The sequence below is a fragment of the Haliotis rufescens genome, unplaced genomic scaffold (genome assembly GCF_023055435.1).
Source record: "Haliotis rufescens isolate VD_foot unplaced genomic scaffold, xgHalRufe1.0.p SCAF_7, whole genome shotgun sequence".
Taxonomy (NCBI): Eukaryota; Metazoa; Mollusca; class Gastropoda; order Lepetellida; family Haliotidae; genus Haliotis; species Haliotis rufescens.
Window position 1 is genome coordinate 11,738,097 of NW_025964361.1, and position 72,089 is coordinate 11,810,185.

The 72,089-nt window shown below is 41.9% G+C and overlaps 2 protein-coding genes across 3 annotated transcripts; both read right to left on the reverse strand.

Moving 5' to 3' along the window:
• Window positions 1-10,884: 10,884 nt before the first annotated feature.
• On the reverse strand, window positions 10,885-22,481 carry LOC124114851 (NEDD4-binding protein 2-like). 2 transcript variants are annotated; one of them, XM_048387915.1, is made up of 5 exons: window positions 22,109-22,481; window positions 18,441-18,487; window positions 18,014-18,092; window positions 12,989-13,112; window positions 10,885-11,162 (listed from the first exon to the last, which is right to left on the reverse strand). In XM_048387915.1, the coding sequence occupies exons 2-5, from the start codon at window positions 18,453-18,455 to the stop codon at window positions 11,111-11,113; spliced, it is 270 nt and encodes an 89-aa protein (XP_048243872.1). In that variant the 5' UTR covers window positions 18,456-18,487; window positions 22,109-22,481; the 3' UTR covers window positions 10,885-11,110. The 2 variants fall into 2 exon arrangements, with proteins under 2 accessions (XP_048243872.1, XP_048243871.1); XM_048387914.1 differs by lacking the exon at window positions 18,014-18,092.
• Window positions 22,482-25,867: 3,386 nt separating this feature from the next.
• On the reverse strand, window positions 25,868-31,108 carry LOC124114844 (smr domain-containing protein YPL199C-like). The gene is made up of 7 exons (XM_046475633.1): window positions 30,902-31,108; window positions 30,418-30,445; window positions 30,194-30,316; window positions 29,160-29,227; window positions 28,515-28,597; window positions 27,747-27,864; window positions 25,868-27,369 (listed from the first exon to the last, which is right to left on the reverse strand). The coding sequence occupies exons 1-7, from the start codon at window positions 31,000-31,002 to the stop codon at window positions 27,273-27,275; spliced, it is 618 nt and encodes a 205-aa protein (XP_046331589.1). The 5' UTR covers window positions 31,003-31,108; the 3' UTR covers window positions 25,868-27,272.
• Window positions 31,109-72,089: the final 40,981 nt, after the last annotated feature.

Genomic DNA, 72,089 nt, shown 5'->3' on the forward strand with positions numbered 1-72,089 from the left:
GATATCACACATGGCACCAGTAAAGGAGTCCAATCGCTGTGGGTGTGAGGTCTTGCTGATATGGAGACGAGTACACGTGTACACGTGACTTACGATAGTGTCTGGAAATGATTTAAAACAAGTAAATACATGCTGATGTTTGGTGATGTTCGCACGAAGGACATATTATCTTCCAAAGGAAACTGGTTTAATTCAATGGAAACAACCGATCGTAGTCGGTGCCACCAAAGAATAAGGATCTCTGAGACAAATCGTATGCCAAAATGTATAACTCAGTCAATATATATAACGGAATAGAGCCACGTCAATTAGGTCTTCCCAAAATGGAGATTCGATGGAGCATTTTGTCAAATTTGTCCGTTTCCCGCCGCAGTAAGGGATCAGTCATTAGTCATGGGGAGGGGTCAAATATGACAATCTCAAAGGAGGGTCATAAAAAATAATACACATACTTGGGGAGGGCCATGAGTGTTGGATGGTTAAGGGGTGAGGTCGGCAAGTGTCTGGCAGAATCTTAAGAGATGATGCAGCACTCCTCCTCGTTCCCCCGCGGTTTTCGAGGGGCATCTGTCTGGATGCCGACTTCAATCACACCTGGACACAGTGTGTACCTGTGAAAATATGGAATTAATGTCACTGAAAATATGATTTCATAATCACTTCTCATGAAACATTTACGAAGTACAAGTTCAACCACATTTTTACACACATCTCATAGACGGATCAGGCCAGCTTCTAAACGTAAAACGTACACAACTCCTTAAAAGAACGTATATATATTTACTCCTCAAAAGAAGTTAAAGAATCCAGATGTTTTCATATGACAATAGGTAATCTCTCACACTCGATTTTTTCATATGACTACAGTAAATCCTTCATTCCAAGAAAGATTAACTGTAGTTATATGAAAAATCTGGAGTTCATTGAGTTGTATATATCTAAACAACAAAAACATGGGGCACACGCAAGGAATATATTTAGAGCGAACCTGTAGTTATGCTTCCCGAGGTAGCTGATGACGGCTGGGCGTATCTTAGCAATGCCACCCGTGCTGTGTAGGCCCTTCCCCGTGATGACCGTCAGTTGCATTGGTATGTGTCTGACTGGTCGGCTGAAGTGCAGAGCAAGTGCCATCAGTAGTCTCAACAGAGTTGTGTCCCTTCTATGTTTGAATTTCCAAAGTAACTCATTTCATAACTTCGTTCGACATATCGTGGCAAGGAGCTTGTCATAACAAACATGTTTCGCATAACTATCACCTACAGATCCATGACAGAAATATTGATATCTCACATTTTTAAAACATATGATATAAATGTCTTATGTTTTTGATTGAAATATTGTTGCCTACTGTTCAGCGGTATACACTACACTGCTTCTTGCAGAGTTCTATTATAGGAATACAATATATAACGGTAGTCAGTAAGATATGGTAATAAGATATTTTAATAGCGCTTTATTGTTTCTTCTCATTAGTGGTGAGTATGTTTTTTAGCTCCCTTGGGGTATGGAGCGAGTACCATGGGAAAGGCCTTTGTTTATCCGCATTCTATATTACAAATTCTATAAAAAAAACATCATGAATACTCAGTTTCTCCGTTCAGAGTTTTCGAAAACACTATAGTAAAACATCGATTGAGTGGAAAGAACGTTTACCGGGAGTAAGTTGAATTTCAATAGTGTCAGCGTGGATTTGAATATTGACAATATGAACAATTGTGATGATGATTTAAGTAGCCGTGCAGCTAAACCTACACAAGAATACACTGATTATACGATTGAACTATGTATGAAACGTTTCAAATCTACACGGCGTCGACAGGCGAGTAGTGTCATGAAGTTAGTATCTGACAGTGTGGACATATCTGAACTGCGTTCAATTCGTGATTGTTTAGGAGACCGTATGGCAATTGTGTGTAGTGAACATGGGAAACTAACTGAATTCAATTATTCTGATGAACATTTGCTTGAAAAATTTGACGAGATTGAATCAAAACATTTTGATTTAATTAAATCCGTGAGTGATAAACGGTGTGAACTTGAATTTGGTTTGAGTGAACGGAAATTCGCTGACAGCAAATAATGTAAATCTGTAAAGACTAAGTCATCAAAATTGTCGAATGTGTCAAAACTGTACGAGACCAAAATTGCTGCTACAGCCGAAGCTGCAGCATTAAAGACTAAATTGAAATTTCTTGAAGTTGAAAATCAAAAGAGAGCTGAGCTTGAAAGGTGTCAAACTGAAATGAAATTATCTATGGCTATGGCACAATTAGAAGCTGTAGAGAAATAGAAAGTGAAGTGAATGAGGATCTGTTCATTCTCCTGCTTTATACCCGGATGGAAAAAACATGTTTGTACCAGATTATATTGACTCAGTTCAGGTTGAGAATCTTACACAAAGTGAAATTAAAGCTCCACATGAGTCATGTGTCAAAGGTGACATTGTGAATGTAGACATAGAATCTGTTCCGATTGAAAAGTTCAAGACTCGCAAAATGTTCCGTTCAGTCAAAACGTTCCGCTCAGAGAATGTCAGAATGGAGATTTAATCAAGGCCTTAGCAAATCAGATACACATAGGGCGTTTACCTCCACCAGAGCCAGGAATTATCTCTGGGGACCCTCTAATGTACCCAAAATGGAAAAGTGCATTCAATGTCCTCACAGGGAGGCGTGGTATTCCTCAAGGTGAAAAATTATTTGCAACGCTATCTTGACGGACAAGCCAAAGAGGCTGTCGAGGGATTTTTTTCTTTTATCGTCAGAGAATGCATTCAGTGAGGCGATCAAATTGCTTGATGAACGTTTTGGAAACCATTTCATTATTGGAGGTGCGTTTCGTGACCGTCTAGATTCATGGCCGAAACTACCAGCAAGGGATGGTAATGCATTACGTAAGTTTGCAGACTTTCTCAGACAGTGTGAAACAGCAATGTCAAGCGTCAGATCACTAAACATCCTAAATGATGAACGTGATGATGGCTCATCAATTGTTTGAGACGCAAAGTCGCCGAATATAGGGAACAGAAATCTGAGTTTCCTAAATTCTCAAGATTTGTGACTTTCATTGCTTAGGAAGCAGAAATGATGTGTGATCCTGTCACTTCTTTTCCCGTGGAATTGAAACATGAGAACAATCCCCAGAACACTCTTGCATCGTCACAGCATCAGACAGCTAAACGACCACATGGTACAGTGTTCGACATAAATCTGAAAGATTCATCTCTAAGCACTGTCACAGGTAAACTAGACAAGAAATCAAATGTGAAATTTGAAACTTGCCTTTTCTGTAAAGGTAAACACAAGCTTGATGATTGTGAGACATTGTTGTCTTAACCCTTGATTGAAAGAAAACAGTTCCTCATAGACAGTCAGTGTGCTTTGGATGTCTCAAGCAAGGACAACTTTCAAAGTTTTGACAGAACAGGCTAACATGTAAGACATGCTCACGTCTTCATGCTGCTATGTTACATGGTGATCTCCCTAAACCTTCTGAGGAGACAAAGCTGAAAGGTATATGGAAGCAATTCTGTGGATAAGTGCTCCATGATTTTACCCGTGTGGGTATCTCATTCCGATAATCCGTCAAATGAACTGTTGACATATGCATTGCTGGATTCACAATCCGATGCGACTTTTTTGTTAAAAGACTTGTGGAACAAACTCTGTGTCACAGGTACACCAGTTAATCTGTTGCTCTCTACAATGACTTCAGCAAACACACATGTCAGAAGCGAGAAGGTCAGAGGTCTTCAAGTTCCAGGAATGGACGTGTTCAGGATTGCTCTCCCTGGAACATATGGGATGTGATACCAGCCAATAAGGACCATATTCCGACCCCCGGCAAAGTGCAAGCATGGTCACACTTACGACAACTGTGTGATGTATTGAGGCCAACATACGATGTTCACATCGGTCTATTGATAGGCTATAATTGCCCACAAGCACTCATACCTCGGGAGGTTATCGCACCAGTTCAGGAAGGTAAACCATATGGACAACGTACCGACCTGGGATGGGGTGTTGTCGGTATCATTGATCAAACACAAATTGAGAACTCTGATTCAATTGGCATCAGTCACAGAGTGATGTCATGTGAAATTCATCTATCTCACAGAACATCTGTGAAGAGCAGTTTGTTCCAAATGATGTGATCTGCATGTTCTCTGTAGACCTCAATGAGAATGACTACAATGCTTCCAACATTTCTCATGATGATAGGATATTCATGAAACAGATGGAAGAAGGCCTTCATGTAGCAGAAGGACATTATAAAATGCCGCTTCCGTTCAAGGCTGGAACTCCAGAGCTTCCATATAACAAGAGGATGGCATTTCAAAGACTTGATGGACTAAAATCACGTTTCCGTTGAAATCCAAAGTTCCAAAATGACTACTCCGCCTTCATAAATGCCATGATTAAAGGTGGACATGCAGAGGAAGTTCCTGTAGGTGAACTACATGCATGTAACAGATGGTATATTCCGCACCATGGGGTATATCACCCTAAGAAGCCAAATAAAATCAGAGTCGTTTTCGATTGTAGTGCCAGATATAATTGCAAGTGCTTAAATGACTGTCTCCTGAAAGGACCCGACTTAACAAATAATCTGTTAGGCATGCTCTGCAGATTTAGGCTTGAATATGTTGCGTTGATGTGTGATGTGAAACAAATGTTTCACCAGTTCTTTGTCAACAAGGAACACAGGGACTATCTAAGGTTCCTTTGGTGGAGAAATGGGAACGTTGAGGATCAAGTTGTCGAATTCCGAATGAAAGTGCATCTTTTCGGCGATGTGTCAAGCCCAGGCTGTGCCAACTTTGCACTAAAGCAAACAGTGACAGACCATGTGACAGACATAAGTTCAGCCAAAGCACAGTTCATCAAGAACGACTTCTATGTCGACGACGGATTGTGTTCTGTTCCTACACCCTGTGATGCAGTGACACTCATTAATGAAAGCAGGAGTGTATGTGCAATGAAAGGCCTTCATTTGCATAAGTTCATCTCCAACTCTAAGGAGGTCATGTCAGCTATACCGCCTGAGGATCATGTAAGTGGTGTTCAGGACATTGAGATTGATTGTGACGCCTTGCCAACAGAAACAGCTTTAGGCGTACAGTGGTGTGCAGAATCGGACTGCTTTCATGTTTCAGATACAACTTGACATTCACAAGGACAAAGTTGTCACAAGACACACAATATTGTCAATGGTTAGTTCCATCTTTGATCCAGTTGGACTACTAGCCCCAGGTAATTTCCGATGTAAAGCCATTCTTCAGGAGTTCTGTAAGGATCAGTATGATTGGGACACACGGGTATCTGATGGTATCCTCAAGGCATGGAATGCATGGAAAACTGACTTGAAATCACTTCATGATTTGAGAATTCCAAGATCTGTGAAACCACATGACTTTGGGAATGTTGTTGCAACAGAATTGCATCACTTCTCTGACGCAAGTATGACCGGTTATGGACAGTGCTCCTACTTCCGATTAATGAATGAACATGAACAGGTACATTGTTCTCTGATAACGGGTAAGGCACGGGCTGCGTCAATCAAATCCGTCACCATTCCGAGATTTGAACTAACTGCTGCACTTACATCAGTCAAAGTTGGACAATTCCTCACTCATGAATTAGATCTCGGTGAAGTGCAAAACTTCTACTGGACTTACATCTCAAATGACTCTCACAGATTTCATGTCTACGTAGCCAACCGTATCCAACAGATCAGAGACAAAACGTCACCTGAACAGTGGCATCATGTAAGTTCATCTGACAACCCTGCTGATTTCTGAAATCAGTCAGTGCCTGGTATCGTCTGGATCCATTCCTGGACAGCAAAGGGATCTTACGTGCTGGAGGACGGTTAAAACATGCTCAGATTAGTGAAAACCTTAAGCACCCTGTTATCTTGCCAAATAAGCACCACATAACAACACTTGTTATCCGCCATTGCCATGAACAAGTTCATCATCAGGGAAAAGGTCCAACACTCAATCAGATCAGATCAAGTGGATACTGGATCAAAGGCTGTAGCTCAGGTGTGTCCTACTACATTTTGACATGTGTTTCGTGTAGGAATGTCAGGAGCAAGGCTCAAGTCCAGAAGATGTCAAATCTTCCCATTGATAGGACAGAAGCAGCTCCTCCATTTTCATTCTGTGCAGTTGACTGTTTCGGACCCTTTTATATAAAGGAAGGGAGAAAGGAGTTAAAGCGATTCGGCGGTCTGTTCACATGCCTGTGTTGCCGAGCAATACACATAGAGACTGTTGTGTCAATGAGTACAGACTCATTTATGAACGCCCTAAGACGCTTTATGTCAGTGCGTGGTCCGATCCGTCAACTACGATGCGATCAAGATACTAACTTTGTAGGGGCAATGAACGAACTGTATGGTTTTCTAACAAATCTTGATCAAAGAAAATTGAGACAATTCCTATTGCAGAGAGACTGTGATTTCTTTGAGTTCAAGTTTAACCCACCATGTGCAAGCCATATGGGTGGTGTCTGGGAGAGGCAGATTAGAACTACAAGAAACGTGATATCTGCTTTACTTCATGACTTAGGATCAAAGTTGGATGATGAATCCCTCCGTACTGTGATGTGTGAAACTGCTGCCATTGTAAACAGCAGACTCTTAACTGTTGACACTCCAGAACCTCTGACACCAAATAACCTTCTTACCATGAAGTCTAAGGTAATCCTTCAGCCACCTGGAACATTCATTAAGGAGGACATGTATTCCAGGAAGCGATGGCGCAGAGTTCATAGTATCTGCAAAGTCTTGAGTTGCGGCAGAAGTGGACTGCCCCAGGTAGAAATCTTTCTGCAAACGACATCGTGATAATCAAGGACGACAATATTCCAAGGAATCATTGGAAGCTTGGACGCATCTCAGAAGTGTGCCTTAGTGAAAATGGTCTAGTCAGAACTGTGAAAGTAGACTGTGGTGAATCAAACTTTGTGAGACCAGTTCACAAACTTGTGCTTCTCTTAGAAAAAGAGAACTAACTGTGTTCTAATGTGTGTAAATTCATTTGCAGTATGGTGTGCCGAACTGTGTTAATTCATTTTCGGGTTCATTGAACTTTGTGAGTGATGATTCCGAATCCGATCCGAACTATAAACTTTGTCACAATGATGTTTATTTTCATGTTTATTATTTTGTATGATTATGTGTTTTGCCAAAAAGCATAAACCTTTGTTCATTGTCAGGGTATGACACTTGCCTATCTGCACTTGCAATACTGTATTGTTAGCCAAACCATTGTGTTTATATTTATACCACATCAGCATTTCTCATTGTTTAATGTAAATAAGGTTAATAGTAATTTGGGGGAAATGTAACGCTGGTCAGTCAGAAATGGTAATAAGATATTTTAACGGCGCTTTATTGTTTCTTCTCATTAGTGGTGAGTATTTTTAGCTCCCTTGGGGCGTGGAGTGAGTACCATGCTTTCCGATGGGAAAGGCTTTTGTTTATCCGCATTCCGTCAAGATGTTTTACGGATTTCAGGGAATTGAACAACTGTGAGTTTCTCTATATTAGAAATTCTGTAAAATAAACATCATGAATACTTAGTTTCTCCGTTGCGAGTTTTTGAAAACATTATACAATACACGAAGCGGGAATCATCGGGCCGATGTGTCCGAATAAAACACACTACGTCTGTGGCGGAAGCAACGAAATGGACAAGGTAGTTTGCCTCGGGGACTTGGCTCATGGGGCCATCGTCCCGGACGGCGTGATCGTTGCTCATAATATCAATCACTACATTGTTTGGTCCAGGCTCGATTATTTACAGGCTGCCGTCATATTGCTATGTTGGGCGTTAATTAAATAATAACATATAATGTGATACCTTCACACGCACGCAGGCACGCAGGCACGCACGCACGCACGCACGCACACACGCGTGGTTATATAAACTCAGTTACCTTGGACGCACGACCTTTGAGGTACAATCGAACATGTCCTTTCTACCATGTCATCAATATATACATTCCACAACCCTTGGAGTACAATCGAACATGTTCTTTGTACCATGACATCAATATATACATTTCACAACCCTTGAGGTACAATCGAACATGTTCTTTCCACCAAGACATCAATATATACATTACACAACCCTCGAGGTTCAATCGAACATTTTCTTTCTTCCAAGACATCAATATATACATTCCACAACACTTGGAGTACAATCGAATATGTTCTTTCTACCATGACATCAATATATACATTCCACAACCTTTGAGGTACAATCGAACATGTCCTTTCTACCATGACATCAATATATACATTCCACAACACTTGGAGTACAATCGAACATGTTCTTTCCACCAAGACATCAATATATACATTACACAACCCTCGAGGTACAATCGAACATGTTCTTACCACCAAGACATCAATATATACATTCCACAACCTTTGAGGTACAATCGAACATGTCCTTTCTACCATGACATCAATATATACATTCCACAACACTTGGAGTACAATCGAATATGTTCTTTCCACCAAGACATCAATATATTTATTATATACAGTGAAGATATTGATATTTCACTGCCGTGAACATAACACATAACAGATTTCACTGCTGCGAAAATAACACTTTGACGGAAGAATTGTCATACAAGAGTGACCTCCCCATTTCTATAATATGTCTACAAGACATTCATATTTCTAAAGAAGACGAACATTTATTAGAAATCAATGGGGACTTCAAAGTATAATACCGCCTTACAAGTCAAATGCAAGAGGAGTTGCGATTTTGTTTTGTAATACTTTAGAAATAAAACTCCATGGATTTAAACAAGATATTAATGGAAACTATATAATAGCAGATATTACAATAAAGGGCATAATGTTAACTCTGACTAATATTTATGGGCCAAACCAAGAGGAACCTGCTTTTTACAATACTTTGTTCAATAATATTGACGAATTTGAAAACGAATCAAATGTCGATTTTGAAAATTATAAGCATATCAACAATCCCAAAGCAAGGACGTTAGTACTTGAAAAAACCCCAGAAATCTTGGATCTAATTGATATTTAGTGAAGTGGAGTAAGATATTGAACACAGTTTTTATAGGCTAGCGCGTTCAACTCGTACCACGTATGAGTCTCATCAGGCCATAACTGAATAACGGACATGTTAACTTGTACAGTATATCCTGATGGTTATAGTTCAATCTCTTCGTCATGAGTCGCACAAATGTTACGCGAATAATTAAAGAAGTGGAGTAAGAATGAACTCAGTTTTTATTGGCTAGAGCGTTCAACTCGTACCACGTATGAGTCTCATCAGGCCATAACTGAATAACGGACATGAAGTTATAACATATAGTTACTTGACGTCATAACATTTAGGAGAACTATGACGTCACAATACCAAGGTATACATTTAACTTAGACGCGTATTTATGAATGCAAGGTTGCTCTTTTTGATATAATGTAGGTTCATGATCAATCTTACTCCATTTATTTAATTATTGCTATACGTGGTACGAGTTGAAATGAAATTGAATCACATCTCTGCAGACCTTTGCGACGTCATAGGTTACCATGTCGTCACAATCAAATGACATCACTAATGCCTCTGCTACTGAAGCTGTTATAGATATAGATATATAGATATATACCCAGCTAACACAAACATTTTCAAAACATTTTCAAAAGGTTTCATTGTAGTTTTTCAAAAACATTTTCATCAAAACATTTCATTAACGTTTTACAACTATTCAAAATGTTATTGAAATGTTTTCAAAATGTTATTCAGAGTGAGTGAGTGAGTGAGTGAGGGAGTATGGTTTTACGCCGCTTTTAGCAATATTCCAGCAATATCACGGCTATTCAGAAACATCATGCTATAACATGAAACTATTTCATAACATGTTATTACAATGTTTTAACACGTTGCAGAAATGTTATGCCAGGAGCTATTTCTTGAAATGTTATTGAAATGTTTTTATAGTGTTATTCAAGAACATCATACTATAGCATAGGCGATACTGTTTCATAACATGTTATTGCAATGTTTTCACCACGTTGCAGAAATGTTTTGCCAGAACATATTTAATGAAATGTTATTATCATGTTTTCAATACATTGTGTATTCATATGTAAAATCATCCGAATAAGGTGTAAATGTTTAATTATTATTCAAAATGTTATTGAAATGTTTTAAAATGTTTTTCAAGAACATCATGCTATAACATAGGCGAAACTCTTTCATAACATGTTCTTACAACGTTTTCAACATGTTGCAGAAATGTTATGCCAGAAACGATTTCATGAAATGTTATTGAAATGTTATTGAAATGTTATTGAGAACATCATGCTGTAACATAGGCGATACTGTTTCATAACATGTTATTGCAATGTTTTCAACACATTGTTCATGATATCAATCACTGGATTGTCTGGTTCAGACTCGATTATTTACAGACCGCCGTCATATAGCTGGAATGTTGCTGAGAGCGCATTAAACAACAAACAAACAAACAAACACATTGCAGAAATGTTATGCTAGAAGATATTTTCATGAAATTTTATCGCCATGTATTAAAGTGAGTACCGATTACGACCCCAACAGCCTATAGTTAAACACAAGTCCACCTGCTAGCACATTCCGTTTTCATAATGCTGTGGATTGGTAATGCAGCAATATAACATGTTCACAACAGCTACAGTTAACATGTAGCATAATGTCAATAACAAAATATAGCAGATACTAGTTAGACAAAACTTCACATGATTTATTTGTTGCTGATTACAAATAGTGTCAAAGGCAATTACGTTGACAGGAAAGGTGGTTCCTTGAACACAATAAAAACAAATGAAAACAAAAAAGGATGACTGTGACGAAATGTTTTATTTATTATTTATACTATTATATCAATACTATCATCAGAAAATGTCTCCAGTCGTAATATGAGGATTGGCACACATAATTTCATTAGATGCCGAGCGCAAGACAGGGTAATAACAAGTACCATCTTTTAACGTCTTTTGGTAACCTGGACCTTCCCCTCCCGGGGCGGACGCTCTACCACGGAGGAGGCGAAAAATCCTTCCTTAAACTACATCATGGTAGCTGAACAAAGAGACGACCCGTATTTTGGGGATCTACATTATGTCTGAAATATAAAAAGAACACAATGAGCACACCAAATAAAACAATTACTAGTTAACTGTCTTGTTAATCTAGGGGCCTAGGACACCTAGTAGATCAAGCGTTCGCTCCTCACAACGAAGGCCCTGGTTCGATTCCCTAGATGGATACAATGCGTGACGACTATTTCTAGCTCACTCCGACGTGATATATTGGTTATTAGAGTAAAGAGGAAAGTTAAACCTCAAATGTTCTTTCTCTTTTATATATAGTAAACTACGGTTATAACGAACTCAAAGGGGCAACCTATTTTAATTCGTTATAACCGTAGTTCGTTAAAGCATATATACAGCATGTATACAGCAAATGGCCGCGACGAAAAAATTATTATATCCGTCAGTTCGTTATAAGCGTGTTCGTTATGAACGTATTTTACTGTACACAGTTTGACACAGTTGCATATTTCATTCAATCTCATTAAAATCTGATCTAAGTTCTCGCTACCGCTAAACAAAGATCTGAGGACATCCCATTAGGGGTCAAGTCAGACCGACCTTTCATCCGACCAATCTGAGCGTCGCTTACCAGATCATGAAAGTGACAGTCGGAATGTGATTTCTAATCATGCAACCAAGAAAACTTTATACACGGGGTATCCCGAACGATGGTTACGGGTTAAACGACTGAATCCATACAATCTAGACCATCTATTAGCCATTCCAGAATGTCCTTTTGTTCAGGTTTCCAATTTGTAACCGATAATTTGTCAAAATATGTTTCGAAGCGTAGTCGCCAATTTGAAATTAGTGCCGTAAAGCACGAGAAAGCACCCTTCTGATGGTCAGTCCATTGGTCGGTCAAAGTTCGCGCAAGATCGGTCTGACGTGACCCATAATGGGATGTCTTCAGATCTTTGTTTAGCGATAGCGAGAACTTAGATCTGATTTTAATGAGATTGATATTTCATTAGGAAATGAAACTAAGCAGAAATGTCACCAGTTCATGTGATATAGGGTAGCCTTGTGAGCATCGTCATGCCCAAGACCCGGGTTTGATTCCCAACATAGGAACAATGTGATAAGCCCATTTCTGCTGTTCTCCCGTCGTCATATTGCTGGAATATTGCTGAAAGCGGGGTGAAATCAAACTCACTAACTCATCATCAGAGTAAGTGCCATACATCTAATTTAAAGCGAACGCTTTAACCTGTATCCTATCCCACCGCCACGGGTATGGTGCTGACGGACCAAGGGTCATAGTCGGATTGAATCTGAGAATGAGCCCACGATCATCCGGTCAACGACAAGGTGAGGTAAGGTGACATGGGGTTTAACGTCGCGTCCAAGATTATTGCACTTATATAGCGACGTGCATGCACGTGTGTGTGTTTTTTGTGTGTGTGTCTGTGCGTGTGTGTGTGTTTGTCTGTGTGTGCGTGCGTGCGTGTGTGTGTGTGTGTGTGTGTGTTTGTCTGGGTGCGTGCGTGCGTGCGGCTGCTTGTACTAGTCCGGACTGATGCCGATTTATAGTGCTAGCACACTGAGATACCATGCCGCAGTTTAACATAAATACCCCACTCAGACACAGTATACTGACTCCGAGCCGACCAGTCCTTGTTTAAGCCCCTTAATGCCAAGCCAGACAGGGTAAGAACAAGTACAATCTTTGACGTCTTTTGGTATGACGCGGCTGGGGATCGAACACCGGACCTCCCGCTCTCCGGGCGGACGCTCTACCACTAGACCACGGCGGCGGTCCATCAATGACAAGGGATGAGCTATTTATAGCAAATACAGTATATTAGATCCTGTTAGATTAAGGAACTTGTGTAAAAGGTACATGATTACTCACGTGTAGCCGTTGTTTTCCAGGTATTTCTTGACTACCGGCTTCAGAACGGGGTGTCCATGAGGGCTGTGGTTACCTTTCCCTGTTATGATTGTCAGTGTCATGCTGCCATTACACCTCTTTCGTTCTGAAAGAAAAACGTCGAGGGATAATGATATTCGTGCCTTAGAGTTATGGAAATATATGAAATATTGTAGGAAATGTTCAAACATATTTATGAATGAAAACCTTTCTTTTCTTATTCTGATTTTGGTCAAAAGTGTCACTTACATCAATAGATTACATCTTCAAAAGATCTGCGAGAAAGTGCGAAGAAATCTGTGACTTAAGGGGGCGGCGGCGTAGCCAAGTGGTTAAGGCGTTCGCTCGTCACGCCAAAGACCGGGTTCGATTCCCCACATGGGTACAGTGTGTGAAGCCCATGAAGCCGTGATATTACTGGAATATTGCTAAAAGCGGCGTAAAACCATACTCACTCACTCAGTCCCTTACTGTGACCAAAGACAGTGTTTTACTATACGTGTGTGCTTTCCCCCAAGGAATTGCTCATGTTAAAAGCAGCTGAACAAAAACCCATTTTGAATCTAGCCTTTCCTCTACATTCATTGTTGTAACCCAAAACTTCAAAATATATGTCCAAAGAACAAAGTTTCCTTTTCAAGTGAAAAGGTTCATAATAATTTCTAACAATTTTGCTTTTTTCTAAAGGCATGCAGATCCCGTTGAACAAAGAGGACCTTAGAAAGACGTGTATTTTAATTGATTTTATAATGACAATTAATAATCGTTACATTATTGATCGCCAGTAATTCATTAAATTCAAAATTTGCGATCGAGCCGCCTCTCATGGTTATATTGCATATTGAATTTACAATACAGTTGTACATCGGTCTGTGGTTTAGCGTTAGGCCCTGAGAGCGGAAGGTGCGATCTCCTGGCCGCGTTATACCAAACGACGTTAAAGGGTGGCGCTCTGCATTAAGGGGATAAAATAAGACTGGACGGGTCGGAGTCAGTACACAGCGTTATCCTGAGTGAGGTATCCATGTTAAATGGAACATAGACACACACAGACATCAATCAAAATCACAAACACTCAGACACACACACTCACGCACATACCCACAGACACACACACTCACTGAGACACACACAGAGACACACAGACTCACGCACAAACACACAGACACTGACAGACACACACACGTACACACAGACACTCATACACACACACACACTCACAAACACACAGACACACAAACACACACACACACACACACACACACACACACAAACACAAACACACACAAACACACACACACACATACCCACAGGGGTAAAATAAAGACTGGTCGGAGTCAGTACACCGCGTTATCCTGAGTGAGGTATCAATGTTAAATTGCACATAGACACACACACAGACAGCCATCAAAGACACACACATACTCACTCAGACACAATCACACACACACTCACACATACAGACACACACACACACTCATAAACCCACACACACACACACACACACACACTCACGCACATACCCGCAGACACACACAAACTCTCACAAACACACAAACACTCAAACACACTCACAAACACACACACACACACACACTCACAAACACACATACACACACACACACACTCACAAACACAGACACTCACACACACAGAGACACACATACACACTCACAAACACACTCACACACACACACTCACAAACACACACACACACACATACCCACAGGGGGAAAATAAAGACACACACACACACACACTCATAAACCCACAGACACACACACTCACGCACATACCCGCAGACACACACAAACTCTCACAAACACACAAACACTCAAACACACTCACAAACACACACACACACACTCACAAACACACATACACACACACACACTCACAAACACACAGACACTCACACACACAGAGACACACATACACACTCACAAACACACTCACACAGACACACACGCACTTACACACATTCACACACATACATTAAGACACACATACACACACACACGCTCATACACACACACACGCTCACACACACACACACACACTCAACCACTCATACACACTCACACCCTACACACACTCACAAACACACACACAAACACACACACACACACACACACACACACACACACACACACATACCCACAGGGATATAATACAGACTGGTCGGAGTCAGTACACTGCGTTATCCTGAGTGAGGTATCAATGTTAAATTGCATCATTGTATCACATGCACACAGACACACTCACTCACACACACTCACTCACTCACACACAGACACTCACACAGGCACACCACTCACGCACACACACAGGGACAGACATACACATACACTCGCACACACACAAACACATACACACATACACACACTCGCACACACAGACACTCACACAGACACACACAATCATTCACACACAGAGACACTCACACAGGCACACTACTCATGCACACACACACTCGCACACACACACATACAGACACACACTGACATAGAGACACATACTCAGACACACTCATTCACACACAGATACATTCACACACAAACTCACACACACAGACACTCACACACACATAAACTCACAGACTCACGGACACACATAATACTCACATACACAACCACACTCGCTCACTCAAACACACACGGCCGAATAAACCCATACAGAGACACACACTCACACTACACACAGACACACACACACACACACTCTCTCTCTCTCTCTCTCTCTCACACACAAACACACACACTAACACACACACGCACACACACACACTCTCTCACACACAAACTAACACACACTCATAAATACACAAACACATACACATACACAAACACACACTCACACACATACCAACAGACACACATACAAACACACTCACGAACACACAGAGACTCACACACACACACTCACACACAGATAAACACATACACTCACTAACACTCACACTCTCACACACATACCCCCCACACACTCACGAATACACACACATACTCACACCCACACTCACAAACCCACACCCACATTTACACACTCACAAACACACACACACACACACACACACACACACACACACACACACACACACACACACACACACACACACACACACACACACACACACACACACACATACCAACAGGGATATAATACAGACTGGTCGGAGTCAGTACACTGCATTATCCTGAGTGAGGTATCAATGTTAAATTGCATCATTGTATCAAATGCACACAGACACATACACACGAACGCACACACGCACGCACACACACACACACACACACACACACGCACGCACACACACACACACACACACACTCACTCACTCACTCACTCACTCACACACTCACTCACACACTCACTCACTCACACACTCACTCACACTCACTCACATGACTCACTCACACACACACAATCATTCACACACAGACACACACACACACACACACAGACACTCACACAGGCACACCACTCACGCACACACACAGAGAGACAGACACACACATGCACTCGCACACACACATACACTCGCACACACACATGCACATACACACATACACACACTCGCACACACAGACACTCACACAGACACACACAATCATTCACACACAGAGACACTCACACAGGCACACTACTCACGCACACACACATTCGCACACACACACAGACAGACACACACTCACATAGAGACACATACTCAGACACACTCATTCACACACAGATACATTCACACACAAACTCACACACACAGACACTCACACACACATAAACTCACAGACGCACGGACACACATAATACTCACATACACAACCACACTCGCTCACTCAAACACACACGGCCGAATAAACCCATACAGAGACACACACTCACACTACACACAGACACACACACACTCTCTCTCTCTCTCTCACACACACACAAACACACACACACACACTCACAAATACAAACACACACTCATACACATACCAACAGACACACATACAAACATACTCACGAACACACAGAGACTCACTCACACACACACACACACACTCACACACAGATAAACACATACACTCACTAACACTCACACTCTCACACACATACCCACACACACTCACGAATATACACACATACTCACACACACACACACACACACACAGAAACCTACACACTCACAAACACACAATCACAGTTACACACTCACAAACCCACACACACTCACATACTTACAGGGGTAAAATTAAGACTGGTCGGAGTCAGTACACCGCATTATCCTGAGTGAGGTATCCATGTTAAATTGCATCATTGTATCACTCGAACACAGACACATACACTCACAGATACACATGCACTCGCACACACAACCAAACACTCACACAGACCCACACTCACATACACACAGACACACTCAATCATTCACACACAGACACTCACACAGGCACACACTCTCACGCACACACACACTCGCACACACAGAGAGACAGACACACTCACACACACTCATTCACACAGATACATTCACACACAAACTCACACTCACAAATCAGACACTCACACTGACACGCATACCAACCACACACTCTCACAAACACACACATTAACACTAACACACACACTCACAAACACATTCACACACAAACTCACACTCACACACACACACATATTCACACACACACTCACACTTGCTCACTGAAACACACACGGCCACATAAACTCACACTACACACAGACACACTCTCACACACACACTCACACATAAACAAACACTCACACACTCTCTCTCTCATACGCACGCACACATACATTCACACGCACACTCACACTCATACGCACACACATGCTAACGCATACACAATCACACACACACGCACACACACACACACACACACACACACACACACACAGCTGGTCATATCGAGATGTCACCATGATGTATACTTGAGTTTGAAAGTAGCCCATTTGTCCTTGCATGTTCTTTGTCACGTGATCACCGAATGCAGCGTCATGTACCTTGTTCCTTTTGTTCCAGAAAACATTCCAGTTTAGACTTCGCATCCTTGGCATTTACCCCATGTTTGAAGTCTGAATCCTAACAGGATATAATATAAAAAAATAAAAAAATGAATGAATAATAATAATGATAAGTGAGTGAGTATGGTTTTACGCCGCTTTTAGCAGTATTCCAGCAATATCACGGCGTGGGACACCGGAAAATGGGCTTCACACATTGTACCCATGTCGGGAATCGAACCCGGGTCTTCGGCGTGACGAGCCAACGCTTTAACCACTAGGCTACCCCACCGCCCCCAATAATAATAAGAAGAAGAACAGGAAGAAGAACAAGAAGAATAGAACAAAGATATCACTTTTCAAACATACCATCTGGGTGTTAGATTTATAAATCCCACATGAACAAACAGTGTAATTAATTCATTACCTTCAGGAATATCATTGTCGTATTCGCCTGTGTTGGTGTTCAGTTTCCTGTCGGAGAGGAATGCAATCATAGTGAAAATTCGGAAATAGATTTAATTTAAAATAACTGCCATTCTTGTCAAGGATACCCTCAACACAGCAATACCATATATAGTGTATTGTATCAAGTCAATCATTTATAGCATAACAACTGGGGATGACATAGAAATAGAAAACATCAAACATGGAAGGAACTTAAATTATTTGAGCGTTATCTCCCTTAGGCTGGTGAGTGAGTGAGTGAGTGAGTGAGTGAGTGAGTGAGTGAGTGAGTGAGTGAGTGAGTGAGTGAGTGAGTGAGTGAGTGAGTGAGTGAGTGAGTGAATGTCGCATCGGCATTATTTCAGCCATATAGCGACGACACATTCGAAAAGATTCAGTTGTCTGACAAGTACCTTCATTATCGCATTGCACAATAGAGCGGCAGGAACTATCCTGATATAAATCTACCCGTGGCTACTGTATCCCTTCAGTTTCGATTGGATATAAATCATGAAATATCTTGAAACATATGTACCAATCTCTTTTTAAACAGTTACCTCCAAATACTTGTGTTTATTTTATCAAAAGTGAACCGTTGAATAAGGATTCCAGATCGGAAACAAAAGCCGGTACGGGTTTTGAAAAATAAGAAGGCACCCCGCTCGAAATAACCTCGGGTTTTCTTTTCGATCTGGAATCCCTAATAGTATTCAAATCCTACATGTACTGCGCAAATCCGCCAACTGGACGATGTGTAGCCGCCAGTAGTGACACGCGGACAAACGGATATTGAACGAGGAACAGATGAGGGGATGCAATACCCGGCATCTGGATCCAGATATAAATGTCTCACTATTTGCAATCTCTAGGTGTTTAGTAACCGTGAAGAAACACGCTCACCAGGTACACCCAAATTCCATATGTTGTAAATACTTACCCATCACATAGGATATAAGGTGAAATGGGGTTTAACGTCACGTACAAGATTATTGCACTTATATAGCGACGTGCATGCACGTGTATGTGTGTGTGTGTGGCTGCTTGTACTGATGCCGATTCATAGTGCTAGCTCACTGAGATACCATGCCGCAGTTTAACATGAATACCCCACTCAGACACAGTATACTGACTCTGAGCCGAACAGTCCTTGTTTTGGACCCTTAATGCCGAGCGCCAGACAGGGTAACAACAAGTACCATCTTTTAACGATTTTTGGTACGCGGCCGGGGATCGAACCCCGGACCATCCGCTCTCCGGAGGCGGTAAATTTGTTGTGTAATGCGCTCTGTTTGATGTGAGAGGGCAATTATGACCTCAATGTAAAATACTTTTAATAATGGACAATATCACTACATTTGACAAAGCATTTTCTGTAATATACACTGTAACCTTGATGTATTGTCAACGTTGAGTGAAATGTTAAACTTTTCAAGTCTATGGTGTGAACATTCATAAGTCACGTTATCGGTGTGAGTCAGTGCATGTGATTTTATGCCGCGTGTAGCAATATTCCAGCAATATCACGGTTCTACACATCTTCATGGACATTCAGATTTCTGGAACTTGTGGTTTCTGCGAATATTCTTGCAGATTTCTCGTCTGAATACTTATCGTGATTTTCCTACTAAACCGACTATTATTCTGCATTTATTTTATTTTACCGGCATGACGAATTCTTAATTTCACCATGTTGCTGCTACACATCAAATCAATGATTCAGTTTTTAACACTTTGCGGTTTCTGTGAAAGAAACCTGTTCACTTTTATTTTACAAAATTAAGATAACTCTTAAATAACGCTTTTCGCCCAATTGATTGTCAAATTTGAAAGTAAGTATAACTTATAATTGCAATGAAATATATTAGACATTTTCAAATATCTGACAACTAGCCATATTTCTTTCTTACACTTGTAAGTGTGGGACTTCTGAAATGAGTAGATATATAAGATTGGCTGAAATGCTTGAAAAACGCTGGTTTCACGAAATTGAGGAGTCTGGTATTTGTTTGTTTCAGGATTTACTTCCTAATATCAAACGGTAGGTCCCGAACCAATATAGTAAAGGTCGTGATAGCTCATGCTGCAATGGCAATGTTGAAAAATAAATTGTCAGATGGCACCAATATCGATTGCGCCATATACATGTATCAGCTAAGATTCAGAAACCGAACGAAACGAACAAATTACAATGTAGTATTTGAACTTTTACTCATAGTAACACCACAATTTATATTTAAAAAATATGTCGCCAATAAGGCAGGCAAATCGACGGTATGGGACCATTTTAGTTTTATCAACAGGCAAAACGAGACAGACAAGCAATCTGTCGGATAATTCTAAAGTATTCAGGAAATACTACTAATCTGACCGACCACTTGACAAGGCGGCACCCAGATATTCGTCCACGTGAAAAAGGGGGATCCCGGTCTTCAGTCTCCCGGTCAATAATGTTTTTTTCAAGCACACTATTGCTGTTAGGAGTCAGAAGCCAGATGAGTCTGTCTACTTTTATGCAATTTTTGTCAACTTTGTTTCCTAATTGATATGTTGAATGAACTTGAATCGTATTTAGTCATTCAGTGAATGCAAATGTGACAATTAAGAATTTGACAGTTTGTATAGTCAAATACTAGTCATTCGAACACATTCATTCACATTGGTGCTAAAGCGCTGCAGTAACCTAAGACTTTACCAGTTACATGAAGTGAAATTTTGTATTAAAATGTTTTTGTGAGGTCAATTTGAACTTGTTTTCTTTCCATTTCTTGTTTTCTTTACAAATAGTATCAGAAAGTTATAATTATTTTGATGGTGTCAGTCAAAATTTGGGGGTTGGGGCATTTCATGATCAGGAAGTCAATCTTGTGAAAGAGAATATTCGTTTGATCTCACCCCACCCCCCACCCTCCATGATATGTTTGTTTCTACTTTTTAAATGAAATAAAAAATTCACTCATGTCTGTGATGTTTTTAATTCCTGATTCTGAAGTACCACGTATAAGTCACAATTTGTTTCACCTTAATGGGTTACATATTGCGAATTATCACAGTAAATCTGCTTGCATCAATAGCTGATATGCGACAAACTTCCGTGATGTTGTGTTGATCCACACAATCTCATTAAAATCAGATCTTAGTTCTCGCGACCGCTAAACAAAGATCTGAGGACATCCCATTACGGGTCACGTCAAAACGACCGGTTCGAAACTTATTTTGACGTATTCTCGATTTTATTTTTTTTAAACTGATAAAAAGAACATTCTGGAATGGCTTATAGGTACCCTAGATTGTATGGATATAATAAAAAAACGGAACTTCCGTTCGGAATACCCCGTGTTAAATATTTCGAGGTTGCTTGATTCCGAGGTACACATTCCGACTGTCACTTTCATGATCTGGTAAGAGACGCTCTGATTGGTTGGATGAAAGATCGTTTAGACGTGACCCGTAATGGGATGTCCTCAGATCTTTGTTCAGCGATAGCGAAACCTAAGATATGATTTTGAGATTGGTTGATCCACAAGACTTTTTAGCTAAATGCAGGCATACTCATGGACCAAACAACCTATCGAAGGGGGGTTTGTCCCATGAATATGCACGAATTCCATATGTAGGCGTTCCTTAGCATCAAAGTTGTCTTGTACTTACCTGTACTTGTGGTCATCCCTACAACACCGATAGTGGATGATGCATCCGTCAATAGTAATTACAATAATTACTAGCACGATAATGAACAAAAGAACTCCAAATAGGATGTTGTCCATCGCGAGAATGTAGCTGTGTTTTCTGTTTTACAAGTCTTGAATCAAACACGTCAGCTCGACTACGAGAAGGGGTCCTGTATATTATACATGAAGCCGAGAAAGAAAGTCTGGGGAATTCCATGATATAATTAGAAATACAGCTGATGCAAGCTCGCAATTAGAACCAATCAAAAGACGACAAGTCGATAATCCTGACCAATCGTCACCACTAGCATCATTCTGTCACCATTGAACCAGAACATTCCCGTGTTGTGAACCCCGGCGTGACGTATTTGTAGGGTGCAGGCTAAAACGGCACCCCAGCAAAACGTCACCGATTTCTCTGGCGAAAACGGCACCGCATTTGGCGAAAACGGCTACTATGTGTCGGGCGAAAACGGCACCTCTATTTTTAATAAGGATAAGAACGATTTTTGTAGTAATATATATTGTTTATTTACATGGTCACAGTTATCACAGCATGTTGTTGTTTTCTGACATTCTTCTCTCATGCAACACATCGAAAGGCCATTGTGAATAATTGTGATCTGACAGCACCATGTTAGGCCTCTTAAATACAGTTTCAGTTTAAATTGAGTAAAGGTACTTAAAACTTCAAAGCTTATAGTGTTTTCACATTAAGTTAACTGCGCCTCCCAATCAGTCGGCGAGTAAATTGGATTAGGGGTTTAATTTCTTACTTGTTTTATTTCACAATTTCACAATTATTTGTGTTTGTAAGAGACGACTTGAGTTTAATTTCTATTATTTTTCTTCAAAGCATGTCATGTTTTCACAATAAGTTGTGTTGCGTATACGCTAAGTTGGATTATAGTTGGAGTAGAGGCTAATTTCTAATGTACACTTGTTTTAGCATCTCACAATTATTGGTGTTTGCAAGTTACCATATAAGTTTAATAGCACTTATTTGACCAAGGTAAAAGAAAAAATAAGGTGCCGTTTTCGCCAGGCCACAGTAGCCGTTTTCGCTCGAGTCGAGGTGCCGTTTTCGCCAATCGGTGCCGTTTTCGCCCGGTGACGTTTTGCCGAAGTGCCGTTTTCGCTATAACCCGTATTTGTAAACCCAAATACCTAAAATGAGTCCGAAGCTTTGTGGCAACAACTCGTACAGTGCAGTTGCAGTGAGCATTGAAATATGCTGTGCTATAGGCGATAGTTTGTCTTACTATCGATAGTTTCGATAGTTAATTCTTTTGGTACATTTACTTTCTTAAAAAACATAAAAACAACTCCTATGATCATCTAACCTCTGTCGTGCTTTCGTTTGGATTGCACTACTTTGTCTGCTTGATTTAGAGTTACGTCCCTTAGCTACTCGTCGCTGGTCAAGATTGACAAGATCCCCATTTGTCATGTGAGTAACAGAGCTTCGTGTATGGTTACAGTGTGTGTGTGGGTCCCCGATAGCGCACTCCAGTGAATAAATATAACGTTACAGCTGGTAGTCCAAAGTTATTTGCAACAACAGCTACATGCGACACATCAATTGGTGGCGTCAAGCGTCACAGCGGCAGATCTGAGTCATAATTTCTTGTTTTGCTGGTTATGTTTTTTCCACAGTGGTTGAAGTAAAAAGAACATGTAAGAATTTAAGAAAAAGCCGTATGTGATTTTTTTAATGCTGGTCGAGGTGAAAGGTGAAATTATAGTTATATACTCTTTAAAAAGGGGGATGCACCAAGTATTGGAACAAATAAGTGTTGACGACAAACACGTTGCAAATACGTTAATGTCCGTTAAACATAACACCAAAACACATCCGAGAGTTTGCGCGCGACGCACGCACATGTTGATCAGCTCCTCAACAGAGGATTTCACGTCGTCTGCCTCCTCCTTTAGTGGCCGGTGCTAAAGGGCTTCACGCCATTGCTTTCCCTGGAGTAGAGTTTAGTAGTGCTCAACTACTCTCCGTCACTGATCGTTTGCCTGTTGCAGACTTCAGGGGCACCATCTTTGAGTTGGACTGATGCCTCTCCTGATGCTGGTGTACACACCTTGGATCATCCCATCACCAGTTGATCACTGGATGCCCATGCAGGTGTGCAGAAAGTAGTTGTTCGTGCATATTGTTGTTGTTTATTTGTAATTTGCTTCCATCTGTTCCGAGAGTTTGCAGGATCTTCTGGTTGGGGAAGCGTTGGAATTTTATTAGTGCTGTGCACCTTTCCCTAGTGAGAGGGATGAGCATGCAGGAGTGGAATTCAGCCAATCATGTGGTTTCTAGTGCCCAAAGGCTGAGAGTGTAGTGGCGTGGAGAGTGTCTCTCGCGTGGCCCCATCTTTGCTTGGCATCTCCCAGTGGAGGTTCTGTAACCGGATATCATACATGGCACCAGTAAAGGAGTCCAATCGCTGTGGGTGCGAGGTCTTGCTGATATCGAGACGAGTCTGTCCCTCTCGTTTGGCTGGAATCTGATCATGCAGCAGACCACGACATGGTCTGTGAGGCAGTCGATGTTATAAGCACATGACTGAGGTGGCACCACCTTGTCGTGATCAGGTTCATTTGATGTCACTGCCTCCAGTCCATCTTCATTTATTTTGCCAATTCCGTATTGCGCTGACAGCAGGGTCGTAATTCTAGATCAGTACCCACTCTTTCATTGAAGTCATTGTTGCAGGTTATCTTCACTGGATATGGTGATCCCCTTGAGAACATACCAGCATCCCAACCATCTTCTTTTTTGTTGCCTTTTCTGGTGCAATGTTTACAGTCTGTCGGTCATGCTTTTCAGAGCACAATTATTTGATCCACCCTACCATAGGAAGCATCCCCGGTGCTATATTCTACACTGATCAATCTGGGCTTATCACTGGAAGATTCCTGCTTACTGGGTTGTGCCGTCACCGTGAGGCAATGCTGGAGTTCACTCTCTAGGTGCAGGCCTGGGCAGTTCATGTGGAGGGCCAGGGTGGTCCATGCAACAGGTTCCCTCCTATTCTTGGCTTGTTGACACATACAAGGGGAGGGGAAAATTCAATACTGCTTGGTATCAGAGGCGTCTCAAGAGAGTTTTCCATCTTCTGGAAGAGCAACCATCCAAGGCTGACGAGACCCCATATCCGAAGTATCTGGTGTTAAGATGCCAGATAGAAGGATTAACCGAATAATGGAATGTTTTGTCTTCGTAAGGTGCTAATTAAAACAATCTTTCAATGCTATTGTTTCATAATGCATCTACACGTAATAATTATGGCATGATACCTTCTTTGATTAAATATTATTAAAGTTGACAAATACTGAACCATATTGTCTCAGAGTTATTGTATAAAAATACTTCTCGGGTTCAAGCTTTTATGAATATTGTAAATCGAGAACTATTTTCTGACAGCGAACTACAATTGTGGTAAAAAATTGTTAACCAACATATTTTTGAATACTTTTAGAAACGCAGAGCTGTATCCCCAACTGTTTGGGATAACCCTACAAAACCAAAACCAAATAAGAAAAATGTTCGAACATTTGTGAACCATGTATTATTTCCGGCATTGTCAAGCTACAAGAGCAATGTGTACGATATATTTGGTATTCGCACTTTATGAATTATGGCGTCTCAGACTAGTGGCCTACCGTGCGCTGTCACGTGATGAGAAACACGATGTCAGAAAACACAACACGGAACTCTTCTATAATAAGAGTTTTTATTGCAACATGTGAAAATAGCTCCAAAAATGGAGGGGGGAAATATATAGGTAATGCCCTGGCAAGTGCTCAACAGTGATGAGGCAGAACAGCAGAAAAAAAGACATCATATCACGGTTTGGTCAATAATAGCATCAGTTCAAGCAGTTGAAAATAAACATAAAAGTCATGGTCATCGGGGAGAATACATAAAGACAAAGCACTGAAAGACCCAAAGCGGCAATACTGTATTTATATGTGCATAAAACAACCGACACGTGACTTACGATAGTGTCTGGAAATGATTTAAAACCAGAAAAATGACGTTTGGGGATGTTCGCACGAAGGACATATTATCTGTTAAAGCAATATTTCTTTTGGAAACTGGTTTCATTCAGTGGAAACAACCGATCGTAGTCGGTGCCACCAAAGAATAAGGATCTCTGAGACACATCGTATGCCAACATGTACAACTCAGCCAAAATATAATGGAATAGGGCCACGTCAAATGCTAGTAGGTCTTCCCAAAATGGGGAATCCATTGAGTATTTTGTCAGATTTGTCCGTTTCCCGTCGCAGTAAGGGATCAGTCACGAGTCATGGGGGTGGGGTCAAGGGGCACTAAAAAATATGACAATCTCTTAAGGAGAGTCATAAAAAATAATACACATACTTTGGAGGGCCATGAGTACATTCACATTTTTTGATAAAAAATAAAGTTCTTTTGAATTCGATCTTTTCGGACAGGGTCATGAAAAAATGTACAAGGACATGGGGAGGGTCATCCCAAAATATGACAAGTATTAAGGGAGGGTAATTTTTTTCATGAAAAACCTCTGACATCTGCATGAAGTCTTCGTGCTACGTATGCGTATCTACCTGTAAACGGCAATTAACCTGGCAAACACGTAATGAGGACACCATACATACACACGACGAGCATCTAGGAGCACCGCACATAAACACGGATTGACGAGTGTGATTGTATCAGGTAATATATTTAAAGTGAGTAAGTGAGGTGGGTTTAGCGCCGCTTTTAACATGATTCCAGTTATATCGCGGCGTGTTGGCGCGTTGGCGCGTTGGCGCGTTGATAAAAGTGGCAAAAATCCTCGGCAAGCCTCGGAATTTTTTCAGTTTTATCAACTCGTGTTGATATATTTGATATCAAAAGACTATCGGGTGAGATTCTCTATTTAACGCCGCAGTCAGCAATATTAAAGCTATATCCCGGGACCTATGGCGCGCATTTCGAGGTCGGTAAGTGTTGGTTGCGGAGGGAGTGAGGGGGGTTGAGGTCGGCAAGTGTTGGGTGGGGAGAGGAGAGGGGGAGGTCGGCAAATGCTGGGTGGGGAGGGAGTGAGGAGGGGTGAGGTCGGTAAGTGTTGGATGGTTAGGGGTGAGGTCGGCAAGTGTTTGGCAGAATCTTAACAGATGACGCAGCACTCATCCTCGTCCCCCCGTGGTTTTCGAGGGGCAACTGTCTGGATGCCGACTTCAATCACACCTGGACACAGTGTGTACCTGTAAAAATATGTAATTCATGTCACTGAAAATATGATTTCATAATAATTCTCATGAAACATTTATGAAGTACAAGTTTAACCACATTTAATTACACACATCTCATAGACGGATCAGGCCGGCTTCTAAACGTAAAACGTACACAACTCCTTAAAACAACGTATATATATTTACTACTCAAAAGAAGTAAGAATTCAGATGTTTTCATATGACAATAGGTAATCTCTCACACCCGAATTTTTCATATGACTACAGTAAATCCTTCATGCCCCCAAAAAATCAAATGTAGTTATATGAAAAATCTGGAGTTCATGGAGTTGTATATATCTAAACGACAAAAAAATGGGGCACACGCAAGGAATATATTTAGAGCGAACCTGTAGTTATGCTTCTCCAGATAGCTGATGACAGCTGGGCGTATCTTAGCAACGCCACCCGTGCTGTGTAGGCCCTTCCCAGTGATGACCGTCAGTTGATATGTTTCTGACTGGTCGGCTGAAGTGCAGAGCAAGTGTCATCAGTAGTCTCACCAGAGTTGTCTCCCTTCTATGTTTAAATTTTCAAACTCCATTCACAACTTCCTTCGAGATATCGCTGTGAGGAACTTGTCACAACAAACATGATTCGCATAACTATTACCTACAGATCCATGAAAGACATATTGATATATCACATATGATGAAAATGTATTATGTTTTTGATTGAAATATTGTTACCTACTGTTCTGCGGTATACACTACACTGCTTTCTACAGGGATATATTATGGGAATACAATACATGAGTCGGGAATCGCATCGGGCGATGGGACCAAATAAAACACATGACGCATGTGGCGGAAGCAACGAAATGGACAAGGTAGTTTGCCTCGGGGACTTGGCTCATGGGGGTCATCGTACCGGACGGCGTGATCGTTGCTCATAATATCAATCACTACATTGTTTGGTCCAGGCTCGATTATTTACAGGCTGTCGTAATATTGCTGAAATATTGCTGATAGGGACGTTAACAAAACATTGTTAACAATAACATATAATGTTCATCCACACACACACACACACACACACACACACACACACACGTGCATACGCGTGGTTATATAAGCGCAGTAATCTTGAACGCGACGTTAAACCCCCTTTCACCTCACCTAGTACATCTCGCACACAATCAATGGCTTCGTTCACATAGAATCCGTGAAGATCGAGCTCTCCCTGGTTGATCGACGCTTGCCTAAAACAAAAATCATTTTCTGTGAGCAAAAAACAATTCCCTGAACGTCTTTGGCACAAACACAACAGGCACTGTATCGGAATAAATGAACGCTGGTCTTCCGTCTTTTAATTAAACAATGATGTCACTGTGGATGTCACCAACCTGATAATGAACCACCTTCACAATAGTAACAATCATCATCATAACATCAACATCTTCATCATCATCATCATCATCATATCATCATCATTATTGTGTACCCGTGAAGATCCGCGTTACAGTTGGTCTTCAGAAACCCATGCTTGCCTTAAAAGGCGACTATACTCGTGGTAAGAGGCAACTAAGGTTATCGGGTGGTCAGGCTAGCTAACTTGGTTGATGCACGTCATCGTATCCCAATTGCGTGGATCGATGCTCATGATGTCAATCACTGGATCGTTTGGTCCAAACTCGATTATTGACAGACCGCCGTCACATAGGGGGAATATTGCTGATTGCGGCGTTTAACAACAAACAAAACAACCAAACAAGCATCGTCATTACGTTATTGTCTTATCATATGATAATAATGAATATTAACTGTTGTCGGATCAGAAGGTCCACGGCTTTTCTGTCGGCGTCCTCCATTTCCTCCTTGTTATCGTGAGCCTAAAAGGAGAAAGCAGTGAGTGAGTAGACCGCCTCCGTGGTCTAGAGGTAGAGCGTCCGCCTAGAGAGCAGAAGGTCCGGGGTCCCATCACACCAAAAGACGTTAAAAAATGGTACCCTGTAAAATTACCCTTGGCGCTCGGCCCTAAGTGGCTGAAACAAGGACTGGTCGGCTCAGAGTCAGTACACTGTGTCTGAGTGGGGTATTCGTGTTAAACTGCGGCATGGTATTTCAGTGGGCTAGCACTATAAATCGTGAAGGATAAAGCAGGACCCCGAGGTTGTGGTCTTGGAAGTAAGACCTCCGCAATCGGGTATCGGTTATGTTAGACCGAAGAGTGAAGCAATTACATTGCGGAGATCTTACTTCCTAATAAATGAGTGACTATGGTTTTACGCCGCTTTTAGCAATATTCCAGCAATATCAAACCGGGGGAAGCCGCAAATGGGCTTCACACATTGTACCCATGTCGGGAATCGAACCCGGGTCTTCGGTGTGACAAGCGAACGCTTTAACCACTAGACTACCCGACCGCCCCTCGGGTGAGCGAGAGTGAGTTGGGTTTAACGCCGCTTTTAAAAGTATTCCACGGCAGTTATATCGCGGCGTATCAGCTTAATGTCGGAGGAAAGCCCGAAGTGATGCAGGTCTTAGACGTTTACACTTCGTCGAAACCCACGAGCACGGGTATGGTGCTGACAAACCTAGAAACATAATCGGGACGAACCGGGATTCAAATCATCAAGAACTTATTACGAGGTAGAAAGATACAATACAACAGGCGGAAGGTTTATAATATGCCTGAACATGTTTATCGCTTTATCGAATAACGATAGGTCACGTTTATCTTACACAAGGATGAGTAAAACATATGTTGGTGTATGTAACGAGCAAGTGAAGGTGATGGGTTTTTTCTTTTCTAATTAAATTTGTTAATAACGTCAGGAAATAACGTCATGTATGACCTGCTGTGAGAATGTGTGAGCGTCTGCTTTGTGTCCGCTGTTGTAGGCTTGTTTAGCACGCCTCGACAAGTCATGGTATCTCTGGCGGTAGTCGTTGGCCTTCGCCCGTAGCCCTTCAATCTGCTGTAAGGTAGATATATTATATACAGTATCAAATTTACAGGTTTGAAATGGAAAATTATTTAGAGAATAATTAGTAAATTAAATACTGTTTATATACCTACCTCTTTTGTGGAAGGACTTGCATCTGGACTACAACAAAGAGAGAAATATTCGTTACAAGGGTGTTGAGGACGTTTGAGGTCAGTTTTTATGAACACGACGTACTACCGTTAAACATTCCTTAACACGTTTTTAATTAGATTTTTAAATGAAACAGTGAATATTAAAAATGTGTTTACACATGAAATCAGAGTGGTTCTAAAATTAAGGTTTTAACAGTAACTCAACACAAGCTATTAGTTGAGGTAAATCACCCGTCATTTGTTCACGATATTCTTGAAACAATTCACAGAAATGATGGGTTCATCGTCATATGCTGAAACTGGCAAGACAACAAACTCATCACCCATGACAAGTGAAAATACCATGTGACGGCGAGGGTTGTATGGACTTGCACTGAGGCGCTGAGGCCAGAGTTCAGTCAATGTGTCTGCGAAAAAATACATCAACATTCACACGAGATATACGACAATATGTTTGACCTACATTTGATACTGGGGATATTTGCTGCCCGTTAGCCCTTGAGTTTCATTGCTGGTGTCATCACCCAATGGATCCCTCTGAAATAAAGATTTAACTATCCCCATGGCCTTTTAAATGTGGCCGGCCGTCTTCTCAGAGCACTTGGGACATCGACAGTGTAATCGGACCTCACCTGTAGTCTGAACAGGCAAAAACAACACGTGTCGTTAGAGTTACCTCCCTTTGACCATGTCAGTTAATCAATTCTTTTGTTCTGTGGCGGTCAACCTTGAACACTGTTTATCTCCGACATCAAATAACAACAGCTGACATGTTACTACTTATTGACTCGTTTATCAAGTGGCGAGCGTGGTATCGATAAATGTACATCAATGTTGGAATCGTTTATGTTGATCAGAACAAGGATATTTTATGAAACTTAATAGAAAAAAATATTATGTTTTTTTGTGTTAATATATTATGGGGACGCAGGCCCGATTCCCAAATGGATTCAATGTGTGAAGCCTATCTCTTGTGTTCCCTGCAGTGAAATTGCCAGATTATTACGTAAAGCGCCGTAAAATTCTACTTATTCACACACTCATTTTTCTCTTAATGCAAACAAATGACATATCAGCGTAGCCAGTGTTATCATATAGTACGTCACCCGATTGCACCTACAAAGTTCATAAACATTATTTTTCTTTGAAACATGACATCTGAGCGATTCAAACACTTCGCTGAAACTGGACACCTAATTTGAATTTGCGGAAAACATCTATCCACTTCCATATCGATCGATGTTATTTGCACTCCTCCCATTGTCCCTCATTTCTCCTCCAACACAGCGTGTACAGTAGTTTCAGAGTACGTTTACCGTTACGTGTAGTGAGTGAGTATGGTTTTACGCCGCTTTTAGCAATATTCCGGCAATATCACGGCGGGGGACACCAGAAATGGGCGACACACATAGTACCCATGTCGGGAATCGAACCCGGGTCTTCGGCGTGACGAGCGAACGCTTTAACCACTAGGCTACCCGGCCGCCCACTGTAACGTGTACATTGGCAACTCCACAGAGACGACGTAACTGCAGGTAAACTTGCCTTCACGCAATTGTTCTTCCTCATCGTACAACATGTAGGGGCACGGGTGGCCCAGTCGTCTAAGGTGTCGCGATTCGCTGTGCAGAGTTACGTCCCTTGGGCACGCCAGAAACCTATGATTGTGGGTTCGAATCCCGGTTCGCCCCGATTATGTTTCTAGGTTTGTCAGCACCATACCCGTGTTCGTGGGTTTCACCGAAGTGGTAAACGTCATCGTTCAAGGGAAAAGCTTTTTTTACTTTGAAAGGGCGAGTGAATGAGTGTGTGAGTGGGCGAGTGATTGGATGGGATGGGTGACTTTATCGCCGCTTTTAGCAATATTCAAGCAATATCACGGCGGGGGACACCAAAAATGACCTTCACAATTTGTACCCATTTGGGGATTCGAACCCGGGTCTTTGGCGTGACGAGGGAACACTTTTACCGCTAAGCTACCCCACTGCCCCTTTCTTTAAAACATAATCCCTCAGCAAAATTTCCTATTTCCATTTTTATTTGTTACAACTGAAGTGCGAAGAAAAGATTCGTGATTTGTGCAAAATGAAAATGTTTTTAAATAAATACATTTCTCCAAAAATAATCTTGGAGGCACGGGTGACCCAGTCGTCTAAAGGCGACGCGATTCGCTGTGCAGAGTTGTGTCCCTTGGGCACGCCAGAAAACTATCGTTGTGGGTTCGAATCCCGGTTCGCCCCGGTTATGTTTCTAGGTTTGTCATGATCAGCACCATACCCGTGCTCGTGGGTTTCACCGAAGTGGTTAACGTCTGAGACCTGCATCACTTGGGGCTTTCCTCCCACACGATACTGTTAAAATCGGCGTTAAACCCGATTCACTCACTCACTCAAATTTGACTCCACTTTGACCACTATTCCAGTTATATCACGGCGTGTCAGCTTGATGTTGGCATAAAGCCTGAAGGGATGCACGGGTGTGGTGCTGACAAACCTGAAAACATAATCGCAGCGAAATGGAATTCGAACCTATGATCATAGATTTCTGGCGTGCCCAAGGGACGCAACTCTGGAAGTACATTACGGCGCCCTAGACGACTGGGCCACCCTGTTGATGGAATGTTCTAAGTAACATCTGCTATCTTAGCGCAGCACCTTGTAATAAATTACATATTCTGATACTTGTTTATATTGTGTCATTAAAGAACTCGGGTAAACTTGATGTTACACCTTTAAAATCCAACCGCTCTGTGTGGAAAAAACAACTTCGCTGCCTATCAATAATAACCTGATAGTAACGTATAATCACGGCGCTTCTACCATAAGAGTCTGACTTTGAAAGGTTAAAGGCATCAATCGATCCATCCTTCCCGACACACCGGCAGGATAAGTTGATAATGCGTTGCTAAATTATATATTCCTCGCAATAATATGATCCATGCTTGCTACAATATTGACTTAATCCACGGCCTTGTCAATAAAGCAGTGAAATTATCATTTATCATAGAAGCGTTCCGTGACAACTTTGACGTCTTTTGAAAAATGAAAATATCATGTGTGAGCAATTATCTTCAATATCGGTGTTCAGTTTATTCTGCAAAACACCATAATGCCAAGTTGAACAACGTCATGCGCGCAATAGTAGTTCCGTAAACGTATTTCACGGTGCGTAAAAAGAATACTTTCGTTTTATTTTTTACTAATGTAAAACTAATAGGGAATGCGAATTCGATTCCGATGTGATTGCCTTCTTGTTTATCAAAAGGGAAAAGATTGTCACAAACCTATTAAGAATTTGCAAGAGACATTAGTCCTGCTGCTCTCATAAATTCGTCTTTTGTAAGGAAAGGAGTGTTAAAATCGTATAATTGTTAAAACGTTACAGGTCTCGTCAACACCGTCAAGTAGTACAGTTTGTGTTTAGGATCTAAGCACATAGGTGTGTCCATGGTCGTCACAGAAGTGTTTCCGTCGTCGTCATTCAGCACTGTCCATAGGTGCCATATAACTGTGTCCAAAGCCGCCGTCTTACAGCTGTGTCCGTCGTCCTCACTTCCTCCCTTGTCTAATCGGTCCATCGCCATCGTACAGCTGTGTCCATCGTCGTCACTTCCTCCCTTGCCTAATCGGTCCATCGCCATCGTACACCTGTGTCCGTCGTCGTCACTTCCTCCCTTGTCTAATCTGTCCATCGCCATCGTACAGCTGTGTCCATCGTCGTCACTTCCTCCCTTGTCTAATCTGTCCATCGCCATCGTACAGCTATGTCCGTCGTCGTAACTTCCTCCCTTGTCTAATCGGTCCATCGGTATCGTACAGCTGTGTCCATCGTCGTCACTTCCTCCCTTGTCTAATCTGTCCATCGCCATCGTACAGCTGTGTCCATCGTCGTCACTTCCTCCCTTGTCTAATCTGTCCATCGCCATCGTACAGCTGTGTCCATCGTCGTCACTTCCTCCCTTGTCTAATCTGTCCATCGCCATCGTACAGCTATGTCCGTCGTCGTCACTTCCTCCCTTGTCTAATCGGTCCATCGCCATCGTTCAGCTGTGTCCATCGTCGTCACTTCTTCCTTGTCTAATCGGTCCATCGCCATCGTACAGCTGTGTCCATCGTCGTCACTTCTTCCTTTGTCTAATCTGTCCATCGCCATCGTACAGCTGTGTCCATCGTCGTCACTTCCTCCCTTGTCTAATCTGTCAATCGCAATCCAACAGCGGTGTCCATCGTCGTCACTTTCTTCTTTGTCTAATCTGTCCATCGCCATCGTACAGCTGTGTCAATCGTCGTCACTTCCTCCCTTGTCTAATCTGTCCATCGCCATCGTACTGCTGTGTCCATCGTCGTCACTTTCTTCTTTGTCTAATCTGTCCATCGCCATCGTTCAGCTGTGTCAATCGTCGTCACTTCCTCCCTTGTCTAATCTGTCCATCGCCATCGTACTGCTGTGTCCATCGTCGTCACTTCCTTCTTTGTCTAATCTGTCCATCGCCATAGTACAGCTGTGTCCATCGTCGTCACTTCCTCCCTTGTCTAATCTGTCCATCGCCCTCGTTCAGCTGTGTCCATCGTCGTCCCTTCCTTCTTTGTCTAATCTGTCCATCGCCATCGTTCAGCTGTGTCCATCGTCGTCCCTTCCTTCTTTGTCTAATCTGTCCATCGCCATCGCACAGCTATGTCCGTCGTCGTCACTTCCTCCCTTGTCTAATCTGTCCATCGCCATCGTTCAGCTGTGTCCATCGTCGTCACTTCCTTCTTTGTCTAATCGGTCCATCGCCATCGTTCAGCTGTGTCCATCGTCGTCACTTCCTTCTTTGTCTAATCTGTCCATCGCCATCGTACAGCTATGTCCGTCGTCGTCACTTCCTCCCTTGTCTAATCTGTCCATCGCCATCGTACAGCTGTGTCCATCGTCGTCACTTCCTCCCTTGTCTAATCTGTCCATCGCCATCGTACAGCTGTGTCCATCGCCGTCACTTCCTCCCTTGTCTAATCTGTCCATCGCCATCGTACAGCTGTGTCCATTGTCGTCACTTCTTCCTTTGTCTAATCTGTCCATCGCCATCGTACAGCTGTGTCCATCGTCGTCACTTCCTTCTTTGTCTAATCGGTCCATCGCCATCGTTCAGCTGTGTCCATCGTCGTCACTTCTTCCTTAGTCTAATCTGTCCATCGCCATCGTTCAGCTGTGTCCATCGTCGTCACTTCCTTCTTTGTCTAATCGGTCCATCGCCATCGTTCAGCTGTGTCCGTCGTCGTCACTTCTTCCTTAGTCTAATCTGTCCATCGCCATCGTACAGCTGTGTCCGTCGTCGTCACTTCTTCCTTTGTCTAATCTGTCCATCGCCATCGTACAGCTGTGTCCGTTGTCGTCACTTCTTCCTTTGTCTAATCTGTCCATCGCCATCGTTCAGCTGTGTCCGTCGTCGTCACTTCTTCCTTTGTTTAATCTGTCCATCGCCATCGTACAGCTGTGTCCATCGTCGTCACTTCCTTCTTTGTCTAATCTGTCCATCGCCATCGTTCAGCTGTGTCCGTTGTCGTCACTTCTTCCTTTGTTTAATCGGTCCATCGCCATCGTTCAGCTGTGTCCATCGTCGTCACTTCTTCCTTTGTCTAATCTGTCCATCGCCATCGTTCAGCTGTGTCCATCGTCGTCACTTTCTTCTTTGTCTAATCGGTCCATCGCCATCGTTCAGCTGTGTCCATCGTCGTCACTTCTTCCTTAGTCTAATCTGTCCATCGCCATCGTACAGCTGTGTCCATCGTCGTCACTTCCTTCTTTGTCTAATCTGTCCATCGCCATCGTTCAGCTGTGTCCGTCGTCGTCACTTCCTTCTTTGTCTAATCTGTCCATCGCCATCGTTCAGCTGTGTCCGTCGTCGTCACTTCCTTCTTTGTCTAATCTGTCCATCGCCATCGTACAGCTGTGTCCGTCGTCGTCACTTCCTTCTTTGTCTAATCTGTCCATCGCCATCCTCAGCTGTGTCCGTCGTCGTCACTTCCTCCCTTGTCTAATCTGTCCATCGCCATCGTACAGCTGTGTCCATCGTCGTCACTTCCTTCTTTGTCTAATTCGTCCATCGCCATCGTTCAGCTGTGTCCGTCGTCGTCACTTCCTTCTTTGTCTAATCTGTCCATCGCCATCGTACAGCTGTGTCCGTCGTCGTCACTTCCTTCTTTGTCTAATCTGTCCATCGCCATCCAACAGCGGTGTCCATCGTCGTCACTTCCTTCCTTGTCTGAACAGTCCATCGCCGCCCGAATTGCACATTTAATTCCAATATATATTATACATCTCATCCATATGTGTCTTAATGCCCAATGATATGTACTTTATTTCGACACGTTTGAAAACTAAGCATGTTTAGATTATGAGGATGTTGTGTTTAGGTGGGTGTGTAGGCTGTGAGACGATATATTCCGTTTAGGATTTAAACACATTCCTAATCATGTTTAGGTCTAAACGTGTCTTCATATGTTAACATTCTAAGCACATTTGTTACAGTTTCCTGTCATGTTCACACACAGAATAGGAGGGATATTTTATTAATGCGTATGCACAGAAACGTAGACAATGCTTTATACGTTTAGGCATATGTAAATATTAACTATTCATTAGTTTGCAATAGGCTTCGGTTTGGTCTGTAATACGAACGAAAATAATATACATTTTAACGCGGGTAGTAACTACAACACCATTTTTACGAAACCCGTGATATTTGTCTGGTATGTAACTTTCTCTTTACAGTACTCATAGTATTTTCTTCTAAGAAAACGTAGACAAATGTCATTCTGTGGTTGTCATGTCACGTCAGTTTGTGATGTCAGGAACACTGGATGACGTCATCTTCAGTTATTTGCGTTCAAATAATGTAAGTTTGCTCTGTGTCTCTTTACAGACAATGAAAACAATGACACAATAGAAACGAACTAGAATTTCCGTAAATTAATAGTTTAACCTAAAATCGTTCTCATGTTAGTTGACCGCGTCTGTGGTTAAGTGGTAGAGCGTCAACCCAGAGAGCAGAAGGTCCGGGGTTCGATCCCCGGCCGCGTCATACCAAAAGACGTTACAATATGGTACTTGTTGTCACCGGGCATTAATGGGCTGAAACAAGGACTGGTCGGCCCGGAGTCAGCACACACACGCGCGCGCACACACACACACACACACCACGTGGCGAAATAAGGGCAATAATCTTGAACGCGACATTAAACCCTACTTCACCTCAACTCCCACATGTATATGGTATTATGATATTGATGCTGCTATCAATAACCGTTGAAGGCGGTTTTTGAATTAAGAATAATATAGACTCTCTGATTGATTCACATAAACGTCGGCAAAGGAAAGTATGCACCCATGTTTGATGGTGGCTAAAGATGAATCAAACAAAAAATGGTTATTCGATGGTGATGTATATGATACGGGCCGGTTCCATAGTTGTGTTTTGAAGTGTTTCGGCGACTGTTTGCTGAGTAACGTTTTAATAAAGTTTATATTTTTTGGTTAAATTGAATTTTCAAGTGTATACTTTTTTACCCTACAGCGTTTTGCTGAAATGTAGTACAACTAAAAAATCTACATTGAAATGTGACAAGCGTGCAACACTCTGCCGAGGATTAAGTGTTCCGCGAAAAAACAATTTTCTAAATTGACACTCAAATCTAATACATATTTCACTGAACCAAGTAAGGAGCAAAGACTGAGAATGTGTGACGTGAAGATTCATTAAACGAACCCATGCCTATCTCAGCGGTCGCCAGATTTTAAAGTGATTGGCACAATAGCCTTTTCGCACCATGCCAGAGTTTTGACATTTGATAAAGGTGACAAGCAAAATGGAAGTTAATGAACGCAGGGCTTCCACGAGATTTGTGCCTCTGACAGTACCATTACGCAAAGACACACGTCGAATGCCACCTTTCACCATAATCAGGACCGGTTCTCTCCCAGTTCCATCTGCCCATTAATTCCTCCTTGGTTCAAGCTATAATGAACAGAAATGTGCCGGTGAAATCGCGATAATTGAAACTGGGATTCACACTCCTTGAAAGAAGCACGGCGCCCGAGATATCTTCAGGGCTTCTTTTAATACATCATCCGATTTTTTTGATTTTTTAACGTTAGGTTTTATTTATGAGTCGTAATTTGTAAACCTTAATTGTATGTCTTTACTTCCGGAAATCTATTGGAAAGGTAAAGTTGACGTACGTTCTTGGTACCAGAGCTCGAGATATGGTGCGTAATTGCCTAAAATACGCATTAAATCAACTGAAATACGCAGACTTATCAAATCCTAGCGTATCAAATACGCAATGTACACTATCAATATGCTGTTGAAATCAAATCAATGCGTATATTATAACTATTAGATAAAACGATTGCGTTTATTACAACTGTAAGATCAAATGATTGTGTATCTGCCGATCGCATAATGCACTTACCGACAGTTACATTCGGAAAAGCGTCTGCGGCAAACATACTGATAGATGTTACATTGAAAAGACCATCGTGCCTAGTCAGTGTACATGTACATGTTGTATCTTATCGCTGATTGGTAATTAAAACAATAGCGTCTTTCTTACAATTTAAGGTTTTGTAAACAAAAAATGGTTTCCCGGAGAAGGAACCGCAAGCAGAAGCAGACGGGTGGGATAATATTCACATAGCTTTAAATGATTTACAGGGATTGTTACGACATAGGTTTTATGTGAAATACAAAAATGTCAAGAAAAAGGTGAGTAAAGAAATTTGAATACACTCTAAAACTTGTGGATACGCAAGCAAAATTAAACCCAGGGTAAAATACCCCAACAACCAAAAGCTTATCTGTAGCTCTGCCGGTAAAATGATTTCTTTGGGCTTGTGAACACATATTTATTCCTGGATCTGGGTATCATATTTTAGAGAGCATCGTAACAGACTGACACCGGGTGTCATCACCGCGAACACCTGGTGTCATCACCGCGAACACCTGGTGTCATCACAGCGAACACCTGGTATCATCACCGCGAACACCTGGTGTCATCACCGCGAACACCTGGTGTCATCACAGCGAACACCTGGTATCATCACCGCGAACACATGGTGTCATCACAGCGAACACATGGTGTCATCACAGCGAACACCTGGTGTCATCACCGCGAACACCTGGTGTCATCACCGCGAACACCTGGTATCATCACTATTTGATAGTGATTCCCAGACATGCTCATGCTAAGTCGGGGTCACACAATCGGATCTGTTTTTAGCAAACACTGGATCGGGTTTTGTGGCTTTTATTTAATTATTTTGATTATATGTGGTAACCTGGTGATGCAGATTGAGTCAAATATAATTCACCCACTCACTAACTCACTATTTAACCCTAGGGGTAGTAATAAACACATATTGTTACCAACGGATGCGTGTGAGTTTCTCGTGAAGAGATAGGGCGAAACCCCGTTAGTCCTCGATAATCCTGCGATCGATATTTGAGTACTGTTAAAGGGATATCCCGATTTCACTTGGAAATGTGCAGTCCGGATTAATGAGGTTTCACTGTTCCTGGCTGGCACATGGTTGCATTATACAGGTTTGTCTTTCCATCACATATCAGACATTCAAACTCAACTGAACTTTATTCTCAAACCCTGAACTGTCACTAGCGGGTTTCAGATTTCCTACTCTTTAATCATATGAATAATACATAAAAATATGATCAATTGTTAAAATAGTCAAATCAAATCAATGACAACTGGGACCCTCTTACCCAGTGCTTAAGTTCCAATTAATTCATGCCAACTGCTCCCTTAATGAAATTGACACCTTTTTGCGACAGAGGCGATTACAGTTTAAACTGAGGATTTCAGAAACAAATGAATCATTCTCCCTCTGCTTCGATCCCGGGTCACGTTTTCCTTGTACAGAAAACGTCAGTATGCAGACGACGTTTGCAAATCCAATATGGCGGATCAATATCTGACGTCTGCGCGTGTCTTGAGCAGACTTGGTGGAACCGCTTATTCGGCGATTCATTTGGAGAAACTTGATACAGATAGCAGCAATAAATTGAAAAGGGACGTTTTCCTTCTTGAAAGGAACGCAGAGGATGAAGACTGGACGAATATTGATCAAATCTTGCAAGGAGCTCGACATTGCTTTGCTCACAGGGACTCTGAAAACCAACTGATTTCCTATTGAAGTCGTGACCAGAAGTCTCATCTACGCCGCTCCGTGATTGCCACTGTCAAATTCAGCCTTCACTCTTTTTCTCCTAAGGATTTGCATTTTCTGTTTGAGTGATTGTTCGCCACAGATTGTAGAGATTACTCTCTGATCGCACAATCAGAACCAACTGCGGAAGAGCCTGGCCGGAGTTGATGGACTTGGTAATTTGATGGTAGAGGGCCCCCTAAACGCCCTGACAGTGACATTCGTTATCACATATTAGATGTTTGCCGTGGACGGCACGGGTGTTTGCGCTCTGGCATGGGAGGGATGGGAGTCTGTCGATAATTACATCGCATCTCGCCCACAAGTGTCGTCAAGAGGGTTAGGAGAAGACATGCATGATAGTTGTGTCCGCTCTGCATTATGGGAGACATGGTATTCTAGGACATTGTGTGACAGATGAGTAAATATTGTCCCCGCTACTTACTATTGCCAACGTTGTGTTTGCAACAAAATGATGATGTGTGAAAATATCCTTCAGAAATATGTTGACTGGATATGGTTTGATCACTGGAAGATTCCCAAGGATCGTTTTTTCAGTCGTGACTTTCATGAGAGCAATGAAAAGGCTTCCAGTGCTGTTTCTGAAAACATTTCACCTCTCTGCCAGTATCAAGGCGAGATAACAAAAATAGGACTGAAATACGGTCACAATATCACAGCATCACTAGATTATGAAAACAGTTGCATTGCATAAAATGGCTTTATGTTCAAAAGAATACATGGCTTCAGATAGTGCATGATTTGATTTACTTTGACAGATAAACTACTCTTTGTGATTCAGATCTATGAATGCTGATATTGCCAGAGGATTCTCCTTACGATTTTCGGTTGTTTTACGCCGCACTCTGCAATATTCCAGCTTTATGACGGCGGTCTATAAATAATCGAGTCTAGACCAGACGATCCTGTGATAGACATCATGAGCATCGACCCACGCAACTGGGATACGATGACACGCATCAACCAAGACAGCGAGCCTGACCACCCGATCCCGTTAGTCGCCTCTTACGACAAGCATTGGTTGCTGAACACTTATTCCAACCCGGATCTTCATGGGTCCTCCTCGCGTCAATGGTGTTCACAGCCAACTTGATTAGACATGTAAAATGACATTATCAAAGAAGACGTAACCACGTTAATAACCTCCTGACAAATATGTTTATACCAACTATATTAGAAGTTCCCCATATTAACAGATTAATCGGGATTGAAAGTGAATGAACACTATGCATGTTATGTAACGGCGACATACCACTTTGAAAGCCACCGGGACGAGTGAGGTGCTGGCAAAGCAAGGATCATAATCAGTGGTTCCAGGTACAACTAAGGGATGCAACTCTGCATAGTAAATTGCGGCGCCTCGGATCACATGACCACAAGGTCACCGAATTGATTGAGAAATATATTTCTTTGACGATTGTCTGGTTCATTTTCCAAATGTCCTTTACAAGGACTAGTCGTCTATTGGGTATAATGATTACAAATAGCCATATTTCAGTGTCATTTAACTTTGATATATACAGATATATACAGATAGTGAAATGAAACTAGGCTAACTAATTATACTTGTTCCTAGTTTCTTAATCATGACCCACTCTCGCCATACTGAGCCATTAGAAACGGGGGCCCTGATGAAATTAGTTTTATTTCTACATGTTTAAAATATTTTATTTTTGAAAGTCAGTCACAACATGACACATATATCTTCATTACAAGACTTGAGAGGCGTTGCATTGTAGCGGCCGTCGTGACTTCTAAAAATACAAGGGACAAAGCCATTTTCCATAACAGTAGGAAACCTCTCCTTAAGGTAGATTCCGACTAAATCCTAAACGTGTGTTCGCCAAAGGTGAGCGTATCCTGCCCCACCACAAACACATGCAAAGGCATGTCAATTGTGCACCTAAAAAAACCAAATAGGGGACTTCATCAGGCATCACTTTTGTCACCGACGCGCCAAATCTGGAACCGTCTTCCACACGTCAACTACAAAACCGTTTTTAAAGCTGATGCGTCAAATTTGGCAATACTCGGAATAGAGAGTACTCGGATGTAAGGCAGCATTGAAGCAACAATATAGACAGGAATGAAGTGAGTGGGTGTGTTAGACACCACTTTGAAGGTATTTCAGGTATATCATTTGGGAGGAAAGCCAGAATTGATGCAGGTCTTTGACGTTCACCGCTATAATGGAACCCACGAGCATGGCCGTTGTGCTGACAAACCTAGACGTGCCAACCCATTACAGGAGACCATTCAGCCTAGTTCACTGCAGGACAATACCCATGGCCTTGTATGTGAGTGTCTGGTGCCCGGTATGTGAATGCTTACTGTCCAGTATGTGAATGTCTGGTGCCCAGTTTGTGAATGCTTACTGTCCAGTATGTGAATGTCTGGTGCCCAGTTTGTGAATGCTTACTGTCCAGTATGTGAATGTCTGGTGCCAATCATGTGAGTGTCTGGTGTCTAGTATGTGGACGTTTACTGTTAAGTAAGTAAATGACTGTCTGGCACGCAGCATGTGCATGTCTTATGCCAAGTGTGTGAATGTCTTATGCCAAGTGTGTGAATGTCTTATGCCAAGTGTGTGAATGTCTTATGCCAAGTGTGTGAATGTCTTATGCCAAGTGTGTGAATGTCTGGTGCTCTGTTTGTGAATGTCTGGTGCCGACCATGTGAATGTCTGGTGCCTAGTATGTCAATGTTTACTGTAAAGTAAGTGAATGACTGTCTAGCACGCAGCATGTGAATGTCTTATGCCAAGTATGTGAATGTCTGGTGCTCTGTTTGTGAATGTCTGGTGCTACGTTTGTGAATGTCTGGTGCCCGGTATGTGAATGTCTGGTGCCCGGTTTGTGAATGTCTGGTGCTACGTTTGTGAATGTCTGGTGCCCGGTATGTGAATGTCTGGTGCCCGGATTGTGAATGTCTGGTGCTCTGTTTGTGAATGTCTGGTGCTACGTATGTGAATGTCTGGTGCCCGGTATGTGAATGTCTGGTGCCCGGTTCGTGAATGTCTGGTGCTCTGTTTGTGAATGTCTGGTGCTACGTTTGTGAATGTCTGGTGCCCGGTATGTGAATGTCTGCTGTCCATTTTGTGAATGTCTGGTGTCCAGTTGGTGCATGTCTGGTGACCGGTTTGTGAATGTCTGGTGCCCGGTATGTGAATGTCTGGTGCCCGGATTGTGAATGTCTGGTGCTACGTTTGTGAATGTCTGGTGCCCGGTATGTGAATGTCTGGTGCCCGGTATGTGAATGTCTGGTGCCCGGTTCGTGAATGTCTGGTGCTCTGTTTGTGAATGTCTGGTGCTACGTTTGTGAATGTCTGGTGCCCGGTATGTGAATGTCTGCTGTCCATTTTGTGAATGTCTGGTGTCCAGTTGGTGCATGTCCGGTGACCGGTTTGTGAATATCTGATGCCATGTTTGTGAATGTCTGGTGCCAAGTGTGTGAATGCCTGGTGCCATGTTTGTGAATGCTGGCGCCATGTTTGTGAATGCTCGTGCCATGTTTGTGAATGTCTGGTGTCTATTTTGTCAATGTCTGGTGTCCAGTTTGTGAATGTCTGGTGACCGGTTTGTGAATATCTGATGCCATGTTTGTGAATGTCTGGTGCCCAGTGTGTGAATGACTGGTGCCATGTTTGTGAATGCTGGTGCCAAGTTTGTGAATGTCTGCTGTCAGGTTTGTGAATGCCTGGTGCCATGTTTGCGACGAATATCTGGTGCCATGTTTGTGAATGTCTGGCGACATGCTTGTAAATGACTGGTGCCCAGTTTGTGAATGTCTGGTGTCCAGTTTGTGAATGTCCTGTGCCCAGTGTGTGAATGTCTGGTGCCCAGTGTGTGAATGACTGGCGCCCAGTTTGTGAATGTCTGGTGTCTATTTTGTCAATGTCTGGTGTCCAGTTTGTGAATGTCTGGTGACCGGTTTGTGAATATCTGATGCCATGTTTGTGAATGTCTGGTGCCCAGTGTGTGAATGACTGGTGCCATGTTTGTGAATGCTGGTGCCAAGTTTGTGAATGTCTGCTGTCAGGTTTGTGAATGCCTGGTGCCATGTTTGCGACGAATATCTGGTTCCATGTTTGTGAATGTCTGGCGACATGTTTGTAAATGACTGGTGCCCAGTTTGTGAATGTCTGGTGTCCAGTTTGTGAATGTCCTGTGCCCAGTGTGTGAATGTCTGGTGCCCAGTGTGTGAATGACTGGTGCCCAGTTTGTGAATGTCTGGTGCCCAGTGTGTGAATGCTGGTGCCCAGTGTGTGAATGACTGGTGCCCAGTTTGTGAATGCTGGTGCCCAGTGTGTGAATGTCTGGTGTCCGGTTTGTGAATGCCGAGCCCAGTGTGTGAATGTCTGCTGTCAAGTTTGTGAATGCCTGGTGCCATGTTTGCGACGAATATCTGGTGCCATGTTTGTGAATGTCTGGCGACATGTTTGTAAATGACTGGTGCCCAGTTTGTGAATGCTGGTGCCCAGTGTGTGAATGACTGGTGCCCAGTGTGTGAATGACTGGTGCCCAGTTTGTGAATGTCTGGTGCCCAGTGTGTGAATGCTGGTGCCCAGTATGTGAATGACTGGTGCCCAGTTTGTGAATGTCTAGTGCCCAGTGTGTGAATGTCTGGTGCCCAGTGTGTGAATGTCTGGTGTCCAGTTTGTTAATGTCTGGCGACATGTTTGTGAATGCTGGTGTCCAGTTTGTGAATGCTGGTGCCATGTTTGTGAATGCTGGTGCCATGTTTGTGAATGTCTGGTGCCCAGTTTGTGAATGTCTGGTGCCATGTTTGTTAATGTCTGGTGCCCAGTGTGTGAATGACTGGTGCCCAGTGTGTGAATGACTGGTGCCCAGTGTGTGAATGTCTGGTGCCATGTTTGTGAATGTCTGGTGCCAAGTGTTTGAATGCCTGGTGCCATGTTTTTGAATGTCTAGTGTCCAGTTTGTGAATGCCTGGTGCCATGTTTGTGAATGTCTGGTGCCCAGTGTGTGAATGATTGGTCCCAAGTTTGTGAATGTCTGGTGCCCAGTGTGTGAATGACTGGTGCCAAGTTTGTGAATGTCTGTGCCAGGTTTGTGAATGTCTGGTGCCAAGTTTGTCTGGTGCCCAGAGTATTAGACGGCTTATGCCTGATGCGTGTGAAAATCACATAAAACAAAAAACATAAAAGTCCAATACTGCGGAAATGTAATTACTGAAAACTCATTTTTGTCAACCCTGTGTGATTTCCAAGCAATAACGGCTCAGGATTTGCCATTTTACCTGAGAGTATACCCATCTCCGTAGAACGCCATCAATCATTGACAAGAGAATCTTATTTGACTAATGGTGGTGTGTTCTGGACTGGTGATGTTGTGCCTCATACTTCGAGCGAAACTATCGCCTATTTAAATAATGACTTGGTGCGCTGCATGCGTAACGATAAGAAGTACCTCGCGATAACGGTTTTGCTGACTTTGATCATCTAAGGATGAAATTCTTCCTGGAGTGGGAGTGATAAGCGTAGAGGTCAGCTTGACCCAATCAGCGCCACTGAATATGTCACGTGTTATTAGGATGAGACGCTTCGTGCTAAGAATGTTAAGGGCAGATAGTATTGCTCTTGCAGTGATAAGGTTTAGGTGTTATGTATCGGAGAAAATTAAGTAACTAATGGGACTCGATTGCTTTTGTCGACGAAACTGTTCAAGACCGATATGGTTTGTATTGTAGACGTGGCTTGCTGTTCACGTTGCCTTTTAAAACGCCGTTGTAGCATGTCAGAAACCAATCTGTCAACAATCACTTGAATCATTGGCGATACACGCGTGCCGATAATTGATTGTTTTCGCCATTTGATTAAAGAGGCGAACAGGACTGATGCATTACTTTTTTGTAAAATACTTAAACTAATCAGAAGAAAAATGTAGGAATTATTTTTATTATATTGATTTAAATAGACACGTAGAGTGGACACGCTGAAGTAATATAAAAAAGAATGCGATCGCATTTCTTTTTTTAGTCAGGGGATGTAGGATATCTCATTCACTCTCACTCACTCACTCACTCACTCTGAATCAATGTCTATCAGCCACCTACACGTTTACGAAAGAGTATGTACTACGTACGAGTGAGTGAGTGAGTTGGGTTTAACGCCAATTTTAACAGTATTCCAGTTATATCACGGCGTGTCAGCTTAATGTGGGAGGAAAGCCCGAAATGATGCAGGTCTCAGACGTTTACCACTTCGGTGAAACCCACGAGCAAGGGTATGGTGCTGACAAACCTAGAAACATAATCGGGGCGAACCGGGATTCGAACCCACAATCATAGGTTTCTGGCGTGCCCAAGGGACGCAACTCTGCACAGCGAATCGCGGCCCCTTAGACGACTGGGCCACCCGTGCCCCCTGTATGTACTACGAGCCTAGGTATGTTTACAAACATGTTTCCTACATCCTCGTATATACGTCAATATACATAATACATTACAATAATACATTTTAGTATGTGAGCGTAGCCATTTCAACCGACCTCAAATGACGGAATCATACACATGAAAATGAAATCAGATATGACATAATTATCCAGAACTGGCTGTGCAAACACAACTCCCCGACAGTCGGTGTTTATCCAGCCATTGTGTCACGACACTGTTCTATATCCCTCGCATAAATCACCGTAGGGAACGACCAGGCCGACAGCGACGTGGTGTATCGACCACCACGCAAAAACCAGCGTTCTAGGAATGCCAAAATGATGGACTAGTATATGCGATTGATGCCATTATATACCATTAGGTGCCTCTGCTTCCTACTTCTTTCATAATGCTAGGTTGAAAGTCTTTGAAGAAGGTCTGTTGGTCAAAGGGAGGCCGAATCTGCTTTTATGGAAACTGTACCACAAATTTCCGTCAAGTAGACTCAGGATATAATAGCACTACATCTATTTGGTTGCAGAAATAGGTAGAATGTTGATGCGTGTGGACGAGTGTATTGCACCGTCTGTTTTCGAGAAGGGTGGTAAATTTGCAGCTTTAAGATATCTGGTAGATACCGACATGATTAATTAGATTTTCTTGGGTTTGAGAATTGATTTTGTTTCACGTTGAATCTGTTATCGTGGATGTCTGGGATACGATAGTGGCCAGCACCTGTACATCTGTCTTTTCTCATTCAAATCCCACTTTACTTCGTGGAAGTAGGACCTCGCTGCACGGTGACCATGCGGCTGTTTTTACGTTTTCACGGGAAAAGACGTGTCTGTCTGTGGTAGAGGCGGCTGGACACGGGTCCTTCGTCGACTGGTGAGGGTATCAATCCCTTGATGAGTGGCCCCTTAAGTAGCATGTCCCTGGGTCGTCATTCGTAACTCAGCGGCGTGTGAGAGGGAGTGAATGTTGTTTTACGGTGCAGACAGCAATATTCCAGCTGTAACACGGCCTCACGTTAAATCAAATCTGTCGTTGAAAGCACGAACAAGGTACGATCAATGCCATCGGTCATATTGACAAACAATCAGATGGGTTAGACATTATGGCCATCCGATCCTCGTTAGTATATTCTTGCGACCATCATGGGGTTTTTGTGGCTTATTGTGCCCTGAGGTTCAAAACGCCAGCCGCCCTTGTGTACATGTGAGATTACTGACTGACTGACTGACTGACTGACTGACTGACTGGCTGGCTGAATGACTGGCTGGCTGGCTGACTGACTGACTGACTGACTGACTGGCCGACTGACTGGCTGGCTGAATGACTGGCTGGCTGAATGACTGGCTGGCTGGCTGGCTGGCTGGCTGGCTGAATGACTGGCTGAATGACTGGCTGGCTGGCTGAATGACTGGCTGGCTGGCTGGCTGGCTGGCTGGCTGGGTGTTTAACTGACTGACTGACTGACTGACTGACTGAGTGGCTGACTGACTGACTGACTGACTGAGCATCAGCTGTCAATCTGGTAATAATGAAGACATATTGTTTTATACAATATGTATTGATAATATTATCCTCAGCGAGCAGATTATGCAGTTTCAAAACATCCGTTCACCAGGATGTACCAATGAGTGAGTGAGTGAGTATGTCTTTACGCCGCTTTTAGCAATATTCCAGCAATATCACGGCGGGGGACACCAGCAATGGGCTTCACACATTGTACCCATGTCGGGAATTGAACCTGGGTCTTCGGCTTGACGAGCGAACGCTTTAACCACTAGGCTACCTGTACCAATGACATGGACTTGATATGTATCCAATTATTTAATTTATTATTTTCACGAGTTGTATTGAGGAATATTGTTTGATCTCGTTTAGCAATATTCCAGCAATATAATTTGCGTTTAAGGCCTACTGACTGTAGGCTTATATCGAACCCGACCTCCGTAAGCGAACGCTTTAACCACTGTGTTCTCTCACCGCCCCAGACATAAATGACATAATTCATTCCTTCATCTCTGCTCAATCCCACCCTGCACATTGAACCACATAGCATGTATGGATCAACCTACTCGACATAATTCTTCCATTAAGAAAATCAAATTACGGGGTAGCAAAACGGTAATCTGATTTCCTTATCCGGTCTGAGCGGCATGGCCGTGGGTTCGACCCCAATACAGAACCAATAACAGGACTTAGCAACGATTATCTAATAAAAACGTTGAAGGAATGAAATTGTCTTACAAAAGTCGTGTCTTGAGAGTTTACCAGTATATTGTTTGCTGTAGTAAGTAAGCGTGTGCGGCGGGCGGATCAGAGATGTTTGAGATTGGTTTTCAGTTTTGGGTAATTTAGCTTCATAGGTTTGAAATCATTTGTCGGCTGGATGTAGTGTGCCCGTCCACCGCCACGTGTTGGTGGATGAACTGTATTTAGACATATTTGTATGTGTGAGTAAGGAAAGTTTCAAGGTTAACGAGGCTTCTAACACAATGTCAGTGATCCAGGTCGTAAACGCAAGAGCAAATGTTTGTGTTGACAAACCTTAAAATATAACCGTTGTATGTCCTGGTGGTATATGTGTTATGCAAGTGAATCTGATTACATATCTAATTTCAATTATGTATTATAAATAGTAATCTATTTAATTTAATGCCCAATAATCTGCACTTTATTTAAACATGTTTATATATTGGGGATAATACACATTTGAATTTATCGTTAACATTTTTAAAATTCTAAACATGTTTAAATTATTGGGATGTGTTTAGGTGTGAGACGTCCCTAAACGTGTTCAGATAGGACACGCTAAATGTGTATTCCGTTTAAGATTTAAAACACACTCCTAAACATGTTTTGTATGTCTTTACATTCTATATACATCTTTTACAGTGCATGGACTGCAACTCCACAGATCGTATAGCACCCAGCATTATTTGAGGGAGGGAATATTGTTAGTCAGCTGTACTCGTATTCCAAGCTGTTAATAATCGTGTACACTGTACAAAATATGTTTCGATCCCAAACGCAAACCTAAACACGTTCCTTAATTGTGAATGTTTAGGTCTCAACATGTTCTGGATTGTGTTAAACAGCTAAACGTGTTTAGGGCGTATTAGTGAGGAGATATTTTGGATTTTGAGAGCTTATACGGCTGAGACGGGTCCAGGACGGACATCTGACACTTACTGGGTCCCTGTGTTGACGATGTGTCGTAATATATCGGAATATGTTTTGCGACCAGGATCTAAATTGTGTCCGAGTGGTGGAGTTTCCGTATCACAATGAATATTCACCTATTTTGCTTTGCCACATATATGTTAGTTTGCCAGAGTGTATTCGCAATTGTTTTGTTGTTGTTGTTTGTTTTTTTGGGTTTTTTTCAATCATTTTACATTTATTTGATAAAATGTGACATTCCAGTATATATTTGATTAATCATCTAAATAGAAGATGGCAAGTTGACCAAAATTTATAGAATAGGCCAATGTCACACTCAATAATCGCTGGACATTTAGTAAGGTTGTAGTAGTTTCTTATTTCATTCTGAAAGACTTGAAATGACGGGAGTCTCTTATTTAACTTACTTTTAAATATAAGATCTTTTGTTATCAAAAAGATGATATTTAGAGGGTCATTGCGCTTTTCTGGAAAACCAATCATCACATGTTTCTTTGTAATTTCGATTTGGATGTTAGCCTTTTGAAGTAGCCAAACTTCAAGTTGACGCCAGATTTGCTGAACCATATTACAGGACCAGAAAAGATGGATTGGGGTCTCGATATCAACCGAACAAAAACTGCAATTTCGACTTTCAACATAACCTAATTTACACAAGAGAACATTAGTCGGAAGTATATGATGAAGTATTTTGAATTGGAGCCATTGCAGTTTAGTGTCTCTCGTACATCGAAAAGGCATTCTATTGTATTGGGACCAGTTATCAATTGAGTCATCCTTTAGAATATTCTTTTCCAATTTCGTTCAGTGTACATTTTTTGTAGTGATATCTGAAATTAGTAAGTTGTAGAAGCATTTCGATCCATTTGCAAATTTAAGCACATTTCCGATACTTGGGGGTATAATTGGATTTTGCAACTTGTTCAATTCTTCTAGTTCAACATTACTTGCCTTGAAATAGTGTTTAATGGCCACGATAAGGCCGTTATATAGTAAGAAGTTCGTTTTTATCTTGAAGTTGTGAAAGTTGTCAAACGACAGAAATTTTCCATCTTTGTCAAGGAGGTCATTTATGAAACGTACCCCCTTTTGATTCCAGGTGCTATAAAAGACGGGTTTATGCCCAATACATATATTACTGTTAAACCAAATATTATCGACCAGTAAATGATTTGCGTTATGTTCCAGTTGAGCGTTTAAATATCGCCAGGCAGTCAAGATATCTTTGTAGTAATTGTTAGGGGTAAGTGGTTCCCCTATTTATTTCCACCAATACATCTTGCGATTCTTGAACTGGGCTTCAACAGACAGCCAACGCACCTGACGCTTGAATTAAATAGGGGTGTAACTCCCATTATGTTGTTTTACCGGCTATAAATACACATGGGAATGACTTCGAAACGGTTAGGTTAATACATTTTGATAATAGTTAGTAAGTAAGATATGTTTAACACCGCTTTGAAATTACATGTCACAATTTGTCAGATTGATGTTGGAGAAAATTCCTAAGTGATGCAGGTCTGAGACGTCAAGTCAAACCCACGAACACGGGTATGGTACTGACTAACATAATCATGTCGAATCTGGGAATCGAAACCACGATCATAGGTTTCTGGCACATCAAAGGGACGTAATTCTGCACAGCGAATTGCGGCGCCTTAGACGACTGAGTGGAACACCTGTGACTCCATTTCGATATCAACATTATGGTAGATAAAACACTAATACGTGTAAAATACAAAAAAATATGAATACAATTTCGGCCGTAGGAATATCTCAGATGAATAGTGAATAGTGAGTTAATTGTATTTATCGCCGTTTGGACTACTAACATCTCGAACATCCGAAGTAACGTAACATCTGCATTTCTATATCTCTAACGGTCAGCACACAATGTGGACACTGGTCGTTTCAATTCACCAGAGTGTAAATTCGCTTAATAACGGCGACGTATTGTCCAAGTCACGAGCCATGCCTACCGCTAATATCCCATCATGCTTCAACAACAATGGCGTCGTTCTAATAGCTGAAGTCATCACTAGGCCTACGTGACCAGACATTTAAGTGAAGTAATTGATGAAGCAGACTTATTTTCAGGACAAACACAAAAGTATTTACCCTCTCTCATTTCCCCACGCCTTTCATAGTAACACCGTCTGAAAATACAATACCCAAGTGACCTCGCCATATCCTGTAAGGTTTTTAACAATGTAGGACTATTTGTAACTCAGGTATCGTTTTGCCATGACGACAACTCATTTAGAAAATGTAGGAAGGCCAAATGCGTATTCTACAAAGCTTGGTTACCGATTCCGCGGTATACAAACTTGTTGTAAAGAGTCTGACGTTCGTGTTTGGGCGTATAAATCTCCTAGATTGAGCAATTACTTGGATTGTCAAACATCCATATTCTTTGTTGCGACATCGGTGGTCATATAGACTGGAGGCCTCCGGTTCTGTTGATAACTCGACTTGGACTGTGATACTTCCAGCGAGTCCTTCAGTGATAGCTTTTGAAATAGAAGGAAGATTTCGTAATATGTCGTAAAAGACAATGCCATTTAAATCCGCCTGATACCTTTTCTCGTCAAAGAAAATACATTGTGTTTTAACTGTTCTTGTAACACCTTTGTCCCGAAGAATAATTATTCCAAACGTAGATGTTTAGAAGAAAAGGATAATTTAAAAAAGGGTACTCAGATTTCATTCAATTATTATTTCACAAGTGAAATTAATTGAATAGGAAAGACAAGACTGTCAGTGTCAAAACTAATCTAATTCGATCGAGTGTTTTTTTAGATAGTAATTAAATAATAAGTATTACACCTGCTGTCTGTATTTGAAATGTATGTGTATTACAATGTCCTTATATTTCGGATATAACTCACTGGGAATATAAAATGTTCGTAAAGGTTTGTCTACTTCTCATGAAGCTGAATCTTTATGTGCAGATTGCTCTGTTCTTGAACATGCCCAGTCGTCTAAGGCGCCGCGATTCGCCCTGCAGAGTTGCGTCCCTTGGGGACGCCAGAAACCTATGATTGTGAGTTCGAATCCCTGTTCGCCCCGATTATGTTTCTAGGTTTGCCAGCACCATACCCGTGCTAGTGGGTTTCACCGAAGTGGTAAACGTCTGAGACGGGCTTCGGGCCGGCTTTCCTCCCACATTAAGCTGACACGCCGATATAACTGTTAAAAGCGTGGTTAAACACAACTCACTCGGGTAACCTAGTGGTTAAAGCGTTCGCTCGTCGCGCCGAAGACCTGGGTTCGATTCCCAACATGGGTACGATGTGTGAAGCCCATTTCTGGTGTCCCCCGCCGTGATATTGCTGGAATATTGCTAAAAGCGGCGTACAGCCATACTCACTCACTCACTGTTATTTAAGAACATATATTACCTTGTGACATGAAAGGAATGGGTACATTACACTCCGCTTGGCTCTTAATGAGAACGATAGATTGCAAAATAAGTCAAAATCGGGAGTAGTCTATTAAATGTCAATACGGTACCCAACAATATCTGCTGTTTATTATTTTTATTCCCATCACTGGAAATGGAACCGTTGACATCTTGAACGGATGGCAAGGGGGTGGGGGTGCTCAACGGTAGGAGAAAAAGCACGTACTGACGTGCAACACAACGGTACATGGACTGACAGCATCGTCTCATAATAAGTTTAATCGCAATCTGACTAACCCATGTCTCAGTCCCCTTCGTCGGAATTGCTTTCGTCACTGCTGATGACCACAGCTATAGGTGGGACTGTTGCTTGCTGATGCAATTCATTGGGTTTTTTCTCATTTGGACCCAAACGGACTTTTTTTGTAGATCAGAAGGAGCAAAAGTGTTCTTTTGCTAATTATCTATTAATATGTTTATTGCGGTTTTTGCGGAGACATGCAACCAATCACGTGTTAATTTGTGGTAATTATTTGTAATATAGGAAGCATGGAATTCAATAAAGTTAGGCCAAAAGAAAGCACATGTATACACTTAATAATTAGATTTGACCAAAACATTACAAACGTTATCAAAATGTTAGTAGGCTGAATATATTCGCCGAAACACTGCAAGCTTAATGTCCAAAACACAACTACGACACATCAAATACATTACCATCGAATAACAACTTTAACCACAATCAAACTTGGATGTATTTAACATGTAAAGGATATGACGTATGCTGGAATTAAATTCCTGCTTATTTGAGCATGCATCCTGTTTATTAGAACTATATGGTAATTTGAAATTATTATCGGAGTAAGTGAGTGGAATTCTGTGCCGTTATAACCAGTATTGAAGTATCACCACCTTGTGACAGCTTTATTTGTAACAGGCCTACCTTTTACAACTTTGGCGAAACAAAGACACATGATCATGTATATATACTGTTCGTCTAAGTTCAAATGTCTGTACAGAGAAATAATTATCGACTTAAATTACTTAAAATAAACTAATCATTGTCTAATTTCCCTCAAAGTTTCAGACACCGTGCCCAAAGAGCCATTTTAAAGAGCAAAGTCTCTAAAATAGATTACGTCGAAATTCAATCAGAGCTTGTAATTTCCTCTGGCCAAAAACGTCTCTCTCCCCTGCATCTGGCCAGGTATCAGCGAGCCATGTAGACGTCTATGATGGCCTATCAGTGTCATGCAACCGCCCTGTTTTCTTCCGATGACCAAACACCGGTCGTAAATTACACTCAAAGTGACTTAGAGCCATCGATTTTTAGCCACAGGTCTATCTATATTTTCCGGTCGATTGTAATGAAGTCGTGAGATCTTCTCTCCCGACGTCTCTGGGGTCTGAGAGAGCCAGCCATCTGTACCCTAAGGGAGATGTACATTTGTCTTGGTTCATATGAAGTAGGTTGGTAATTAGTTTCAGATGGTGAGTTTCAATTTGCTGGTGACAAACGTAGTGTGATCGAATAGGAGATATTTTTATGATGGTATCTTTTGAAGCCTTTAGAACCCGTACGTTCATAAATATTGTTTAACGTTATTCCTCTGTCAGTCGTTGTTGCATTATTGAACATATATTCTGTGTTCTGACTTCTGTGTATACTTATTAACGTTATTTGGTGTATTTTGTCTCGGGGAAACCATTTATAATGCGACCGATTTCATTCATCAAGCGAATGCTCATGGCGCTAGAAACCATTATCACCCCGGTCAATGGATAAGTGTGCGCTCGATTTTCAATCTCAGCTCAATGGGGAGTATACAACCGAATCACTAGAAACTGTCAGTAGTCAAGCTGCCGAACACGGTCACCCATCCACCTACACTCCGCAACAAGCGTTTCGTAACGCTGTACACATGGCCACATGCCACCAGCTAACAATATTCCAGCAATATCACGACGAGGAATACATTTTCCAACGTCAGGAATCAATCTGTGTCTTCAGGCAACGGTTCAACCACGAGGCTACAACAACACGCTGATTTCTTCTATAGGTGAATATACGTCTTACTAATTCCCTCTATTGTCAACTGGATTTAAAGTTGAGGGCTGGGTTTGTATGTCGCAGCTATTTTAATCCACTTAACATTTAAGAAGATAACATTTCTTCGTTTGACCGCATTGACACCATCCTCGTTTCACCACACGTATTACATACCAGTAAACTACCGGACAAAAGCAAGTATACACCATGTTTGATCGTGGCTAAAATGAAGCAAACGAGAAATAGGTATTCAGTGGTAATGTCTTTGATAAGGGTATCATAGTTGTGCTTTGGAGTTTTGCAGTGTTTGGGTAACTGTTATCAGTCTTATTGGTCAAATCCAATTTTCGGGGGTATACTTTCTTTTGCCCGGGAGTTTACGTGTAACAGAATTGCGTAGGCAAACATCGCTTTGACACCACCACGACAGGGATCGGTTGATCAAGGATTATCGTGATTACTCTGGTTTTTTATGATGAATGAATTAAGTGAGAAAACAGGGAGTTGCATAATGATGCCAGTTTCTAGTTTCTATCCAAGGTGGGGTTGGGGGGTTGAGAGGGGGTTGGGGTGGGGGGTTGGTGGTGGTGGTGGTGGTGGGATAGGGGGGTAAAGAGCAGATGATTTAACGTCTCACTACAAATACATAACGTGTGTTAAACATACTTGCTGCATGTGATTTTGGAAGTGAAAACACCAGGGGATCGTGAAAAACCGGGTGCCAAAATGATGGTTGACGGACTACGCCACGGAGCCTAACCACTCGATCCATTTCGTCGCCTCTTACGACAAGCATTGGATGCTGGATAACTATATTCTGACCCGGATACCCCATTGGTGTTTGGTCTAATAAGACGTTGTGCAGATATACACTCTCAAAAAAACAAGAAACACACAGATAATTTTTTAGCAAATTTATTGTACCTAATAAAGTCGATATATTTAATTTAATATCATAGATACAAATATGAAATTGTGTATGATGGCTGCGTTTTGAAGCACCGGTTGTCGAATATTAGGCTACTAACATTTTCCAATAACATATATCCAATTTTAATACCGGGTTTTGTGTGTAGTCAGACTCAATGAATTACATACTACCTGTGCGTTTTTGTTTTTTTGAAGAGTGTATGTGAATTAGCTACCATGATACGCTGGTTGTGGATTAACCCTAATTATTGACTTGGTACGTTTATGATCCTTGGTTTGCTGATGATCCTTGATCTGATTGTGATACTTGGTTTGCTTATGATCCTTGGGCTGATTGTGATCCTAGGTTTGCTTATGTTCCTTGGCCTGTTTGTGATCCTTGGTTTGCATATGACCCTTAGGCTGATTGTGATCCTTGGTTTGCTTATGATCCTTGGTCTGATTGTGATCCTTGGTTTGCTTATGATCCTTGGTCTGATTGTGATCCTTGGTTTGCTTATGATCCTTGGTTTGCTTATGATCCTTGGTTTGCTTATGATCCTTGGTCTGATTGTGATCCTTGGTTTGCTTATGATGCTTGGTCTGATTGTGATAATTGGTTTGCTTATGATCCTTGGTTTGCTTATGATCCTTGGCCTGTTTGTGATAATTGGTTTGTTTATGGTCCTTGGCCTGTTTGTGAACTTTGGTTTGCTTATGACCCTTGGTCTGATTGGCCAGCACCGTATTCGGCTCGACAAGTACTTGTTCATGGTGCTGACAAACCTGGACACATCATCAGGATGATTCCGGAATTCGAACCCAGCTTCAAATAAAGATGCAACCGCTAAATGTGACACATGTTAAACTGACACATCGTGATATAGCAGAAATACCGTAACCTTGTCACTTGAAGTGTTGGTCCCAACTCACTCACTTGACCGGAATCACGTGATGTCCCTTCATTCGTGCTGTGTTCACACAATCATTGATGACTAGAGATAGCGGCATACCTTGGTATTGACATTAGACCATTCGGCCCTACAGTCACCAATACTATCAACATGTCTACGCTGATACTGTCGACATCAGTCCACGTCTACATGTCTACCCTGATACTGTCGACATCAGTCCACGTCTACATGTCTACCCTGATACTATCGACATCAGTTCACACCTACATGTCTACCCTGATACTGTCGACATCAGTTCACGTCTACATGTCTACATGTTGACAGACGTATATGACAAACAACGCGTTGGGGATTCCGGGTTAGAATTGGCCCCTTGCAACTTGAGAGGCACATATATACACACACAGACACACATACATACACACATAAACAAACACATGCACACACATACATACTTACACAGACACAAACACACATACACACAAATACACACGGACACATACATATACACACAGACACACACATAAACAAACACATGCACACACATACATACAAACACACACGCACATACACACAAACACACATATATACAAACACAGACACACGGACATACTGACACATACACACACATATACATACACACATATACACACGTCCACACACAAACATACACACAAACCCACACCCACACACACATACCTACACACAGGGGTTTGTTTTGCGTAAATATGAAATGTCATACGAGATTCCCTGTTTAGTTTCATCAGTATGTATGGATGTTTCCTGGAGTTGGTGGGGGCACAGGTGGCCCAGTCGTCTAAGGCGCCGCGATTCGCTGTGCAGAGTTGCGTCCCTTGGGCACACCAGAAACCTTGAGGGTTCAATTATGTTTCTAGGTGTGTCAGCACCATACCCGTGCTCGTGGGTTTCACCGAAGTGGTAAACGTCTGAGACCTGCATCACTTCGGGTTTTCCTCCCACATTAAGCTGACACGCAGTGATATAACTGGAATACTGTTAAAAGCGGCGTTAAATCCGACTCACTCACTCACTCCTGGAGTTGGTTGTAACAATAGCAGGTTCCTAGTTTGTAATCCTGCATCACTGAGTGTTATGACAGTATCGCAGACAAGGTTTCTGGCGAGCAGCTATGTTTACTCCCCTGACTGAGGTGTTTGGTTATCAGTGCAAGGATGTGTATTAAACATTGAAAATGTTATTGTATAGATAACATCGTACTGACAGACAGCATTACGCATCCTACGTAGGTTATATATAGATTAGGTTAATAGTATCGGAAAAAAATACACCAATGTAGTATGAGTGTTACGATCTCCCAGCTCGAAGACCACACACCGCAGTCAGCAATATAACTGCGGTGGACTATGGCTGGTCGAATCTGGACCAGACAAACCATTGATTGCCAGTGTGAGCCCCGGATCACGCCGTACAGATACGATGTTGTACATTGTAACCACCTTGTCCTCACAGCTCACGTTCCAACCCAGTGATATAGAGGGCGGGGATTCGATGTCCTGTGCTGTGTGCTGTGCTGTGTGCTGTGCTGTGTGCTGTGCTGTGTGCTGTGCTGTGTGCTGTTCTGTGTGCTGTGCTGTGTGCTGTGCTGTGCTGTGTGCTGTGCTGTGTGCTGTGCTGTGTGCTGTGCTGTGTGCTGTGCTGTGCTGTGTGCTGTGCTGTGTGCTGTTCTGTGTGCTGTTCTGTGTGCTGTGCTGTGTGCTGTGCTGTGTGCTGTGCTGTGCTGTGTGCTGTGCTGTGTGCTGTGCTGTGCTGTGTGCTGTGCTGTGTGCTGTGCTGTGTGCTGTGCTGTGCTGTGTCCCAAATCTGTATCAGGAACAGTTGGTCGTTCGTTCGAATCCCAGGTTCGACCTGTTTATGATCATTGGTTTGTTAGGACCATATCCAAATACAAGAATAATATTTGTTTGTTGTTTTCTCCCATGCAGCAATGTTCCAGCTATATGACGACAGCCTGTAAATAATCGAGTCATGCGATCCAGTGATTGATATTGTGAGCAACGGACAACGTCAAAGGGATACGTTGACACGATATCAACCCAGTCACTGGGCCTGGAATCCCCATGTGGCCGGAAATACGAATTACAGCGACATTCAACCCTGCTCAACCACGAAGGGCCATGGGGACATATTCTGGATCGGAATCCAGTAGGTGTTCACACTATTAACCACTAGTTCGCCTGTTCCAAGGCAGTTGAGCAAGCCACCACAAAGCCGTCTGTGTGTTCTCATCCATCAACAACTACACTCGCCATTGAGTCTTATCTCCGATGAATTTGAACTTATGTTTTTATTCGTGCATAAAAAGACCTCCGATAATATTTATATAAGGCAACATTACAGCAGTGCAAGCATGACGTTGTCATATCATATTTACTGTGTGATTACTCTCTGATACCATGAGCCAGGAGGCTGACGTTTCTCGTTAAAGCCTCACCTAGGTTGGAGGTTATCATTTAACATTGAAGTACATGCAATATTCATTCATCACTGAGGTGTTATCGTACTCAAGTATGTCACCAGTTCGCCTGGCAGACTGACTCTTGTGTTGCTGATGTCACAAAGAGATTTATTGTGCCTTCTGTGTTTGATTAATAAAAATGAATTATTTGTTTTTCGGATTCTCCTTTTTGGTGATGATTTCTGACCAAGACAATGTTATAAGTTAAGTTACTGTATAAAATATTGCCACATACTGGCTGGCAAGAGTGATAGGTTACAATAAACTTTCTCCTGAAGATGAGGTCCCCGCATGCAGTGATGCTTGGGCAGGCCAGCTTCCCAGAATCCCATGCTTGTTTTAAGAGGTTTCTAGGTCTGTCAGCACCATACCCGTGCTCGTGGGTTTCACCGAAGTGGTAAACGTCTTATACGTGTATCACTTTGGGCTTTCCTCCCACTTCAAGCTGATACGCCGTGATATAGCTGGAATACTGTTAAAAGCGGCGTTTAATGCAAACCACATAAGAGCTGGGTAAAGGGGATCGGTTGGTTACAATGTCTGACCTGGTGTCTGATTGTATATCATTGCTCTCTGGTTTGCCTTGTCCGGACTTGCTTACTTACAGAACTCCGTGATATAGCTTGAGTATTGCTAATTGCGGCGTAAAATAGTACAATCACTCATTATACAATAGCCTAGTGGTTAAAGCGTTTGCTCGTCACGCCGAAGACCCGGGTTCGATTCCCGACATGGGTACAATGTGTGAAGCCCATTTCTGGTGTCCCCCGCCGTGATATTGCTGGAAAATTGCTAAAAGCCCGTAAAACCATACTCACTCACTCATTATACATAAAGAATCGAGATTCAGTAAACGTGGAATTTGTCTTTGAGAGTAATACAGTTTCCTGCAATATCGTCAGTTAACATTATTTGCAAAACTAGTTTGTCTTCGAAAAGAAAATTCGAAGATCAAATAATCGATTTCATGGGTCCTGGTTGATGAAGAACGACTTGACGTATCCCCCGTACACACTTCTAATGCTGTCAATAATGTCAGTATACAGATCCTTTCAGTGGGTCTCTCACATGTCATCTACGAGTGTGATTGTTGTAAAACCGATATCAGTATTACGGAGCACCCGGATTCGTCCTGATTAAGATCCTTGGGTTATCGGCACTCGTGCTCTTCGGTTTCACCAAAGTATGGTGGCTGAGAAGGGACAACGCTTTCTCGCCTTCAATTACGGCCGCGAGAAAGCGATAAAGCGACAGCACGAGACGAGAAAGCGATAACACGAGACCAGAAAGCGACAACACGAGACAAGAAAGCGTTAGCACGAGACGAGAAAGCGACATGAATATATGAATATCGCTTTCTCGTCTCGTGTTATCGCTTTATAACTTTCTCGCGGCAATACTTTTGAAGGCGAGGAAGCGATGTCCCTTCTCGACCACCATACCAAAGTGATTCACGCCAGTGACCCGCGCCACATCGGGCCTTCTTCAAGCAGACACGCCGTGATGTTACTGAACCACTGTTAATAGCGGCGTTAAAGGTGGTCTCTGCTCCATAGTCTGAAGCCCATGCCCAGCCTTTTTCGACACATTGTAATGAGTGCCCTGCATGAAACTGAGATGTTGTCTATATGCAAATAGTGCACTCATTAACTGCTGGGGGCGGTCGGGTAGCCTAGTGGTTTAAGCGTTCGCTCGTCACGCCGATGACCCGTGTTCGATTCCTGACATGGGTATAATGTGTGAAGCCCATTTCTGATGTCTCCTGCCGTGATATTGCTGGAATATTGCTACAATCGGCGTACAACCATACTCACTCACTTACTCATTAACTGCTGGAGTGGTGTTGTGGAGACATGAAGCAAACTTGCTAACAGCTCCGAGCCAAGGCCAACTATAAACCCAACTCACTTATTCACATAATGTCATAGGTGTAGAGTGGAAAGCGGAAAACACCGAGAGGGTACGAATGATTGTTCTCATGTTAAGGGTACCCAATTTCTCCAATGCTCACCTCTATGTTAATCGTGTACACAGTCGAGGGGCTTGTGTAACAGCACTATAGGCACTATACAGTGTTTACGCAGTTCATTGTTTGCTTTGCGAGATGGTTAATTTAAAAGCAATGCTGCTGATTCCATTGTGACGTATTTAGGCCACGTGTTACTATATGACTGCCAGCCTGTTCGAATGACTCGATGACTGTCTCCAACTCAAATCATTCGTCCTCATATTTTGACACGTTGAATTGTTTAGAAACTAAAAAAGCGGTGTGTGTGTGTGTGTGTGTGTGTGTGTGGGGGGGGGGGGGGGGGGCTCTACCACTAGACCACGGTGGCGTTCCATATTACAGTGCTAGTCGTATGCAATCGGGTGGTCATGACCTGGTGTCCACCACAACGCCACCTACAATAAAACCGTTAAAAAGTCTCTTAAACCAACACGTGAAAATAAGTAGAATAAGTAGGCCCAAGCTCTTTTTCCCAAAGTGCATTCAATATGTGAAGCTCAATTCTAATCTTTTCTTTCTGGATTATAATCGAGGGCTGGTCAAAAGGTCCCTAGCCTAACAAACAAAATAAACCATTGTGAAAGTGTATTTAATTTTAATTTTCTTAATAACCTCCCGGCTTTTCAATACACTTCTCATATCGATAGTGAAACTTTTCAATTCCAGTTGGGAAGTGTTTTTCTGAAGCCACCCTGAAATACTCTCGAAGCTCTTCGAACCCACACTGTCGCACAACAGCCTTTGAAATTCGAGAGGTGTGAGAAGAGGCATTGTCATGAAGGCATGTAGACGTGTTATCCATTTCAGTGTCTATGTGGACCACTATCACCCTCAGCTGGCTGTCACTAATATTCACACGGCTTCAACAGACCCAATACACTTGCAATGAACTGAGTGAGTCAGTGAGTATGGTTTTACGCCGCTTTTAGCAATATTCCAGCAATATCACGGCGGGGGGACACCAGAAATGGGCTTCACACATTGTACCCATGTCGGGAATCAAACCCGGGTCTTCGGCGTGACGAGCGAACGCTTTAACCACTAGGCTACCCGACCGCCCCTTGCAATGAACTGAACTACTCATGTACACCACTGACTAGTTCACTTTGTTATTGCCCATTGTTGAAAGTTAGTCAAGCTTAGAACTTTTTAACCAGCCCTCGTATGAAAGCAGAGCATTACCTCACTCACTCGTGTCGCTAGTACCCCGACGAAGAGAAACACATTACTGCTTTGAACTATGGCATCGCTTACCACGCACTGTGGAATTGGCTTCTATGAAATCAGAAACAATTTAGGGGATTTTTTTCAACCAGTCTTCCAATGACCTAAAAGCGGTACACAACCCTTCAATCACCATTCCACTTTTTAGCATCTTTTCAAGCAATCAACCAAACATAACCAATGCACACAACCCCTTTGATTTCGGGTTCTTGCAATATACAATTTCAAAATAAACCCAGCTGAAATGAACCTTTCTGTAAAAAGAATGAGGCCCTGGAAGAACAAAAGAATATTTTCCAGATTAGAATTGATTTTCTGCCCACTGCTGACAAGTTTACAGATGGCGTCCCGTTAGGTTTCATGGGTATTTATCCTTTGCAAAATGTCTCCGCTCCAGGAGGATTTTGTAAAAGCGCTGGTAAATCTAGAGGAAATTGAAACAGAATTCGATCAAATCGCGTTACCTCAAAACGTCAGCATAACCGCGGTCCCCCGAGACGAGAGCCGTGCGTAGATTAGGTCTAACATAAACTGGATTTGACGAAATGCACTGGAAGTTATTTTATTGCTCGTAGATCGTGTTACCTGATTGATGTTTTTATTTTCACAACAGGTAATTTTGGTTTAGATGAGTAGTTAACAATTGTCAAATATCCTTCTGCACACGATGTTTTTTTAAAGATTCTACCAGACTCTCAATTCTTGTCAACGCGCAATGTACTCCTTTTTTATTTTATTAAAGATTCACACACACACACACACACACACACACACACACACACACACACACACACACACACTAAGATTCTAAGCACCGCTAATTAGATATTTCCATATTAAAGTCATTCTCTGAAATCATATTCTGTTTTAATGTTGTGACGAAACGTATTTGTTTGATATTTTCTCTCAATTTGTCATACTCATATTGCACTACAGAAACTGAAATAGATTATCTAATAACATGTAACGCCCATTGCAATAGTTACATGAGGAACTGTTGAATAGCCTCCTCTGTTTCCTCTTGCATTTTGTGCAAATAAAACTGACGCAGCTATAGGTCATAATGCAAGATGATAGAGAAATTATATATCAACCATAATATCGTTTAACTCAGAGCAATCACTCGGAAGTAGAATCCATCCATTCTAGTGATTTCTTCATTACCAGATTAAACAACTATTTTTGTCCAACAAGGATGACAGTGTTTCCTTGACAACTATCATCAGGAATCAATAGCATCTTAGACAGTTATTACATTGAAATTAATGTCATGTAAATATTTATTAAAATAAAATCAATGTCATGTAAATATTTATTGAAATGAAATCAATGTCAATGCCATGTAAATGTTTCAGTTATAAAGTTCAGAATATATGAAAATTCAGAAGGAGTGGTGCCTAGCCTTATTCCAGGGTTTATTGTAAGTTAGTTGTCAGGAGCATTAAGTGTTATTTTGGCGGAATACAGCACAGGGGTTGGAGTTATGTTATTTTCGAAGAGCATACAGGAGAAACTGCCTGGAGAGCATGAGGTCTGTGGTTCGATCCTTAGCAAAATGACGTTAAAAGATGTCTACTTGTTGTTACCCTGCCTGGTGCTCGGCATTAAGGGAACAAAACAAGGACTGGTCGGTTCGTTCAGTATACTGTGTCTGAGTTAGGTATTCATGTTAAACAGCGGCATGGTATCCCACTGGCACTATAATACCGGCATAACTCTGGACATTTCACCTCACTTCGTATACCTCAGTAACGTTCTCCGTAGGACATCAGACAATGCATCACCATTTTAGAGGGAGTTTAAAAAAACAAAAACAACAACAAAACAAACGGCGAAACCGCATTATCAGTGGTTCATATTGGGAAAGGGAGGTCACTCTAATTTCAAACGGGAGCTATCTCCGTTGTTTTCGTATTTGCAAGAAATGGCGTCACCCACGCTGCACGTTGTTGGTTCAGCTATTAAATGCCAAGCTTATCCCTAAGGTAAAACGTAAGGTAATTAAATGTTTGAATGCATTATATATTTATGTTTCCATCAGTACATGTTCTAAGATTGGTTTAGTGGTGATAACCATTTTCTAAAATGTGGGCCCACATTTTTCCCGTCATCTATGGTGGTCGAAACAAGTGGGCCCACATTTGTATTTCGCCTAGCTTCGTTAGGTTGTTTCGTTAGTTCTGATAATCAATCCCTAAATGTGGGCAGACGTTCTTCCGTCATATTGATTGCAACAGGAGGGACCACATTTATTAATCGCGAAATTCTACTTTAATATTGATAATCATTTTCTCAAATGTGGGCCCACATTGTTCCCGTCATATAGGCCTATGGTGATCGAAACAAGTGGGCCCACATTTGTATATCGCCTAGTGGGTAGACGTTCTTCCGTCATAGTGATTGCAAAAGGAGGGACCACATTAAAAAATCGCTAGCTTCATTAGCTTTGCTTACTTATAACCATTTTCTAAAATGTGGGCCCACATTGTTCCCGTCTTATAGTGATCGAAAACAGGTGGGCCCACATTTTTAAATCGCTGGGTTTCATAAGGTTGACGAAGTCATTTAGGCTATTGGGCTCACGTTTGTCAATATGTGACATTTTATATTATTCCTATTTTGTAATATTGATGGGAAATATCTTTATAAATCATTTCGTGTGACATTAATTCCATAAAAGGCACACAAGTCTTTGAAGTTTGAATAACTGCGTCATAGCTGACCACACTAGTTTTACAAAAATAGCTACCAAGCAAAAAACTTAAATCTACTTCAAATTAAAATTACAGAGGCAATACCACTCATTCTACCTTTTCCAATATAACACATCAATCTAATCATAAGTGTTGGTGGCGATATAAGCCTGAACATATGTCTACACTTGAATTGATCTCGGACATGATACAAGCCTCAGACGTTTCCGCGAACTTGTTCCATAAAAGGAATACCTCATGAATATTAATAACCCCACGACCTAGTTTGGCGATCTTCGTAGAAGTGAGTTCTGCTGTATTGCCATCTTATTTGTACATTTTAATCCAATTATAAGTCATAATACTTATTTTAAATAGACAAATTATGAGTTCGTTATGCGGGTTTGTTTACGTAGTATATATTCTCAACAACAAGTGCGTTTAGTTTCGAATGTGGGCCCACCTCGAACTTTCGATTAGGCAAACGGAGTTAGCTCCCTTCTCGAACCACCGATAATGCGGTTTCGAAAAATAAAAAACAAAAATAAAAAACACACACACAAAAACAGTGTACCGATGGCAATTTATGAATGAAAACGGTTGTCATCGATATGAACAGTAATTAATAATAGTGAGTGAGTGAGTTGGGTTTAACGCCGCTTTTAACAGTATTCCAGTTATATCACGGCGTGTCAGCTTAATGTGGGAGGAAAGCCCGAAGTGATGCAGGTCTAAGATCTAAACGTTTAACACTTCGGTGAAACCCACGAGCACGGGTATGGTGCTGACAAACCTAGAAACATAATTGGGGCGAACCGGGATTCCAACCCACAACCATAGGTTTCTGGCGTACCCAAGGGAATTAATAATAACTGCTGATAAATAATAATATTGACTGCGTAATATCCAACGGTTGGTTTAATCAGAATTCATAAAATCCATCGTTAACTTTAACATAAAAATGTCTAAAGTCACCGTGAAATGTCGAGAGCATCACATGTACAAACGAAGAATATCCATAATTGGCACCGACATGTCTGGTCGTACTGACTGTACTTTCAAGTGACCGTTTCACCACTTTTAAAGACATGACTTATATCACTGCGCCGCTCCTTACTATAATGATAAAACGGTTTCAAATGTTGTGCATCCGTCATGAAACCTCCTCCCTGCTTAGTAAGGATTGTGTTCGGCGAGTCAATCAAGGGGTCACGGAAAACACCGACTGACTTGAATTTGTAATGTAATTGAATGATCAAAATACCGGGTGGGACGTGACACAAATGTTGAACACGTTACTTGACGTTTAAGAAATGAGACTGTAATTAACCCCTTAAGTGTCATGAAGAAACATCTTCTCAGAGGACCATAGTTATTAGTGTCAGCAACGCGACAATAGCAGGCTGCATAACGGCTGTGACAAGATCAGAAAACGTTTGGGTGATTGTCTTAATGAACTTGAAAAGTGTAAGTGAGTGAATGTTGTTTAACGCCGTTCAAGCTTGGCCATCACGGCGGATTGTGGATAATCGAGCCTCGGACAGGTAACCCATGAGAGAAAGTGGGACATGATTACGCGCAACCAGCCAGGTAACAAGGATGACGTTTACAGCTTTGGTGAAACCCACCAGCAGGGGTAACGCGACGAATCTGGGATTCGAACCCACGATACTAGGTTTGTGATCCTATGGACACCCTCACACGAAGAATCTTGTCAGACAATAGATCCCTCCACCCTCGCCCTTCCCTCAATCGCTTATATTTACCATTATAGTGGCGGGCGTGGTTTCATTAACATGGTGGCTCTTCATTATAGAATTGTATTGTGCACTTTTGCACACATTTATTTGTCTGATGATCTTGTGAAGCTTGTCAAGAAATATGATGAAAACAAGGCATTCCACAGTTTAAACGAACATCATTAAACGAACCATTGATGTGGGACATAATCTGAATGTCAATGTTGATTTTGTTGATGGTTCTGTACTGCTGGACAGTACAGAAATGAGTGTCAACCAAGCGAAGTGCCATATCAAATCGGCCCAGTCTCAGTTTTTCAAGGAGAGACTATCTGAACGACCACTGCATCTAGCTTATGTGCAGTGTGATGAGAGGATCAGCGACCATGCAGAGTCCTTTGCTTGGATGAAGTCGACTGGCCTGAAAAAGGAAACAGAAAAATATTAATAAGAAATGTAGATTATGCAATGAATTTAATGAGACTCGCTGACTTGCATCCCAAGTACCAAGTTATCCGACTCCCCATTGTTCTCGGTGCCTTAGGTTTGGTCCCTCCCAATCTGTTGACTGACATCGGGAGAGTACCCGGGTTTGCTACCAGGAATACAGCCCTCCTGACAATCTGGGTAATACAGAAGGCTGCAGTGTTGGGGAGTCTTTGCATTATCCGAAAAGTTCTGGGTGGGTTTGACTAGGCAGCGCTTTCTGGGAGAAGTCTCATTCTCTGTCTAGGCTGCGTGTAGAGGGGGCAAGGGCCCTGAGCTGACGATAAGCCTAACCAGCCTGACGGTGCCAGGATCACCCAAACCCTCTTTGCTGCATTTTTACAATTTTAATCTGTACAAAATAATAAAACTGAAATACTGTTCATATTCATTTACTCACAGACTCAAAGACCCGTGAAGATCCGGGATAGAATAGGTCTTCAGCATACCATGCTTGCCGTAAAAGGCGACTATGCTTGTCGTAAGAGGCGACTAACGGGATCGGGTGGTCAGGATCGCTGACTTCGTTGATGCATGTCATCGTATCCCAGTTACATGGATCGATGCTCATGATGTCAATCACTTGATTGTCTGGTCCAGACTCGATTATTTACAGACCGCCGTCATATAGCTGGAATACTGCGGAGTGCGGCGTAAAACAACAAACAAACAAACAAACACAGACTCTAAACCTGGGTAGTACATGTGTCATGTTGCAGAATTTATCACATCCTCTGCTGCCATGACGAACACCAATCTAACAACACAATCTGAATTGCCCTAATTATTCAGCTCGTTGCAAAAATCGAAATAAGAGTTTTCCATTCATTAATTTCAGCCGTTGAAACATTCAACTCCGTTGATTTGATTGCTATCGCTAAGTTTCCAAGCGATGCGTTAAACATTTATTCCACCCTCAACGTCTTTATCCGCAATGAAGTCATTCATATTTACAACTAACCATTGGGTGGATCACACGAGCTGGGATAACATGTCTTGTTGTGTCCTTTGTTAAAGCCCTATTGTTGTCAATGATCAGTCGCAAGTTTCCAAGTGGGCATATTTACAGAAGCCTTTAATGGCCGTTTTTTTATATCAAACCTCAAGATGATAAGTTGACCTTTCAAGATACTTAGTTAAAATTTCAAGTTTTAATCTTAAAATTTCAACCTATTATCTTGAAATTTCAAGATCATTATCTTGAAACTTCAAGAATTTAAACAACAAAATAAATGGTTCTAAAGTGCTTCCCTACATTTAACCAGTTGATGAAGTATTAATAAAACTTCCCCTTTTAATAATATATTTGACTCTTCGTCTGTGCGAAAATTCACTAGGAAAACATTGCGCCAGAAACACTGTTGACAAGCACAGTCTTTGAAGCGTACATTCGGTCTTCATATAAGAAACATTCCTGGGATATTTCAAGGGGAAATCTGTACCGATTTTTGTAGTACCAGCCCCGGCCTACATGTGTCATCGTGCGCTGGCGGCCCGAGCGGTTTTCATGTAGTTGAGGGGGGCACGGGTGGCCCAGTCGTCTAAGGCGCCGCGATTCGCTGTGCAGAGTTACATCCCTTGGCCACGCCAGAAACCTATGATTGTGGGTTCGAATCCCAGTTCGCCCTGATTGTGTTTCTAGGTTTGTCAGCACCATACCCGTGCTCGTGGGTTTCACCGAAGTGGTAAACGTCTCAGACCACCATCACTTCGGGCTTTCCTCCCACATTAAGCTGACATGCCGCGATATAACTGGAATACTGTTAAAAGCAGCGTTAAACCAAACTCACTCATTCATGCAGTCGAGCACTGACTGCATGGTCTGGGCCTGGTTATTTCTGGGCAACCCTGATATTGCTGGAGTATTGCGCACTGAGGTGCAACACAACATTCACTCACTGTCTGACTCAAACATTGTACATCGTTACACAACAAACGAAAAACAAAAAAAAACTTCAAAATGCCAAGGTTTTTGGTACTTTTTAAAACAAAAAATGAGTTTGACCACTTTGAGTAATTTGCTAGATGAAAGCAGTGAGCTAAATGTACTGGCGATGCCAAACTACTGCCAATTATCGTCAACAAAAAATGCCTGTCTGGAATCCTTTTTTCCAACCTCATCCCAAAGGGTCGGTCAATTTGGCGTCACCCGTCCATCTAAAAGATTTATATTCTACTCGCGTTCAATCAGAATATGTCCCCCGAACGCGACGTATGTTTAGGATTTACCTTTGATACTGTTTTCATGTTTCCAAACAACTCTGTGATTAACATTTGGCATTTGTTCAAAAGACATATCTGAAAGGTAAGTCTTACTTGGCTATTACCCAACGAGGCAGACAAAAACATCGTGTTAAATAACCCATTATGTCTCGTAAAACCACATATACAACATCCTCAGCAGTAAGACAATGATAATCCCTGCGTAATGCACTCTGTCTGCATTACTACTCCTGGTGACATATTGTGACGAGGTTTTATCTAGTTAATACCAAAATCGATGAACACACAACATACATTGCTATGCTGCTGCTGCATTAACATTGATACTGGTTAAATGTCACTGGGTTTTAAGCCTAGGAGTTGATATAATACGCTTGTATGCCGTTTTGTACAACTCAAATTCTGATAGAAATATTCCTATTATCCAGCAGACGGGCTGTGATTGCTTTCGTGTGTGGCCATGAAAGTATTTGATGTTGCGTTGAATCTTAGATTACCAGCTAAAATGAAAACGTAAGATAACAACTTTTTCAACTGATGTTTTATATTTGGACTGTTTCAAATATTTACCTTTCAAATTTTGAATAGTATATAATGGGTGTTAGGTAACACCTTTGGAATTACATGAGTAGCTTGGCAGAAGACTTAATAGCTAAAGGGTATTTCGCAAGGTAACGTTATGATACTTAAGCTCTAGTACGTTAATTCTGTTTTGGAGTTACTGAAAAAAAAAATCTTTTTGTATTCGTAAGGACAAAACAAAATCAGTTTTAAAACTATTCAGCGAATGCAATAGATTGTGTACATCTCCCAGAGGCAAACTAGTTTCTACAAACTAGACTGATGTAGACTAGTAGACACTCTTGTCTCAGGAAGATGTTGCCCGACTCAGACATTAACACTGAGAACATGACGCGTGCGATAGTCATAATTTTAACCATTGGCAAATCTGCTCTTGTAAATTAAAGTGAGGTGAGGTGAAATGGAGTTTTACGTAGTGTTCAAGATTTCACGTGCATGCATGTGGGTCTGGTTTCTTGTATTTGTCCGGACTCATGCCGGTTATACACAGCTAACACACAGAGATACCAAGCCACAATTTAATATGGACATTATACTTAGACTTCGAACCAGCATGATCTTGTTTTATCCGCTCCTTGCCGAACGCCAGACAGGAGACCAAGTACCACATGTTAACGCCTTTTGGTATAACGGGACCTTCCTGTCGTCTTGCAGACGCTCTATCCACTACACAGAGGCGTTTCGTCACCATCAAATAAAATGAAACAGATTTCTCTCAACGAGAGTTTGGGATTGATGTACATTCAAAACTGCAGCGCAAGCCTATATATATTCAATTGAATAAATATACTATTTAAATTATTTTATACATGAAAACCTAAGCATCGGGATGGAGGATAGTAGGGCTTTTGCTATTAGTCGTTCCCCATCTATTTCAGATGGTATGCAACAAGACTAAAAGTTCGGTGACAAATGCGTGTTGGATGGGCATCTATTGTAGTGTCATGTCATTGAAACCAGATTAAACAACATAAATATCTTATCATGGATAGTTGAGTGTGGAATTAAAAGCCTAAGGTCAGACTAGTTGGCAAAAGTGGAAGTGTTTTATTCAATAAAGATATATCTCATATAAAGACTCATGTATCATTTTCTTCATCATAGTGTTTGACCTTGG

What these genes read in the sequence shown, in the direction of transcription:
- LOC124114844 (XM_046475633.1), bottom strand. Translation starts at nt 31,002, where the DNA reads ATGGGGATAGTTAAATCTTTATTTCAGAGGGATCCATTGGGTGATGAC. An exon ending in TTGTGTGCGAGATGTACTAG is followed by an intron (nt 27,865 to 28,514) that starts GTGAGGTGAAAG and finishes TCTGCACTTCAG; the next exon opens with CCGACCAGTCAGAAACATAT. An exon ending in CTGGAGAAGCATAACTACAG is followed by an intron (nt 27,370 to 27,746) that starts GTTCGCTCTAAA and finishes ATATTTTTACAG; the next exon opens with GTACACACTGTGTCCAGGTG.
- LOC124114851 (XM_048387914.1), bottom strand. Translation starts at nt 22,224, where the DNA reads ATGGACAACATCCTATTTGGAGTTCTTTTGTTCATTATCGTGCTAGTA. An exon ending in AGGGATGACCACAAGTACAG is followed by an intron (nt 18,488 to 22,108) that starts GTAAGTACAAGA and finishes CCTCTCCGACAG; the next exon opens with GAAACTGAACACCAACACAG. An exon ending in CGACAATGATATTCCTGAAG is followed by an intron (nt 13,113 to 18,440) that starts GTAATGAATTAA and finishes TTTTTCTTTCAG; the next exon opens with AACGAAAGAGGTGTAATGGC.